Raw genomic sequence first — 72089 nt, forward strand, 5'->3', positions numbered from 1 at the left:
AAAAAGTGATATAGAAAAGTTGGAAAACATCTTTTATTATTTTCTTAATTTTTGATTTCTTACTTTGCATATAAAGCGCATCAAATTCAGATGTTGGACTTCGATTCGTGTGGATTGATTATCAAGTTTCTTATGAATTTATATAGATCTAAACCCAAACCCCAAAATCCATCATCCCAAATAATATTTTATATATTTTGAAAAAAAATTCAAGCCCCCGAATTTATGATTTTAAATATTACCTTACATAAATTTTGAAAATTATAAAATAAGTTATCTTTTTTGTGGTTATTTTGAAATTTAGAAATAAAAAATTTTAAAAATTATATATTTAAGATTTTTTTTTATTTTTTCATTTTGATATGAATATTAAAAATTTTAAAAACATGCTCAATTAATCTTGATTCTTTGAAAAACTAAAAATTAGAAAAAATAAAAATAAAAAATATTTTTCACAATTAAATGGTCATTAAGTTTGCCAAGTAATCATATGGTATTAACCTTTATTAAGGGTATACCTCTAATTCCAATTATTATAGTTAGGAATCTTTGTATTTAAGATTTAACATTCTAATATTTGAGGATGTGGAATGGTGTATGAGATGGAGGATGAGTTATCTTCTATTGCACTAGTGCAGGTAACATCCACTGGACCAAAAAATTAGGATTAAAATAAAATTATAATTTCAATCATGATTGTCCTTTTGTCTTCTTAGGTATTGGGGAAATGGCAATTTAATTTAAATGTATTTTTTTTTTTCAATTGAAATAATTTCCGTTCGTCCCTTATGGGTGGAGTTACGCTTTTGTTTATTTACAGCATGTTTGGAATTTGGAATTTGAAAAATATTGAAAAGAAAAAGAAAATAAGAAGAATTCTAATTTTTCATATCTGGTTATCAAAAAAGTGAAAAAAAAATAAAATAAAAATTATACCAAATGGATTAATGAAATTTTGATTTTGCGCATCCTTAGAAATTGATTTTTCCTAATTTTTCATTATATTAGAACAAATTTTAATTTTTAATGGCATTTGATGTAGAGAGAAAATATAATGAAAAATAAATTTTCATCCCATTTTCCTTTTCTCGCCTTTTTCCAAACAAAATTCTTAATCTAAATTAGCCCTTAGAATTTAGATAATATAATTTTCTAACAAAATTTCCGCTTTTCAAATTCTAAACTCGCTTCATTTATCACTTAATAATAAATAAAATTATAATAATATTTAATAAGTAAAGTATTTAAGACCTAATAAAATAATTTAATGCTTACTGAATAAATCGGCATAATGTGCCTTGTATAATTAATAAAACCATTTTTATAAATCTATGAAGTATTTAATAAGATATTATAATGAATTATGTCACATATATATTTATGGTTTTAATAATTTATTCATTGTTTCTTGTACATAAAATAACCTTGTATTTATTCTTTTGTATAGTTGGATGCTTAGTTTGCAAATAATAACCCAGATCTCTAACATCACCTTAGATTTGTTATTTCCCTTTTATATGGAAATGTTGACTTAAATTTTATTACTGACAAAAGACATTCATCTCCTTAAAATTTGACAAAAAACAAGAAGGTAAAAACCTTTTTTGAGATTTCAAAAATGTTTCGGTCCTTTCCTAAGGTTTACTAAAAAGACACACCTTCCGTGAAAAAAAAAAACTTGTCTCTTTGCAAAAAAATAAAAAGAGGTTGGTTTCTTTTTGAGAAATCTCTGGGGAGATCATCAGGATTTTTGAAATCTCAAGGGGAGGTTTTTTAAATTTTTGAAATCTCAGGAGAGGTCATTTTTTTTCTTTTCAGAACTTTATGGGAGGTTAGTATTGTTTGCCCTTTTATTTTTTATTTTTTAATTCTATGGAGAATTTGTTGGGTTATTTCCTTTGATGTGGAGGAAATCCCAAGTGGGCTTTATTAAAAGCTCAAAGTCGAACCTTTTAGTGTGATAACCTAAATGAAATTATAAAAAGAGAGGGGAGAATGGAGGAGCTGTCACTTCTCAAAAGAAAGAGACAAAAACATGATTTTTCTCATGTTACTCAGATTTCATCAAGACTCAGATCCCGCTTCATCTGTGATCCGATTGAGCTGAAATTTAGAGGAGAGGTTCACGACTCAAGGAGCTACAATCTGAACGGTGGAGGGATTTTGAGCTTGAGAGTTAGGATTTTTGCCTGTGAATTGTAACCGAAATTTTGGTATATTCTCTCAAATTCTCTTTGTATTTGTCATGATTGTTGATATCTTGATGAGATATATTTGTAACCTCTAATTGTCATTAGAGAAGACTTGGTGTACCCATTATTTGGTTGATTGTGAAGGATTCAACTAGATTAAGTTCCGTGGTTTTTCTTTCTCATATTGGGGAAGTTTTCCACGTGAAAAATTACTTGTATTCTTGTGGCTTTGTATGATTGATTATTTTTCCTATTATTTTCAATGCGTATAAAAGTAGAGATACACTATATTTGCTTGCATATAGAGAGAAGAATTATTCTGTTGTGGGTGTTTGTTGATATCTTTCCCAATAAAGTGGTATCAGAGCCCGATTGACAGATTGTCAGGTTGGCAGTTTGAGTTATGGAAGCAAATACAAGTAAAATGATTAATCTCAATGGTTCATCACATATGGAAAGAAAAAATAAAGGATCTTCTTTATGTGAAAGATTATTAGCTACTGGTGTTTAGTGCTGAAAAACCAGAAAAAAAAACTCTGATGTGGAATGGACTTTGTTACATCGACAGGTGTGTGGGTATATCAGGCAGTGGGTAGTTGATAATGATTTGAACCATATTAGTGGAGAGACAAATGCACGTTCTCTATGGATTAAGCTTGAACATCTATATGCTAGAAAACTGGAAATAAAAAGTTGTTTTTTATTAAACAAATGATGGCTTTGAGGTACCAGGATGGGAGTCCTTTATTTGATCATCTGAATACATCCCAAAGAATTATTAATCAGTTGGTTGGAATGGGTATTAAGTTTGATGATGAAATACAAGGGTTACGGTTGCTTGGTTCATTACCGTACTTGTAGGAGACGCTCAGAACTTCATTGTCTAACTCCACTCTAGAAGGTATAATCACCATGGATATGGTCAAGAGTTGTTTGCTAAATGAAGAGATGAGAAGAAAAACACAAAGATCCTTTTCACAGTCAGAGATCTAGGTTACAGAAAAGATGGGGAGGAGTAAGAGCAGAGGTCCGAAGAACAGATATAACAGCAGAAGAAAGTCCAACAAGTTTGCAAATGTTGAGTGTCATCATTGCAGGAAAAAAAAAAAAGAACACATCAAGAAATATTGCAGGCAATTGAAGAAAGAAAACAAGAATAAGAAAGGGAAGGGAACGAAGAATGGAGATGACAAAGATGGTGATGATAGAGTTGCTACCACCACTCCTACAAAATTTCTCATTGTTTATGATGATGAGATGATATATGTTGCATACCATAAGACCAGCTGGGTGATTGACAGTGGTGCCTCCATTCATGCTACATCTCGGAAGGATCTCTTTATATCATATAGATCTAGTGACTTTGGAACAGTAAAGATAGGCAACGATGGCTTGGTTAAAGTCATTGGAATTGGGGATGTGTATCTGAAGACAAATAATGGCACGAGTTTAGTTCATAGAGATTTGAAACATATTCCTAACATTCATTTGAATTAGATTTCTATAGGTAAACTTGATGATGAAGAGTACTATAGCACTTTCAATGATGGTTAGTGGAAGCTCACCAGGGGTGCTATGGTTGTGGCTCAAGGAATGAAGCACTCTACATTATACGTTCTACAAGCAAAGATCTCCAACGACATAGTTAATGCGATGGAGGATAATGGTACAATAGAGTTGTGGCACAAGAGACTAACTCACATGAGTGAGAAAGGATTAGCTCTACTGGGGGAAGAAAAGTCTACTATGTGGACTAAAAAGTACATTTATGAAAAATGTGTACTTATTGCTTGTCAGAGAAGCAGAGTAGAGTTTCCTTCAAGAATTCTCCTCATTCGAGAAAGTCAGAGATACTAGATTTGGTACATTCAGATGTGCGTGACCCTATGAAGATGAGAACACTTGGTGGCTCCAGATATTTTGTGACCTTCATAGATGATCATTCAAAGAAGTTGTGGGTATATACCTTGAAGTCAAAAGACCAAGTGTTGGCTGAGTTCAAGCAATTTCAAACCCTAGTTGAGAGATAGATTGGGAAGAAACTGAGGTGCATCCGGACTAATAACGGTGGAGAGTATTCTGGTCCATTTGATGAGTATTGCAGACAACGAGGTATTCGAAATTAAAAGACTCCTCTGAAAACTCCTCAATAGATTGGCATAGTAGAAAGGACAAATAGAACACTGGTTGAGAAAGTGAGATGTTTGCTTTCACAAGCCCAATTGCCAAAATCCTTTTGGGGGGAGGCATTGAGCACCATTGTTCATGTGTTAAATATTACACCCTATGTTCCCCTATGTTTGATGTGCTAGACCAAGTTTGCATAGGTAAGGATGTTTCCTATGATTACCTGCATGTTTTTGGGTGCAAAGAATTTATGCATATTCCAAAAGATGAAAGGTCCAAACTTGATGAGAAAACGCGACAGTGTATATTCCTTGGCTATGGTCAAGATGAGTTTGGATACAAACTTTATGATCCAGTTGAGAAGAAAATTGTGAGAAGCAGAGATGTCGTGTTTGTAGAAGATCAGACGATTCAGGATGTTTAGAAGGCCATAGCAAACCTAACACTAGTATCAGAGCAACTCTTTAGTCACTTTCATTGCTACAATGAACTCTACCTCTGTCGTAGAAAGAGCAATACACTTCTAAAGTCTTGATTGCCAAGCTATAGCCCCACCTACAAAAGTTATAAAATAGTCCAAAGTAGAGTTACGAGTATCCACATCCCTAGCCATAGTTGCATCTGTGTAGCCAACTAACAATGGTTGGCTGTTTCCCAAACCAACTCTCAAACTGGAAGTGCCTCGAAGATACCTCATGATCCACTTCACTGCATTCCAGTGCTCTCTTCTCGAATTTGACAAGAATCGGCTAACTACACTAACTGCATAGGCTATATCTGGCCTTGTGCAAATCATTGCATACATAAAACTTCCTACTACTGAGGCGTTAGGAACTCTTTCCATATCTTCCTCTTCCTTATATGTAGAAGGACATTCCTTTGTACTTAGTCTAAAGTGGGTAGCAAGAGGAGAGCTAACCACTTTAGCTAGGTCCATATTAAACCTTTGAAGCACTTTCTCAATATACTCCTCTTGTGACAAATATAACTTCTTGGCACTCCTGTCATGACTGATTCTTATGCCAAAAATTTTCTTTTTTGGCCTCAAATCCTTCATAGCAAATGACTTACTCAATTATTTATTCAACTAGTCAATCCTTGAAGCATTCTTGCCAACAATCAGCTTGTCATCCACATAAAGCAGTAAGAAAATAAAATCATCATCGGAGAATTTATGAACAAATACATAGTGATCTAAAGTTATCTTCTTCTAGCCTTGCTCCCCTATAACAGACTTAAACTTCTTAAACCACTATCTTAGTGCTTGTTTCAAACCATATAGGCTTTTCTTAGCTTGCACACATAATCCTCTTTCCCTTTTACTCTGAAACCCTCTGGCTGGTACATATAAATCTCTTCTTCCAAATCACCATGAAGGAAGGCAGTTTTCACATCCATCTGCCCAACTTCCAAGTCAAGACTAGCTGCTAAGCCAAGTACTGTACAGATCGATGACATCTTTACAATTGGAGAGAAGATCTCATCAAAGTCAATACCTTTTCTCTAGCTGAACCTTTTTACAACCAATCTAACTTTGTACCGTGGCCATGAAGATAACTCATTTGGCTTCTTCTTGTAAATCCATTTGTTCTCCAAAACTTTTTTTCCTTTAGGTAGCTTCACTAACTCAAAGGTGTGGTTATCATGCAATGACTACATCTCATCTTGCACGACCTCAACCCGCTCTGTCTTGTGATCATCTTCCATGGCTTCTAGCTGACCTCTTGGATGGAATCTCTAGTGGAATCTTTGGCACTGTCAACTGCTCATCAGTCTCAACATCTCCATAAACTTGTAAAGGAACATCCACATCACCTCGACCCTGGTGGTCATCCTAAACATCATTCTCAACCTGAGATGGAAAAATCTTCAAAGGAACTAGATCCACATCAATCAAACTGTCACCCTGTTGAGACATAGATTTCACTAGAGGACGGGGAGTTAGGTCATCTAGGGCCTTCTCAATCCCAAAAGCTAGCTCATGGGGTGAGGCTTTCCCTTACACTTAATAACTGACCACCAGCCCCTTCCACAACCAATGTGAGATAACTTAATAATCTCCCCCTCACACATTGTGGTCTCTCTCTGCAAGGCAACCATTATGGTCTGCCCTAGCACGACACACTAGGGAGAATGTTGATGAACTAGGCTCTAATACCAGTGTTATGTGGTTTAGGGCCTTCTCAACCCCAAAAGGTAGCTTATGGGGTGAAACTTTCCCTTACACTTAATAACTGACCACTAGCCCCTTCCACAATCGATGTGGGATAACCCAATAGAATTAAAGAATGGTACCTTATCAAAAAGAACATTTAAATGGAAAATTGAGGTCTTTAATGACTCTTTTCTAAGATTAATTAACCTTCTCAATTTACACTTGATTCTTTAATAATATAGTTGGTTTGTGTAAACATATTGGAGTTTGGAAGCAAATTTGATTTTTTTTTTTAACTTATTTTTCCTAAGATGATGCCTTCATTATTTAATTAGATTCTTATTAAAATTCATTTTCATTAAATAGCCCTATGCAATTTCTATTGTCAAATTACATGATTACGGAATAATGGTCATTTACAATTCCCATCACTTGAAATTTAAGTGTGGTTGTCCTTTGTTTAAATTATATTATATTTGTAATGATGAAAAAGGAAAAAGTATCTTTAAATTTCAATTTTGATTATTTCATAGTTTTAAAATTTGGGTCAAATTAGTCGGTCCAACTAGGTCCAATCGAAACCAACCACCAAGTTGGTTTAGCCAATACCTAAGAACTAAAAATGATGTTAGCTAGCTCCAAAGTTTTATTAATTTAATTTGATGATGACAAATTCCTTCAGATTAATGCTATTGAGCTTGAATTGTGGTTCAACAAGTTTTAGAGTGATTAATTTTGCGAGAGCTTAAAGATCTTTTTTAGTTATATATTGTATTTGTGATTCTTTCAATTGTATTGTTCATTGTCTAAACACCACAAATTCTATCAAGCTATGGCACAAAGAAACCTTTGTTTAAAACCTCAATTAAATTGAAAAAATATTTAGGCTTAAAAGAAATCCAAAACAATTCAAGAAGAGGTGCCCATGCAAATTACTAAGAGATAGGTTGATTAATCCTAAGGATAAGTTAACCAATCATAGGTGAACTCAAATTAAGGATGTAATGGCTCGAGATGGGTCCATCAACTAAAGAGATAGGTCAACCATTCAAACTACTTAACACATTCTAATAGGCATAAATGATCATTTGACTCCAAATTATGTATTAATACCATTTATGTAATGACCCCAAAAATAATATGTATGTGAGTGTATTAAAAAAATAAAAATAAAAATAAAATAATAAAATAATATTAAATTAATTAAATAAATAAACAAATAAAATGAATAGTATTATAATGATAATAAAAACTTATTGGAATAAGATATATATATGTTGACCTTATGGGTCATATCCCGTTTGATTATGACAAATTTAAGGTATCTCAAGTGGATTGCACAAAGAGTGGAGTTACTGTCAAAGCCATAAGGAGCTGAAAGATCAATTCATTAAGGATATTGCTTGGCTTCATATAAAGTAGAGAATGAAGACATTTCATTTGTATTGTAAATGCATTTAATATATGGGTCTGTAATAATTATGGTCTCTAATATTTGCATATCATGCATGATAGGAATTAATGCTCAAAAGGTCATAGATTGACCTTAGGTCCCCAAGCTTTTCATGATAAATCCCTTAAGATAAAATATTATACTTATACAAACAGGGATAATCTTATAAGGTCAAATTAGGATAGAGGTCAACCGACGTTGGATTTTTTGAGTCGAATTAAGTGCAAAATTGTAAATTGAAATGTCCTCAGTCGACCTACCACCCTTGAGTTATAATCCAACGGTCGACAGAACCGTTGTTCGCCCGGAGTCAAAATGTTGACCATAGCTCAGTCGCCCAACTTTGAACTGAGCGTCCACGGTCGACCGACCTTTGCTCTACCTTCCTTAGCCGACCGAACCTGTAGTTTAAAATTACTACGGTCAACCAACCTTCTTTGATGGCATATCATCCTTTTGTCACGGTCGATTGAACCCACGAAGGGTTCTAGTTCGTTTGTCTTTAGGTTGACCAACCCGATTTTTGGTCAACTGAGCTGAGCAGAAAAACTGTTATTTTTGTATTGAAAGGTTGACCTACCCGAGCTTAGGTTGATCGAACCTCTAGGGTTCATTAAGTTTAAACATGGTAATTGGGGTTAAAAACTTAATTAAACTTTATCAAAATTCCAAATTTGCTCCCAACAGTTATATTTTGTGGAAAAATTATATATACCCCTTCATTTGTCCAGATTAAGCAAAAATTAGCAACTTGATTAAGCAAAATTCTCTCTAATTTTTATACTCTTTTTGCTTACATTCTATCAATTTTTAGGCATATTATACATACTCTTTTATACTCTTTCTTGCTTGATTATTTTTCAAAGAAGAGAGTTTATTTCATACTCCTCTTCTTGCAAATCAATTGCAATTTGAAGGGAGTTTGTTCTTCATTATTTGACATATACTCTCACATAACTATACATATTTGAAAAACCTTCTTGAGTGTTAGCTTTTGTGATTTTCCCATAGTATTTCATTGTGATAAATATTGATTGGGAAAATTTCATCTTTGCTTCGAAGTCTTGCCATTCTCATTGTGAGATTCAAAAGCTTGCACATTAATTTTTTCATATAAGTTTTTGCAAGCTTAAACCCTAAATATCAATGGTGCTTAATAATTGATGAAATATTTTTGAGATATTTGATTAGGGTTTCTAAGTTCCTTTGATTATTTATTTATTGAATATACTATATTGAATCAAAGGTCTCACTCTCACATATACATATATATACACATATTCTTGAGAGTTGACATATAACTTGACAAATCTCACTTGAGCATAAATTCTTATCATTTGAGAGTGCATTGGTTGTATTGTGCTTATTGGTCCATATTTGCTTAGTGAAGAGGCACTTGTATTGTACATGTTTATTACTTGCTATTGTATTCCTGATATGTGATCGTCGGAAGAGGATTGCACTGATCTGTAACGTGCACCAGGTGGTTTAGACCCCGTTAAGAAAACTAGGTACACCTTGTTAAGGTGTGGTTATAAAGGTTGGGGTCAGCCCTGTAAATTTGACTTGGGGTATTCCCTTGCCCAGTAAGGAAAGGGTAGTGTAATCGGTGTCGCTCCACCCTTTAAGCAAGCATTTAATGAATCCTCTTGCTTGTGAGCTTGAAGCGGGGACGTAGATAGTATTGGCCGAACCCCGATATCATATCTTGTGTCGTTCTCTCCTTCCTTGCACTATTAAATTTTCCACACTTTACCTGCACATGTATGTTATTATTTATTGCTTTGATTGTTTTGCATACATGCCTTGAATGAATGTGAAATACTGAGACTGTTATATTTGTTTTACTTATTTGCTCAATTATACGTTTGTGGTATTTCTGATTGATTAGAAAGACCCTAGGGTGTGCAATACTGTCTGTTATTTGGAATTGACCTAGAAGAAATTTTTTAAATACCTAATTCACTCCCTCTTGGGAATATAGTATATATATATATATATATATATATATATATATATGTAATGGGAGTAAATATTTCTGAGGAAGATTGAAATCCCTTTTGCATCTCACCCCCCCCCCCTTAAATCGTGAGCTCTCATTCACTCTCTCCTTTTTCTCTCTCCTCTAGCTCTCTCTCTCTCTCTCTCTCTCTCTCTCTCTCTCTCTCTCTCTCTCTCTCTCTCTCCAATTTCTCTCCATCTCTCCGTCAAATTGAAAAACAAACACCATTTTTCAGGTCACAGCTCCGCTCCTAAACATTTTAACCACAGTGGATTCGTCGTTGGGATATCATTGGCACCACTCCAGGGTTAAGGTAAGGGGAATAGATTATGTCAGGTTTATTTTAAAATATTCTTGATTAAATTTGAGTACGTGAATTTAATTAGATTTATGTTAATTAAAATATGCCTCATTTAAATTGAGCATATGAAATTAATTATATCTATGTTCAGATTTTATTTTAAAAATATATCTGAGTTAAATTAAACTCCACGGATTTGGTTATATCAGATTTTTTGGAATATTTATGAATTAAATTAAATTGTAGGGATTTGGTTATATAATATTTTTAGGAATATTTTGGAATTAAATTAAACTGTAGGTATTTGATTATATCAGATTTTTTGGAATATTTTGGAAATAAATTAATGTCCAGGGATTTGAGTATATTGGGGTTTCTTGGAATATAATAGAATTAAATTAAATGGGTGAAATTAATCATACCCTAGTTTTCAGAAAAATATATATTTTCCCCGGGCAGTTTATTCTAGTATAATTTATTAGTCAAATCGTGTGGCATGAGAACAATTATTATCGTATGATTAAACATGATGGTTTTTATACAATTATGAAATGACAGTTTAGTCGGCTTTATGCCGAGTTCAGTCGACTTTATGCCGAAGTCAGTATGAAATGACAGTTCAGCCGACTTTATACCAAGTTCAAGCGACTTTATGTCAAGTTATGAAATGATAGTTTTACACAGAGATATGATATGACAGATTTTATACAGAATCATGAGCATGTCAGGTTTTATACATACTTATGAAAATGAGATCATGTTACAGTTTTATTCTATAAATTATATTATATGGTATTAGAACCCTGATGGACTAGTCATGATTTAACGCACGATACCGTAGCTAGTATTACATGCAGTGCACCCACACTATTAGGAAAGTGTATGCAGATGGTAGTCGATTGACCCTTGGAGTATCTGTATTGGAGGAGCAGGTTACTCACTGGGTTCAGACCAGGTTTAGTGGCCAATCGTACTATAGACATAACAATTTTGACTTAACCTGGTAGGCTAGCCATGGTTAAGTCTAACCTTTGGGCCGCACAACCCAATCATGGGGAATTATACATGATAATGTATAATAGTCCAATCAAGGGAAATTCTTCTATGTATATATGTAGATTTACGAAAATAGAACTATTTATTTAGCTAAAAGTATGTTTGAGTAGAAAATGTGTATTTTAAATATTATAGGTGTGGATATGATATATACAAATGGCTTTTCAGTTAAAATTAAATTAAAGGCTATGTTTTGCTTATGTAAAAACTCATCTGCCACACACTGATAATAATCTATTCCGTCTTACTGAGAAGTGTCTCACCCCATCATTTTCTAATACTTTTCAGATGCCATGAGGAGCAAGTAATCAAAGTAGTGCAGTGGTAGAATTGTTAATATTTTATTTGTGTTGTGATGAGTTCAGAGCTTTATTGTGATATCCATTATTTGATAAGTTTAGATCTTTAATGTGATATTGGGATAGTTTAGTACTTTGGTAATTAGTATTTGAGAACTTCCATTGTCTTTATTAGTGATTATTATAATATGAAATATTCAAGTTATTATAGGTGGTATCAGAGAAATTTAAGTGAAATTTTTTGGGTCATTACAATTGGTATCAGAGCCTAAGGAATAGGTTCTGTAATGACCTACTTATCTTATCATATACTAAAGAATAATTAGTAAAATAGTCAACCCGAACCCGTGGGTAATAGGGACACCTATCAAACACAGGAGAATCTAGGTAGTAGTAAATGTAAATTATATTCTCATAACCACAAGGTACATAATACCAGAGTCAAATATAATCCAAAACATTGTGTTTATATAAAAACTCCCAAAAAAAAAAAAAAAAAAAGTCTCTAGGATCCCACATCAAAATATCTTGATCCTAGTTCAAACTTACCCTCCTAGCGGGGTAGCACAACAGGCTCAACGACGGCCTTGATCTATCCGTCTTTCTGGGTTTCCTGAAAATTATTTAATGTTTGGGGGTGATAAACTTCTCAGTAAGGGGAAATAAACTAAATACATCTGTGTGGCAACATGAATATTTGATGCTATAATACATATACAATACATTCCACTTTCTGGAAAACATTCATGATGACATATCTGAATAATCATAAACTTTCATAATTTCTAATAATTCATACTGATCATGAAATATCTGATATATCTGAAATTTACCCAGGATGTATAGCTAGCTGATGTCATGTATTACCCCCCATGACGGATTGTGCAGTCCGAAGGCGGGACCCGACAAGGGCTGACCAACCACTGCCAAGTAAAAAATGTCTGTAAGTACAATGGGCCCACCACACCCTGGTCCAGACTACCAGGTGGACGTCTATAACTCTACACTAAAAACCACATCGACTATCCATCTCCCTGGTCCAGACTACCAGGTGGACGTCTATAACTCTACACTAAAAACCACATCGACTATCCATCTCCCACCCCCTCTACAAGTAGGGGCGGTTAGCACAAGTCTGAACATAATAATTTGATCTGTATTGCTATGGTATTGTGCTCCCGCAACTAAACTGAACTATCATCTCAGTTCTGATAATATATAATAAATGATAATATACAGTTTAATATAAATAAATTGATAGCATTTTCTGTAATAACATAATACATACGACCTTGCGCCGATTACTTTCATATCTATGGCCTTGCGCTAAAATTAGACATATACATACGACCTTACGCCGAAATCATACATCATACATGGCCTTGCGCCGACTATCAATCACTGCCTTATGCCGAACATTTCACAAATATCATTCTAAATAAATAAATCATTTATCATGTATTTTGAAATCATAGTGTACTGCATTGTTTCATAATCTTTGAAAACATACTTTACTCGTAAAACTGCCATAATATAATACTTTCCTTGTCAAATAATATTCACGTCACACAAAGCTGAATAAAACCATACATTCTATTCTAAAATTATATTTTCTGGCATTTCATATTAATATACATTTCAACATAAAAGCAGTATATTCCCAAATATGCATTTTTACCAATCTACTTATATATATATATATATATATATAATACATGCTTTCTGAAAATTAATTTTCTGATAGATAATAATAATTTGTATGGAAAATGACTGCTTTAATTTATTCCCTTACTTGATTTTTGAAAAGAAACCCCCTAAAATACACTCGTCTTGCATTTGCAGGGTTCCCCATTCAACACCCTGAAAATGACAACTCTCAGAACTAAACTTCAGTATTTTTCCATGAATAACATTTCCTATAACTATGGGAAGACCAAATTTTGTATAAAAAGTCTTACCTTAACCCAGGGATGAATTCCAACTCTGCCCCACCAACAATCCGCTCCGGCAGACTTGGAGAGAACTTCCTTAGGAGCATCGTGGTGGCTTCAGATCATTGATTTGGTGAGAAACAAGGCCAGAATTGAAGAGAGAAGAGAGAGAAATCGTAGAGGAGAGAGAGAGAGAGAGAGAGAGAGAGAGAGAGAGAGCTTTTGCCGATTTTCTGCATAAAAATATGAGTTTTAGGCTATTTATACTATGGGCTTCGTCAACGAGCCACATCACCTCATCGACAAGGCCAAGAAGGATGTTCGTCGACGAATGCCTTCTCCTCATTGATGAAATTCAAGACTTGGAAAAACAGCCTCTCGGTATCTTCTCATCGACAAGACGCACCCTCGTCGACCAGCCCAAAGTGCCACGTTGTTGACGAACACTATGCGTTCGTCGACGAAGTTTGTTGCCTCCTTCTGTTACTGTTTCCATTACCCTCTCTCTTTATTATTTAAATATTATTATTCCTCAAGTTATTATAGTCTCCCCTCCTCATAAAATTTCATTCTCGAAATTTACTATTTATATAACTCATCATCCCTTAAAGGCAAAACGGACTACTTATTTTATTACTTACCCTTACTTATGGTGGAGGAATACAGTGGTTACATTCTAAGTCCTAAGAGATTACATAAGTAAAATAAAAATTCCCTCAAAACTAAAATATTACTACTAACTAAATTATTACATGTACCTACAAAAGAAATACTATATATTTACTTACATTTCCTAGTTACATATAAATTTCTTGGAACAATTGTGGGTATTTCTATCCGATTTGGTCCTTATGCTCCCAAGAAGCCTCTTCTATTACATGATTCCTCCATAGAACCTTTACTAGAGGAATCTTCTCGTCGTGAAATTCTTGTTCTCTTCTATCCAAAATCTGCATTGGTATCTCCTCATATACTAGTGAATCACTGAGTTCTAATTCACCATAACTGATAATATGAGAAAGGTTTGGGACGTATTTCCTCAACATAGAGACGTGGAATACGTCGTGTATCCTGAATAGCACAGGTGGTAAAGCTAACCTGTAGGCAACCGGTCCCACTTTCTCTAAAATCTTAGACGGACCGATGAACCTAGGGTTAAGTTTACCATTCATTCCAAATCTCATAAACCTTTTTAACGGAACTATCTTCAAAAATACATGGTCACCGACATTGAATTCCAAATTCCTACGGCAATTATCGGTATAACTTTTCTGTCAACTCTGAGCTGCATTGATTCTATCTCTGATGAGCCGAACCTTATTTTACGCCTGCTGCATAAGCTCTGATTCCACAACTCGCCGCTCACCCATCTCGTCCCAATATAACAAAGAACGACATTTCCTACCATATAGTGCCTCAAACGGAGACATGCTAATACTGGCTTGATAACTGTTATTATACGTGAACTCCATCAACGGCATGAATTGAGTCCAACTACCCCCAAAATCTAATACGCACGCTCAAAGCATATCTTCTAGTATATGTATCTTCCTCTCAATCTGCTCGTCTGACTGAGGATGGAATGTTATGCTAAAAGACAACTGAGACCCTAGAGCCTCCTACAAACTCCTCTAAAAACGTGACGTGAAATTCGGGTTTCAATCTGACACTATGGATATAGGCACTCCATGAGAACGAACTATCTTCTGAACATAAATTTTTGCTAAATGGCTAAGGGAATAGCTGATCTTGATAGGGAGGAAATGAGCGGTCTTAGTCAACCGATCTACAATTACCCAAATCACATTCTGCCCATGTAATGTGGATGGCAGTCTTGAAATAAAATTCGTGGATATATGATCCCACTTCCACTTTGGGATAAATAGCTATTGCAACTGACCCGCCGGCCTCTGGTGCTCAACTTTTACTTGCTGGCATGTCAGACACTGTGCTACATACTCGGCAGTCTCCTTCTTCATACCACTCCACCAATAAAACTCTCATAGATCCCTGTACATTTCTGTACTGCCGGAATGAACTGTATACAAAGATCTATGAGCCTCCTCTAAAATGGTCTTCCTAATGTCAGTATCGACAAGAACACATAACGTGGAATGAAACTGCAAAGCTTCATCATCTGATAAACAGAATTCCTCCCCTTGACCATTCTGCACTTTGATTAATACCTCTGCTAATTCTGGATCTTCCTTCTAAGTAGCTTTAATCATTTGCTGCAGAGTAGGTTACACTACTAAACTAGCGATACATACCTGAGGATCACTCTCGACCAATTCGATGCCGAGTCTCTCCAGATCCATCATGATCAGATACTGGATCTCCATAGCCGCTAACACTGATTCCCTAGACTTCCTGCTCAAAGCATCAACTACCACATTTGCTTTCTCGGGGTGATAACTGATAGTATAATCAAATTATTTAATTAACACTAACTACCTTCTCTACCTCATATTAAATTCCCTCTGAGTGAAGAAATATTTTAAACTCTTGTGGTTAGAGAAAAACTCACATTGTTCTCCATACAGGTAATGTCTCTAAATCTTCAATGCGTGTACCACTGCAGCCGATTCAAGATCATGGGTAGGGTAGTTCTTCTCATATTCTTTCAACTGCCTGGAAGCATACGCTACCACCCTACCATGTTGCATCAATACACAACCAAGTACCTTCAAGGACGCATCACTGTAGATAGTATAACCCTCACGCCCTGACGGGATGATCAATAATGGTGCCATGAAAAGTCTCTGCTTCAATTCCTGTGCTCACAGCTGTTATCCCATTCAAATATAACATTCTTCCTAATCAGTCGCGTCAGAGGCCCTAATAATGCCAAGAACCCCTCAACAAAATGACAATAATATCCAGCTAACCCCAAGAAACTCCTAATCTCCTGGACGTTCTTTGGTCTAGCCCAATTCACTACCACATCAATCTTTCTGGGATCCACAAAAATTTGGTCCCCTGAGATAACATGTCCTAAAAAAACAACTTTCTCGAGCCAGAATTCACATTTACTGAACTTGGCATACAACTTCTTTTCCCTGAGCGTCTGTAACACCTACCTCAAATGTATCTCATGCTCATCGTAGCTCCTCGAATAGACCAGTACATCATCAATAAAAACAACAACAAATTGGTCTAAAAATGGATGGAAAATCCTATTCATCAAATCCATAAATATCGCAGGAGCATTTGTCAGACCAATGGCATAACAAGGAACTCGTAATGTCCATATCTAGTCTTAAAGGCTGTCTTTGAGACATCTTCTGTCCTTACTTTTTCCTGATGATAGCCTGATTTGAGGTCAACTTGGAATACACCCGTGTACCCTAGAGCTGGTCAAATAAATCATCTATACGAGTAGAGGATACTTTTTTTTGATGGTCACTTTATTAATCTCCCTGTAATCTATGCACATCCTCACAGACCCGTCCTTCTTCTTCATAAATAATACTAGAGCTCCCTATGGTGATACACTAGGTCGTATGAAACCCTTATCAAGTAAATCCTATAACTGATTCTTCAGTTCTACTAGCTCTGCTGGTGTTATTTGATACTGTGCTTTAGAAATTAGCACTGTACCTGGAAGTAGATCAATAGGAAAATCTACCTCACGATCAGGTGACAGACCAGGTAATTCATATGGAAACACGTCTGTAAATTCATTCACTACTAGCGTATTAATAAGCTTCATTTAATTCTCTGAAATTTCCTTCATAAAAGCCACAAATCCATGGAAACCACTCTAAAGCAATCTCCTCGCCTGTATAGAAGAAACCGTATGAGGTAAAGATTGCACTTGTGACCTTGTAACTCTGAATTCTGGTCTTCCTGGAGATCTGAATATCACTTCTCTCGCATGTCAATCTATAATGGCAGAGTCAGCTACTAGAAAATCCATGCTGAAAATGATATCGAACCCATGCATGTCCAACACCACCAAATCAGCAGATAAAATTCTTCCCTAAACATCAAATGGACAGCCACAGAGTACCCTACTACACCTCACCACTAACCCGGTCAGTGTAGCCACTAATAATTCAACATCTAGTGATTGTGTTTTAGCTCCACACAATTTAACACACCCTATAGATACAAACGAGTGTGTGGCCCTTGAGTCAAAAAGTGCAGAAACTTTAAATAAAAACATATTAACTGTACATGTCACCACATCGCCAGCTGTCTCAGCATCACCCGACATCAGAGTGAAAACCATGGCTGGAGCCGTATTCCTCTGCTGGCCTCCACGTGGTGCCTAATAGCCTCTTTCAGTAGGTCTAGGAGCAAGAGCAACACCAATCTAAGCCTGACAATGTCTCATCACATGTCTTGGCTGCCCACACCGGTAGCAAATACCTCGCCCGACATGACACTCCCCTAGGTGTCTCCTCCCACAAGTCGGGCAAGCTGGAAATGATTGCATGCCCTAGAAACCATGATTCACAGTCTATTGCCTCCGATCTCTGTAGTAGCCACCTCTCTTCCATGAACCATGACCGACTCCCTGCTGGGAACTAGAAGGTGTGGATCTCTTCCTCTATCTCTGTTCCTCAGCCTCCAACCGCTCTCCAATTTTCTCTATAGTGGCCCTATCCACCAACTCAACAAAATCCTGTAACTTCAGTATCGACACCTGCTTAAATATTTCTCTCCTCAGACCTCTCTCAAACTATCGTACCATTTTTGTCTCATCAGGAATAATGTACGAGGTGAAACGAGATAGTTCAATAAACCTCGCCACGTACTGCTACACCGTCTGTTGTCCCTGCTTCAGATTCAGGAACTCCTCAATCTTAGCTTCCCTAGACGAAGACGGAAAATACTTGTTGAAAAATATCTCCTTAAATTTCTCCCATGTCATCTCCATAGAACTGTCCTCTGCTGCTCTAGGAGTTTCACCGCCATCCACCATCTCTCGGCTTCTCTAGTCAATCTGTATGTAGCGAACAACACCCTTTGCTCCTCAGAACACTGCAGCACTGCAAATACTTTTTCAATCTCCTACACCCAGTTTTTAGCGACTGCAGGATCAGTTCCCCCTGAGAAAGTAGGAGGATTCATCTTAATGAATTTCTCGATCGAGCTATCATGGTCTGTCGATGGACCACCTTATTCCCTCAAACTCCTGGAAATTTTAGCCATGACTTGTTCTGCCACGCTACACAGTACAACATCTGAATCACCACTTGCAGCGCCTGAGGGTCCAACACCCTCATTTCCACTGGCATGGGCACTACTGCCTCCAAGGTCCATCTTGAAAAATAAATAACTTAACTTAGAACCTTGACACCATAACATACCATCCAACTAGTACAATATTTCCTTAATTAATTTTTCACTCCTAATCTAAATTCAAGGTTCAATTCTGCAACCTAGATACCCAACCCGACAATAGTTTACCATGACTTTCCTGAAATCATCACCCCAGGAAAATCACACAAACCACCACAGAAGTCCTACCTTTAGACTACAAAACCAGACCTCAAATTCCCTTATCCTATACTCTGGTATTATTACTGCTGCATTCTAGAGTCTACAGAACCTAGCATCCTAGGCTCTGATACCAAACTGTAACGACCTGCTTATCTTATCATATACTAAAGTATAATTAGTAAAATAGTCAACCCGAACCTGTAGGTAACGGAAACAACTGTCAAACACAACGGAACCTAGGTAGCAGTATATATAAATTACATTCTCATAACCACAAGGTACATAATACCAGAGTCAAATATAATCCAAAACATGGTGTTTATATACAATCTCCCAAAAATACAAAAAATGTAGGATCCCATATCAAAATATCCTGATCCTAGTTCAAACTTACCTCCTAGCGGGGTAGCACAACAGGCTCAATGGCGGCCTCGATCTGCCAGTCTTTCTAGGTTTCCTATAAATTATTTAATGTTCAGGGGTGAGACACTTCTCAGTAAAGGGAAATAAATTAAATACAGTTATGTGACAACATAAATATTTGATACTACAATACATATACAGTACATTTCATATTCTGGAAAACATTCATGATAACATATCTGAATAATCATAAACTTTCATAATTTCTAATAATTCATTCTAATCATGAAATATTTGATATATTTGATAATACTAAAATTTACCCAGGATGTATAGCTAGTTGATGTCATGTAGTACCCCCATGATAGGTTGTGCAGCCTGAAGGTGGGACCTGACAATGCTGACCGACCATTGTCGAGTAAAAAATGTCTGTAAGTACGATAGGCCCGCCACACCCTAGTCTGGATTATCAAGTGGACGTCTACAACTCTACACTGAAAGCCACATCGAATATCCATCTCCCACCCCCTCTACTAGCAGGGGTGGTTAGCACAAGTCTAAACATAATAATCTGATCTGTATAGCTACGATACCGTGCTCCTGTAACTGAACTGAACTATCATCCGGGTTTTGATAATATATAATACATGATAATATACAGTTTAACATAAATAAATTGATAGCATTTTCTATAATAACATAATACATACGACCTTGTGCCGATAACTTTCATATTTGTGGCCTTGCGCCAAAATCATACATATACATACGACCTTGTGCCAAAATCATACATCATATGCGCCCTTGCGCCAGCTATCAATCACAGCCTTGCGCCAAATATTTCATAAATATCATTCTAAATAAATAAATAAATCATTTATCATGTATTTTGAAACCATAGGGTACTGCATTGTATCATAATCTCTGAAAACATACTTTACTCGTAAAACCGCCATAACATAATATTGTCCTTGTCAAATAATATTCATGCCACACAAAGCTGAATAAAACCATACATTCTATTCTAAAATCATATTTTCTGACATTTCATATTAATATATATATTTCAACATAATAGCAGTATTTTCCTAAATATGCATTTTTACCAATCTACTTATACATGCTTTTTGAAAATTAATTTACTGATAGATAATAATAATTTGCATGAAAATGACAACTTTAGTTTATTCCCTAACTTGATTTCTAAAAAGAAACCCCCTAAAATGCACTTGTCTTGCACCCGCAGGATTCCCCATTCAACATTCTGAAAATGACAACTCCTAGAACTAAACTTCAGTATTTTTCCGTGAATAACATTTCCTAGAACTATGGGAAGATCAAATTTTGCATAAAAAACCTTACCTTAACCCAGGGATGAATTCCAACTCTACCCCACCAACGATCCGCTCCAGTAGACTTGGAGAGAACTTCCCTAAGAGCATTGTGGTGGTTTCAGATCATCGATCGAGTGAGAAACAAGGCCAGAATCGAAGAGAGAAGAGAGAGAAACCGTAGAGGAGAGAGAGAGAGAGAGAATTTTTGCTAATTTCCTGCGTAAAAATCTGAGTTTTAGGTTATTTATACTATGGGCTTATCGACGAGGCCAGGAAGGAGGTTCGTCGACGAATGCCTTCTCCTCATCGATGAAATTCAGGACTTGAAAAAACAGCCTTTCAGTATCTTCTCGTCGATGAGACACACCCTCGTTGACGAGCCCAAAGTGCCACGTCATCGACAAACACTACGCATTCATTGACGAAGTCTGCTGCCTCCTTCTGTTATTGTTTCCATTACCCTCTCTCTCTTTACTATTTAAACACCATTATTCCTCAGGTCATTACAGGTTCTGTAGACTCTAGGGATGATTATTACCAGAGTATGGGTATGAAGTAGAGTGAGGATAGAAATGGGTAGGTTGGGTGTTGTAAGAGCGATCAAATATAGGATGCATATCAGAGTAAATTACAACAAGCAAGTTGGAATTTTGGAGTTTTGACTTGTAGTTGAAAGCAGAAATTCATCAAGGGTTTTCCATGACGTTTTTTGAAACAGCCGATAGTTCCATATAAGTCGTGAAAAACCATTGACGTTTTTCTTCTGAAATGTTGCACTATGATCTTGTCTTGTGTAAATAGTCACTGCAAGGGATGAGCTACCATTTGCAATACTAGAATATTTGAAATAGAATTTTGTACATTTTTGGAATGTGCCCACCTTTGCACATTAGAGTGTACTCCTGGTTTGGAAGGAATTGAATTTAAGGCAAAGGTGGTGGGTGGAGTACTTAGAAGATTAGGATTTTGAACTCCACTATCATCCAAAGTGAATGATGTGTGGTAGATGCTCTAAGAAAGAAATCTCGATATACATTGGCAAATTTAAAAATTTGAAGGTAGAAAATATTGGAGACAATAGATTCTTTTAACCGTCAGATGACCCAAAAAGGAGATAAAGTTTGTATATATAACTTAAAGGCACAACCAACTTTATTGGTGTCAATTACCAAAGGACAAGAGTAGGACCCTTAGTTAAAATAAAATAAAATAATAATAATAATAATAATAATAATAATAAAATAATAATAATAATAATAATGATAATAATAATAATAATAATAATAATAATAATAATAATGATGATGATGATGATGATGATGATGATGATGATGATGATGATGATAATGATGATGATGATGATGATGATGATGATGATGATGATGATGATGATAATAATAATAATAATAATGATGATGATGATGATGATGATGATGATGATGATGATGATAATAATAATAATGATAATAATAATAATAATAATAATAATAATAATAATAATAATAATTGGAAGCACTTTGTTCTAGATACAATATCCATCTTGACAGTACTAAGATGTATAGATTCTGAGAAAGTCTAATTGCTTATCTATAACAATTAGAAACATAAGCATTATGGTGTTCGGATATTCCTGATATTTGATATTTCTAGTGTCTTTTGGGGGAATGTTTAGCAGCACAAGCATCTAATAATGGACTTGGCCCTTTAACCAAGGCATGATGAGAGAAGTGAACAAGTTGAAAGTTGCATTCAAACCTTTGTGGATATTCTAAAAGGGATATTGTTCTTTCGAGTGTTTAAATATGATTGAAAATTTATCTCCAATGAATGTATAAGATTGCATGTTGGCTTATTAGGACAAACATGACATGGTTTAACGATTAAGAAGAAACTAGGAAACATGTTTGTAGGAGTGATCAGTTACATTGTAAAAATGTCTCGAGAGTACCTTTTACCAAGTCTTTGAATTTTGAGTTAGTGTGTTGTTGTAGCCTTCTTCTAGGAACGGTGTTGAAGCGGTGCCTCCAAAAACTCTTTAGACATCGTGTTCCATTATGTGGCATCTAAAATAAGGCCATTTTGTATTTTGAAGTTGTTAGACATGTTCATGCTTGTGTTTATGCTTGTCCTTTATATGATTGTAGGATTCCAAAGAAGAAAAAAAAAGTTGATTGAAAACTGTATTGCCGTGCATTAATTTGGCATTAAAAAGGAATTGGATAATTAGAATTCCAGGGAATGCTTAGAAACCTATATAATTTTTGCTCAAACAAATTACAAATCTATAATGAGAGTTTTGAAGTGCCTTCTCATACATTTGATCTAACAGGAAAATGATCACACATCCCAATATGAGATATCCTAGTAGGTATGGTGCTTGATGAGTATAGAGTCATCATTGCAAGTTCTCTGTTTAAAGGTGAGGCTAACCATTTGTGGGAATTTATGCAACGGGGTAAGAGATGTTGAGGGTTGAGGCCATGAATTAGGACTGACTTTAAAATAGTTTTCAATGGGAAATATTTTCGAAAAGCACTCCAAGAAGCCAAATTACAGGAATTTATGTAGTTGAGTCAAAGGAATTTGTTTGGTAGCTAAACAATATAAAATCAATTTTATTGAATTACCATAGTTTTGCCAAGAACTAGTCAACAATGAGGAATTGAAGGTATGATTCTTTTACACAACACTTGGGTAAGAGTTTTATTTGATTTTAGTTCTACCCACTCCTACATTGTTGCATCCTTTGCTAATATGTTGTGTTTATAATTTGAACATTTACAGTATTGTCTTGTGAGTTGCTTCACCTGTGGGGAAGACTATAAATGTGGACAAAATATGCAGACATGCATTTTAAAAATTGGTGGGAATGACTTCTTAGTTGACTTATTGACATGGATATTGTGGATTATGATGTAACCCTATAAATGGAGTGGTTATCTATTTATCATACACTTAGTTGATTATTTCCAAAATAAAGTAGTACTCGGAGATCCAAATGGAGTGATGGTTTCCTTCCAACTAACAAGCTCTCATGTTTGATATCTTGAGTGCTTGTGAAAGGATGGAATTTGGGCACATGTCTGGGGTGTAACAGCAATGAAAGAAAATACACAAGTTAATGAAACCCAAACTTCTTTACCCATAGGTGATGAATTTCTATATATGGAATTGGTGTATTCCCAGGAGAGGTGGGGGGGGGGGGGAGTGAATTGGTATTTTAAAAATTTATTTGCTAGGTTAAACTATCCAACAGCAGTATATACACAACCTAGGGTCTGTCTATGCAATTCTAAATGCGCAGATAATATAATGTGCGGAAATTAAATCATGCACAACATTCACAAACAATTGAGAATAACATACATGAGCAGTAAATATAAGGTGCTGAAATGTAAAGTGCACACATGATATGTTATCGAGGTTTGGCCAATACTGCCTACGTCCCTGCCTCGAGCTCACAAGCAAGAGGGTTTCCACTACGGCTCACATAATGGGTGGAGCAGCACCGTTTACAACCAAATCAATCAATGGGGTTGACCTCAACCTACAACTGCACCTTACCAAGATGGTGCACCTAACTTTCCTAACCGGGTCAAAGCCAATCCAAGACTTTTACTAGGGCAAGTCTCCCTCTTCAGGCCCATGCCTGGAATACTATAAATCGGCTCAATTTGGCGTATAAATAAAATGCTTCTATGCAAGCAGAGATGTACGAATACGCACAAGTAATAACTAATGCACATCAACAATGTAAGAACTATAAGCTCTGTGCAAATACGTGTGTAATAACACTCAAGTTAATGTCACAAGCAATCAAGTGCAAGAGTGTATTATCAATCGATCTTTGAAACAATATATATAAATATATCTCAATCACAAATAGGGTTTCAAATATTTCGAATAGAATGATCACATATCTCAAAAATGTTTTTCGAAGATATTGAGCATAGGAGATATTCGTAAAAGCAAGCTTGTCAAAAATATTTTTCTTCACAACACAAGACAAGCTTTTGAGTCTTGCAATGAGAGTGCAAAGACTCACAAGCTTAAGAAGGTTTCCTCACAAACGAATTTATGAATTAAATCACTAGGGAAGACCTCTAGGCTTACTCTCACTAAAATAAAAAATCAATACACTTATATGAGAGTATAAGCACGTAGGAATTATATGGAATAACTCAAGATACTCTCACCAAGGTTGATTTTTCAAAGGAATGAAAAGGGTGGAGTATATAGGCTTGTATGCTCAAGGAATTTTAGAGAGAAAAATGAATTTAATCTAATCTCTAATCTCTGCTTAATTTTTGCAAATGAGGACCTATATATAAAGATGGGAAAAATTATAGTCGTTGGGGACACACTGGGTATTTTGGAAAAATATTAATTAAGTTTAATTAAAAATAACCTAGTTTAACCTCGGTAAAAATTGAGCAACCCGAGAGGTTCGGTTGATTGGGTTAAAGTTCGATCGACCAGGGTGTTTTTGAACTGAGGAGATGGCCGACCAGACTTGAGGCGATTTTTGAACCTCCAAGGTTCGGTCGACCGGGCTAAGTTTGGTTGACCGAGCTTGCATGTTTGGTCGACTGGGCCATTTTACAAATGGGAGTTCGGTCGACCAGGGCGTTGGAATTTCCCATGTGCTAGTTCGATTGACCAGGGCATTGTAGTTCATTTTAGAAATGGTCGATCAACTGGTCAACTTTTTGACCCTGGAAGGGTTTGTTCGACAGAAGTGTTTCTGTGTGTTGGGGTTCGGTCGACGTTGTATTGAGTTTGGGAACCCCTAAAAATGTGGCTTAAATTCATAACTTCTTGGGTTTGGCAGGGTATTATCGCAGGTTTGTGCAAAATTTTTTCTAGAATGTCTGTGCCACTAATCAAGTTGACAAGGAAAAAGTGGTTGCCTAGGGATCATGATACTTAAAGCCTCACAAGTGCAATTATTTGACCCATGACTTGGAATTAGCTGCTATTATGTTTGCATTAAAATTATACCGTTTATGCTTATATGGAAACAAATTAGAACTGTATTCAGACGATAAAAGCCTTAAATACCTATTTATTCAGAAGGAATTTTATTTTGAAGCTAGATGATGATAAGGGGGTGGTCACTAGGGATCTAACCATATTGTAATTTGGTTACTGAATTTCGTAGGTACCATTTTTAAAGAAGGATCCATAATATATCATCTGTTGAGAGAGAGAAAGGTTATGTCGGTGTTAGATCTTTGGGAACTAGAAATGAGAATTAAAGTTTGTTAAGTGTTGATGTTGAAGCAAGGGGTATTAGACCAGGATGTCCAATCCATCGGTTCGTGTTAGTTATCAATTTTTAATAGAGTTGTTTACGAGATTAACTCAAAACTTGTTAGTTTAACGATGGATTTTATTTGGGGTTATATTCAGCAAATTTCGAGGACGAAATTTCTATTAGGAGTGGAGAATGTAATGACCCCAAAAATAATGTGTGTAAGTGTATTAAAAAAAATAAAAAAAAAATAAAAAAAATAATAATAATAATATTGTATTAAATTAATTAAACAACTAAACAAATAAAATGAATAGTATTATAATGATAATAAAAACTTATTGGAATAAGATATATATATATATATATATATATAGATGATAAGTAATATATAATGGGAGTAAATCTTCGTGAGGAAGATTGAAATCCCATTTGCATCTCAAACCCTCCCAACTCGTGAGCTCTCCTTCTCTCTCTCGCTCTCTATTTTCTCTCTCCTCGCGGTCTCTCTCTCTCTCTCTCTCTCTCTCTCTCTTCAATTTCTCTTCATCTCTCCGCGAAATTGAAAAACAAACACTATTTTGGTGTCCCAATTCAGCTCCTAAATGTTTTAATCGGAGTGGATTCGTCGTTGGGATATCATAGGTACCACTTTAGGGCTAAGGTAAGAGGAATAAATTATGTTAGGTTTATTTTAAAATATTCCTGATTAAATTTAAGCACGTGAATTTGATTAGATTTATGTTAATAGAAATATGCCCGATTTAAATTGAGCATGTGAAATTAATTATATCTATGTTCAGATTTTATTTTAAAAATATGCCTGAGTTAAATTAAACTGCATGGATTTGGTTATATCAGATTTTTAGAAATATTTTGGAATTATATTAAACTGCAGGGATTTGCTTATATCAGATTTTTGGGAATATTTTGGAATTAAATTAAACTGCAGGGATTTAGTTATACGAGATTTTTGGGAATATTTTAGAATTAAATTAAATTGCAAGGATTTGGTTATATCAAATTTTTGGGAATATTTTGGAATTAAATTAAACTGCAAGGATTTTGATTATATCGGGTATTCTTGGAAAATAATGGACTTAAATTAAATAGGTGAAATTAATCATACCCTAGTTTTTAGCAAAATATATATTTTCCCCGGAAAGTTTATTATAGTATGATTTATCAGTCAAATCGTGTGGCATGAGAACAATTATTATCGTATGATTAAACATGATGGTTTTTATATAATTATGAAGTGATAGTTCAGCGAAATTTATGCCGAGTTTAGTCGACTTTAGGTCAAAGTTCATATGACAGTTCAGTAGGCTTTATGCCAAGTTCAGACGACTTTATGCCAAGTTATGAAATGGCAATTTTACACAGAGATATAATATGATAGATTTTATACAGAATCATGAGCATGTCAGGTTTTATACAGACTTATAAAAATGAGATCATGTTACAGTTTTATTATATAAATTGTATTATATGGTATCAGAACCTTGATGGACTACTTATGATTTAGAGCATGGTACCATAGCTAGTATTACATGTAGTGCAGCCACACTATCAGGAATGTGTAGGCGGATGGCAATCGATTGGCCCTTGGAGTATCAGTTTTGCAGGAGCAAGTTATCCACTGGGTTCGGACTAGGTTGGGTGGGCAGTCGTACTACAAACATAGCAATTTTGACTTAACCTGGTAGGCTAGTCGTGGTTAAGTCTAGCCTTCGGGCTGCACAACCCAATCATGGGGGATTATACATGATAATGTATGATAGTCCAATCATGGGAAATTCTTCCATGTATATGTCGCGACGTCCCGGGAGCGCGTGTGCCCCGGGCGGCGAAATTAAAAATTAATTTTAAATTTCAATGAAAATATGGAATGTCGAAGTCGCCACTAACCTTTAGTGTGGTTAGAACACGTGAGTACTACCCCGTTAGGGGTAAAATAGGTCTACATTACCAGAGCTGGGGTCGGGAGTTCGGTTACGCGAGGGGAAGGTACGAGCACCCCCTACGCGCCCGTGCTTACGAACGGTACCTAATTAATTTAGAATTATCCCTACGTTAATTTAAAAAGTCTTTAAATTACTCCTTTTATGAATTTATAAATATACATGGAAAATAAATAACTAGATAAATATAATATATACATATATATATATATATATATATATATATATATATATATTCCCTCAGAGCTTAGGGTACGTGATGCCCAAAGGCTCATACCCCCGCAATAAAATCATAGGGAAAAAAAATCAAGAAAATACTTAGGAAAATATACTCCCAAATTTTGGAAATTTTATAGGATTTTTTTTATAGAAAAATACTAATATGGGAGGTTTTAATATATGATAATAGGATAATCAGCAACTACTTAAAATATTATAAATGTCAAAATAGGGAATAAAATATCATATATATTACAATACTAAAGATACTATCAAAAAAGTAATACCTTATATACTGAGAATACTAAAACTAGCCTAACAGGTAATACTAAATATCCTAATAATACCACATAATTCATAATAATAACAATAAACATATAATATGAACTTAAATACTACAAATACCATATAAACTAATAATAATACTAAAATGCCATAATAATAAACTAATATTTATAGACTAAAATATAAATACCACCATAAGAGTAATATAAGCATAATGATAAAGATAAACCTAATAAACTACGCCTAAAGATAAATATAATAATATACGAACATAGTAATACCTATAAATACCACAATATATATAAGATGAATATAGGAACGATATAAACTAATAACGAACAAAATACCCAAACCATCACACAATAATGAAAATCCCACAATAAGTAAAAAGTAATGATAATAACTCTCCAAGTGATACACAGCTCTAATATCCTATAAACACCACTACACAAATAGGGAAATAATTAATAAAGAAAATAAACCAAGTTTATAATTAAAACATGAGAACTAATGAAAGGGTAAGAAATAATGAATATATTACATTCTAAAATGTGCATAATCACAAAAATTAGCATACGACCCTAAGAAGAATGAACTTAAATCCTGCAAAAAAGACACAAATATCATATTATCACATTAAAAGACAAATTTATTCATTGCTTAACATGCATTAATATAAACAATAAAAATTTGAACCTAAATGAATACTATGATGAAAATGAACCCTGCAAAAAAAAAATAAATCGACGTCAACTATATATATGAAACCTGAATTAAAATTACTGCAAAAGGTAGAAAAATCCTGTGCAAAATATATTAATGTTAGATATACACATATATAGAACACCAATTAAATGTACAATAAAAAAAATAAAACTTTATATGTCAAAACCCCAAACAAATCCGAAAAAAAAAAAAAAATGTATACAGGCATATGTGTGACTGTGTGAGTGCGTGTGTGCTCTGTGTGCGGAGCTGTGCAGGGAGCTTTACCATAGACATACCGTGGGCTGACGGAGCTGGGCCATGGTGCCAGCGAGAGGATAGAATGGTGGCTGGCCGGAGAATCCTGGTGCTCGGGAAAACAGTAGCAGTAGCGGAGGTCTTGGCAGTGGTTGTTCTGGGCTGCTATTGCTGCTGGTGTGACGGAGACGGATCAGATGGCTGTGAAGAGGAGGGGGTTTTGCAGGAGGATGGTCAGAAATCTGGAGATGCTGTAGGGCAGTGGCGGCAACGGCGACGGTGACGATCAAGATGGGTGACCGGAGCAGGGGTGGCCGGAAAGACGAACGAACGCCGAACGAACACCAGAGAAAAACAACAGCGAGCGCCGGAGAAGATGACTGGTGCTGTTGAGCGGGGAAGATCCTAGTGGCGACAACTGGCGCAGGGTGAGGTTGACCGTCGGATTGAGGTGGCCGCCGCAGGGATGACTCGGTTGCCTGCGTGGGAGCAGGATGTGTGGGTGAGATGGGGTGGCTGTGGATGGAGGTTGTCGTCTCCTTTGTGGTTGTTCTGTATGGGAAGACGCAGAACAAGGGGGTCGTGATATGGAGAGGGAGAACGAGGGAGATGAGAGTCTGTGGGTTCGAGTTGTGTGAGGGGAGAAGGAGATGAGGCTGGGTGGTGGCGGTTTTGGAGAGGAGGAGAATGGACGAGAGGCTGTTTTTTTTTAAACTTTTCTTTCTTGCATTGCCCCCCACTCTTGGCCGTGTGCATGCCCCCCTTATATAAAAAAACTTGGAAAAACCCTAAAAACACTTCCTTTTTGATTTTATTTTTTTATTTTTTTTTTATGCTTTTATTCTTATGGTAATAATGAAAATGGAAATAATAATAATAATAATTATCATAATTATATAAGTATCAATAAGGTAATAATAATAATAATACTACTAAATAGTAAATAATAATAAATAATTATAATAAAAATAATAAAGATATTATCAGTAAAATAATAATAATAATAATAATAATAAATAAATAATAGTGATAATAATAAATTACTTATAAAAATAAATAATAATAATAAAATAATAGTAATAATAATAAATTACTTATATCAATATAGGAAAATAATTAATAATAATAATAATAGTGAAAATAAATAAAAAATAATAATAATAATATAAATAACAACAATAAAAATCATAGTAATAATAATAATAATAATAATAATAATAATAATAATAATAATAATAATGAAATAATAGTGATAATAAAATAATAATAATAAAAATAAGGAAATAATAATAATAATAATAATACAATGAGAAAGGACTCCTTGCTCTATTTGGCTAGGGCAAAAATAGGGTGTCTACAGCTGCCCCTCTTTGTAGGCTTCGTTGCTTCAATGTAACGGTAGGAACTTTCCTACGTTTGTTGTAGCAACAAGCCTGCAAAGATAAAAGACACCTATTTTAGTCAAGCCATTCAACTCCCAATGGCTTTTTAGGTTAATCAAAAATTGTTTATTTCTGCCAACCAGGGATGATCACTCAAGTGTAAGATTCTGAGTATTCAGGTGTAGAATCCTGAGTCTTTGAAAAATAGTTACTATATTGGAGAATGATTAATCGGGTGTAGGATCTCGATTATAGTTTATGGAGGGTGACTCGCACTGGGTGTAGGAACCCGTGCTATAGTATAAGGATGATGTGCATCAGGTGTAGGATCTCAAGGGCTGCCTAGATGTAGGATTCTGAGAGTTTGATGGTTGCTTGAGTATAGGATCTCGAGGACTTCTCAGATGTAGGATTCTGAGAGTCTGTTGATTGTTCGAGTGTAGGATCTCGAGGACTTCTCAGATGTAGGATTCCGAGAGTCTCCTGATTGCTTGAGTGTAAGATCTCGAGCACTTTCTCAGATGTAAGATTCTAAGAATTTTCTGATTGCTCGAGTGTAAGATCTCGAGGACTTCTCAGATGTAGGATTCTAAGAGTTTGTCAATTGCTTGAGTGTAGGATCTCGAGGACTTCTCAGATGTAGGATTTTGAGAGTCTGTTGATTGTTCGAGTGTAGGATCTCGAGGACTTCTCAGATGTAGGATTCTGAGAGTCTCCTGATTGCTCGAGTGTAGGATCTCGAAGACTTCTTAGATGTAGGATTCCGAGAGTCTCCTGATTGCTTGAGTGTAGGATCTCGAGGACTTGTCAGATGTAGGATTCTGAGAGTTTTATGATTGCTCGAGTGTAGGATCTCGAGAACTTCTCAGATGTAGGATTCTGAGAGTTTGATGATCGCTCGAGTGTAGGATCTCGAGGACTTCTCAGATGTAGGATTCCGAGAGTTTGCTAATTGCTCGAGTGTAGGATCTCGAGGACTTCTCAGATGTAGGATTCTGAGAGTCTGTGGATTGCTCGAGTGTAGGATCTCGAGGACCTTTTAGATGTAGGATTCTAAGAGTCTGATGACTATTCGATGGGAATTTTGGACTGATGGTTAATGATGACTTGGGTGTAGAATCCCGGTTCGCAAGATGAATTTTCAAATTGATGATGAATACTTGGGTATAGGATACCGAGCTAGACGAATTGTCAATTTGATGATGAATGCTCAGGCATAGGATCCCGAGAGCAAGACGAAGTCTCGAATTGATGATGAATGCTCAGGTATAGGATACCGAGAGCCAGATGAAATTTTGAATTGATGATGAATGCTTGGGTATAGGATCCCGAAAGCCAGATCAGTTGTTGAATTGACGATGAATGCTCGGGTATAGGATATCGAGAGCCAGATGAATTGTCAATTTGATGATGAATGCTCAAGTATAGGATCGCGAGAGCAAGACGAAGTTTTGAATTGTTGATGAATGCTCAGGTATAGGTTACCGAGAGCCAGATGAAATTTTGAATTGATGATGAATGCTTGGGTATAGGATCCCGAGAGCCAGATGAATTTTTGAATTGATGATGAATACTCGGGTATAGGATCCCGAGAGCCAGATTAGTTGTTGAATTGACGATGAATGCTCGGGTATAGGATCCCGAATGTTAGATGAATTGTCAATTTGATGATGAATACTCGGGTATAGGATCCCAAGAGTCATGCGACCTAATTTGGCCCCAAAGGCAGATGCCCCAGCTTCAAAATGAATGCTAAAATTTGGACTAGGGTCGATTGCCCTTGTTTTGAAGCGAAAGACTTGACTAAGACCTGGGCCAGTTGCCCCAGTCTCAGGGTAGATGGATCGATTGGTATCTGGGCCAGTTGCCCCAACCCCTTCTTCTTTTTATTTTTTATTTTTTATTTTTTATTTATTTATTTTAGACAAAACATGGATTGCTTAACAAGGATGTCAAGACAAATGTGAACGAATGATGCTATGTGGGGATGCATGCATGCAAGGTGTTTGATATGACACCAGAACATGGGGATATGCAGGTATGTTGCATGATATAATATGTATACACTTTTTCTGTGTAATGCATGAAATGCATGACGATGCATGAACTTTCTTTTCCCAATGTGCCTATAATCAACCGATCAATCTCTAATCTTGACTATGTTGCCTCTGACCTGGTTCCCTTAAAACTTGCCCTAGTTGAATGGATTCATAACTGATCTTGGCCTAATTTTCTTAATGGAGGTGGTCAACTTGGCTCAAATGAAACTCCATCACAGAATCTACCCAGTTGAATGGATTTATAACTGCTCTTGGCCCTGTTTTCCTATTCATCCAACCTGATAAGAAGGTGCTTGAATAAGTCCCACTGAAACTAAAATCGAAACTTGCCCCAGATGAGCTTATCTGCCACTGATCTTGGCCTGGTTGTCAGATTCTTCTTGAATAAGCAGATCTTTAAAGCTTGACACGACATTTGCCCCAGTTAAATTGACTGATTCTATGTGCATCGTATTTCCTCAATGGGGACCTCCTCTATAAGAAGCACACTAGTGGTTCTGAAACTCTTTGACTATACATCCCTTTTTTTCTTCTCTTTTTTTTTTTTTTTTTTTGAAATGAGGAATGATTATGCAATTATGACATCAACTTGTGAAACCAAAAGGTCACCCACCCAAAAATAGATGTTTTACCATGTTCCAATGCTATTACAAGAAAAATTCATACCAATATTCAAAAGCCATATGATATTGATGTTAATTTACCAAACTGAATGGCTGATCTTTTCTTCGACTATCCCAACTTTATCGATGGCCACCTCTCTTCTTTTGTTTTATCCTGCTGTGAAACCATTAGAAATTTCACCTATTTAAATGTTGTCTTTAGTTTAGTCAAGTTCAACTCATGTTTTGATCTCAAGATGGTCTTTAAGACTCGGGACGAAACGTAGGCTGAGGGATACAGGTTTTCAAAATAAAATGGAAACTAAGGCTAAAAAATATCACCCCAAATAATGTTTTACGCCCCCAGTTTGAGTTGAGACGTTTTGCAAGATGTTGACCGAACTTGTTATTTAAACAAACTGCCTACGTACCTTTTCAGGATCAGGTCATCACGTAGTTCAGACTTGTCATTGAGTCTGACAAATCATTAGAGACAACAACGTATACCAATCTGGTCAGGACTTCATTTGGACCGTAATGTAGGCTAGGGGGTTATAGGTTAAAGAAAGAAAGAGTTAAATAGGGCTCAAAATCATCATTTTCATCAAGGGTAATTTGGTCAAGGATCACATGCGTAGTATGTCCCTTTTTCTTTCTCTTTTCTTCTTTCTCTTTCCATTTTCTTTTACTGCTCCCTTTTGTTTTTCTCTTTCATGAAGGGATTTTATCATTTTTGTTTGGACTTCATTTGGAACTAATCCTTTAAAATTGCCCCAATGTGGGATGTGATCCTTTGACGGGTTAATCAAAAAATGAATTTTTCAGGCTCAAAAGGGCTTGTAAGAGATTTCTTCTTTGAATTTCTTTTTGGTAGCAGAAAAATGGCCTACCATCATTTCGATAGCCCATTGTTGTCTCATATGACTTGCCAAACGTTAGGAGACCTAACCCAGGTTAACTTTTTGGTGACTAGCTTTTAAGAAAAGACTAGTTTAACATTCAAGCTCAACTTGGTTAACAATTGGTAAATCAATATTTGGTTCTTTTTAGGGATAACTGGTCGGCCAAAGATGGCCATCTATCATTTGATCAAAACATGAATGGTGAATTGACTTGAAATTCTTGGCACAGCACATATATTTTCCTTCAAGATTCTTTATCACAACATCTGTCTTCATAGGGTGAGGAAAATTGTTTTATCTTCTTCTAATTCCACCTCTCGTGTTTGGTTTTCAAAATTAACATCACTTTCTAACTTATGAATATTGGTATTATTATTTTCCTTATCTTTACACGAAACATCAGCAAACAAATTTTTGGTCAACTGAACTCAAGACACAAGTGATATGAGAAAATGCATAATTCAATTTATTAATGAAAGGGAATTTGTCCGAGACAATAGTGTTGACAGACTGCCATAAGATGACATCATCACATGAAACAAACTAGATAATCAAATACTTGCCCCTTGTGTACTTTTGCTTCCTTTGGGCTCCTTACGAGAACTCTAAGATCCATAACTTGACATATTCTTTTGCCTGACCTCGGCTCTCAATCCTTCATACAACATTTTAACCATTTCTTTCCCCGTGATTGGGTAAGGGATCACTTTGGACTCCTGGCTGCTTATCATCGAAGACTAACCACCGGCATCCCTCAACGACTGTACCTTGTGTTTAAATGTCCAACAGCGGTCAATGGTGTGACCTAGAGAATTGGAGTGATACGCGCACTTAGCATCCGGGTCATACCATTGTGGTAGGGGGTGTCGTACGGCTACTCCAGGGATTGTTGAAATGAGCCTTCTTTCGAGCAATTGGGGGAGCAATTCCGAATAAGACATGGGAATTGGTTCCACCCTATTAGGACCATATCTCTGTGTCTGAACATTTTTCTGTGTGAGCGTAGGCCTATAGGGAACAAACTGAGACCCTGTGCTTGTATGCGCTATCTGGTTAACAAGATTTCTTCTAAGCCCTTGGTTATGATCTCTTTGGTATTGTCGCCCTTGAATCATATGAGTTTCATCATCCTTCTTCCTATTTGTCCATTTCTGGTCCGAATCGGTTTCTTCGCCACTACTTCTGGCTTTTCCGACTTTGATGGCTATTTCGATTCTCTCTCCAGTAGAAACAATATCCATGAAGTCATGGGGGGTTGCCCCTAAGAGATGCCCAAAGTAGGGATCTTTCAATGTATTCACGAATAGGGAGCTAGCCTCCCTATCTTCCACCGGAGGGCTCACTTGGATGGACATGTCCCTCCATCTATATGCATATTCTCTGAATGTTTCATTAGGTTTCGTTTGCATGCTTTGCAGGGTCATATGATCAGGTGCCATTTCTATCATATGGCGGTACTGAGCTATAAATGAATTTGCCAAATCTTTCCAAGTACGGATTCGAGCTCGATCCTGCTGAATGTACCATTTGATAGCCGCTCCAGTCAAGCTATCTTGAAAGCAATGCATCATCAACCTCTCATTATCGATATGTGCAGCCATTTTTTGGCAATAAAGGCGTAGGTGAGTTCGAGGGCAATGAGTTCCATCAAATTTTTCAAACTCTGGTATTTTGAATTTCGGGGGCAGGGTGACCTTTGGCATGAGGCACAGGTCATTGGGATCTACAGAGTCTAACGTATTGGATCCCTTAATAGTTTTCAAGTGTTCCTCTAGTACGTCGTAACGTCGTTCAGTTTCAGATCTATTCATCCCTATATCAGAAGTTACTAACGGGGAAGTTCCTGCTACTGGAAACCCTTGTGCTGACACATTAGGGATGAATGGAGTTATATTTGGCATTGGACCCCCCATGACTCCATGTGGTGGAATTGATGTTTATCCATGATTTGGGGTGAACCCTGGAGGATGAGTAGGGTCCATATCTGTTTCAAAATCATTTTGTACCGCTTTTCCTTTGTTCATCAACAATTCCATAATTTTGCTCATTTTTTCAATCAATTCTTCTTGTCCTTGTTCTATGCCCAGGACCCTGTTTTCTAGTTGTTCGCTCATTTCTCTTATCTTTCTTCGGGTATTGTACTGATATGTAGTGGTCTCAATTATTACTTTTTGCTACTCAAACGACTTCTTTCCTTGAGAGAGCTGTGGACCAAAACTTCCTTTTTAGAACTGAAAGCATGATTATGTAAGGCATGAATGTGTGAGTATTTAATGCATGACCATTGGATGCTATAAATGTTTGTGCATGGATGTAACTAGTGCAATTACTCATACAAATAGAGATATGAACATGCATGTGACCTATCGTGCATGATTATGTGTGAAATTATGCATGAATGCATGGATGCAATGAATGTTTGTGCATGGATGTAACTAGTGCAATTACACATACAAATAGAGATATAACCATGCATGTGACCTATCGTGCATGATTATATGTGAAATTATGCATGAATGCATGGATGCAATGAATGTAACTAGTGCAATTACTTATACAAATAGAGATATGAACATGCATGTGACCTATCGTGCATGATTATGTGTGAAATTACGCATGGATGCAATGAATGTTTGTGCATGAATGTAACTAGTGCAATTACACATACAAATAGAGATATGACCATGCATGTGACCTATCGTGCATGATTATGTGTGAAATTATGCATGAATGCATGGATGCAATGTAACCTAACTAACTACTTTGTCAGCATTCTAGGAAAAATCCCATTAATGAGAGATTTCAAGATTAACATGACCATTGATGGGCCATGATTTCATTTCAAATCTTCACTCAACCATTCATTTCCTTGTTGATGGTCTATGTACCTTAGATACTATGAAGGGTTAAATTATGATATGAATTTGGGGTCGACCCAGGGTAGTCAACCCATTGGATTTGTTCAATGCGGACTTGTGGACTGCTTTAGTGTGCACTTGGGCCTTAAGCATTCTAACATATGGGCTTCAAGTTATTTTATGATGGGATCAGGACCTAGTTTTAAAAAGACTTGGGCTTGGATTGCTTAGAAAATGTTGGCCCGGGTTTTTTTTTAGGTAATAGGGCCGAAACCCATTTTTGAAATCTGGGTTTGACCCCTTTTGGAAAATCAGGTCTGGGTTGAGTTTTTACTTAGGAAAAGGTCGGGCCTATGCTTGTTATTTCTTAAAAAATTGGGCCTGGGTTATTTGAAACTGGTTGGGCCGACCCATAATTTAAAAATGCTTGGGCCAAGTGCTTTGTTTTTTTTTTTTTTGAAAGGATGGGCCATGGTCTCATTCTTGGGGTTTTCCAGAATACTGGCTAAGTAGTATGTATGTCTACAATAAATGCCAAATGCATGATATAATACAAAGTATCTCACAACATATATACAACATACTATACATGGAGAAGACTATAGCCAAGTACGTGTGGGTAGGTACGTATATATAGGGTTCTTCATGGTTCTATCCTAGTTAGAGAAGACTATAGCCAAGTACGTGTGGGTAGGCTCTAATCCCTATTGATAAAAAGGTTCCCAATCTAACCTTCATCCTCACCCAAAAGGGGTTTGGACAAAGTTTAAATTGAGCGGAGTGGTTCGCGGGTCCCCACAAGCCCTACCACATGGGGACAAACGCTATTACACCCCTATCTAACCCTAACAGGTAAAGCTCGGGTATAGAGTGTGAAAGTGTGTGAATTTAATTTAACCTAATCCCGCTATCCCCACATTTATTCACATGCTATAAACAATATGGAAACAAGATATCTACAATTAATATATATATATTCAAAAGATAAGGAAACACAATATATGCAATTAATATGTTTATTCAACAAATTTGGAAACAAAAATATTTTTAATTAATATACTTAAAAAAAATATGGAAACAAAATATTGACGATTAGTATACAAAATATCTATAATTGATATGCCTATTCAAAATATCTATAATTTAATATGCTTATTTAGAATATTTGGAAACGAAATATCTACAATTAATATTCACAAAAAAAAAAAACAATTAGGAAACAAAATATTTTTAATTAATTAAGGTTATTTGTAAATTATGGAAGTAAAATATTTACAATTAATCAAGGTTATTTACGAATTACAATATTCACAAAATAAGGAGTAATTAAAAGATTTATTAAATTTGAACTTGGGATAATTTCTAATTAATTAATGGCTCAACTCTCTAAGTTCCCCAGCGGAGTCGCCAAGCTGTCGCGACGTCCTGGGAGCGCGTGTGCCCCGGGGGGCAAAATTAAAAATTAATTTTAAATTTCAATGAAAATATGGAATGTCGGAGTCGCCACTAACCTTTAGTGTGGTTAGAACACGTGAGTACTACCCCGTTAGGGGTAAAATAGGTCTACATTACCAGAGCTGGGGTCGGGAGTTCGGTTACGCGAGGGGAAGGTACGAGCACCCCCTACGCGCCCGTTATTACGAACGGTACCTAATTAATTTAGAATTATCCCTAAGTTAATTTAAAAAGTCTTTAAATTACTCCTTTTATGAATTTATAAATATACATGGAAAATAAATAACTAGATAAATATAATATATACATATATATATATATATATATATATATATATATATATATATATTCCCTCAGAGCTTAGGGTACGTGATGCCCAAAGGCTCATACCCCCGCAATAAAATCATAGGGAAAAAAAATAAAGAAAATACTTAGGAAAGTATACTCCCAAATTTTGGAAATTTTATAGGATTTTTTTATAGAAAAATACTAATTTGGGAGGTTTTAATATATGATAATATCATCAGCAACTATTTAAAATATTACAAATGTCAGTATACTCCCAAATTTTGGAAATTTTATAGGATTTTTTTTATAGAAAAATACTAATATGGGAGGTTTTAATATATGATAATATCATCAGCAACTATTTAAAATATTACAAATGTCAAAATAGGCAATAAAATATCATATATATTACAATACTAAAGATACTATCAAAAAAGTAATACCTTATATATTGAGAATACTAAAACTAGCCTAATAAGTAATACTAAATATCCTAATAATACCACATAATTCATAATAATAACAATAAACATATAATATGAACTTAAATACTACAAATACCATATAAACTAATAATAATACTAAAATGCCATAATAATAAACTAATATTTATAGACTAAAATATAAATACCACCATAAGAGTAATATAAGCATAATGATAAAGATAAACCTAATAAACTACGCCTAAAGATAAATATAATAATATACGAACATAGTAATACCTATAAATACCACAATATATATAAGATGAATATAGGAACGATATAAACTAATAACGAACAAAATACCCAAACCATCACACAATAATGAAAATCCCACAATAAGTAAAAAGTAATGATAATAACTCTCCAAGTGATACACAGCTCTAATATCCTATAAACACCACTACACAAATAGGGAAATAATTAATAAAGAAAATAAACCAAGTTTATAATTAAAACATGAGAACTAATGAAAGGGTAAGAAATAATGAATCTATTACATTCTAAAATGTGCATAATCACAAAAATTAGCATACGACCCTAAGAAGAATGAACTTAAATCCTGCAAAAAAGACACAAATATCATATTATCACATTAAAAGACAACAATATTCATTGCTTAACATGCATTAATATAAACAATAAAAATTTGAACCTAAATGAATACTATGATGAAAACGAACCTTGCAAAGAAAATAAATCGACGTCAACTATATATATGAAACCTGAATTAAAATTACTGCAAAAGGTAGAAAAATCCTGCGAAAAATATATTAATTTTAGATATACACATATATAAAACACCAATTAAATGTACAATAAAAAAAAAATAAAACTTTATATGTCAAAACCCCAAACAAATCCAAAAAAAAAAAAAAATGTATACAGGCATGTGTGTGACTATGTGAGTGCGTGTGTGCTCTGTGTGCAGAGCTGTGCAGGGGCTTTACCATAGACATACCATGGGCTGACGGAGCTGGGCCGTGGTGCCAGCGAGAGGATGGAATGGTGGCTGGTCGTAGAATCCTGGTGCTCGGGAAAACAGTAGCAGTAGCGGAGGTCTTGGCAGTGGTTGTTCTGGGTTGCTATTGCTGCTGGTGTGACGGAGACGGATCAAATGGCCGTGAAGAGGAGGGGGTTCTGCAGGAGGATGCTCAGAAATCTGGAGATGCTGCAGGGCGGTGACGGCAACGGCGACGGTGACGATCAAGATGGGTGACCGGAGCAGGGGTGGCCGGAAAGACGAACGAACGCCGAACGAACACCAGAGAAAAACAGCAGCGAGCGCCGGAGAAGATGACTGGTGCTGTTGAGCGGGGAAGATCCTGGAGGCGACAACTGGAGCAGGGTGAGGTTGACCGTCGGATTGAGGTGCCCGCCGCAGGGATGACTCGGTTGCCTGCGTGGGAGCAGGATGTGTGGGTGAGATGGGGTGGCTGTGGATGGAGGTTGTCGTCTCCTTTGTGGTTGTTCTATATGGTAAGACGCAGAACAAGGGAGTCGTGAGATGGAGAGGGGGAACGAGGGAGATGAGAGTCTGTGGGTTCGAGTTGTGTGAGGGGAGAAGGAGATGAGGCTGGGTGGTGGCGGTTCTGGAGAGGAGGAGAATGGACGAGAGGCTATTTTTTTTTTAACTTTTCTTTCTTGCGCTGCCCCCCACTCTTGGCCGTGTGCATGCCCCCCTTATATAAAAAAACTTGGAAAAACCCTAAAAAAACTTCCTTTTTGATTTTTTTTTTTTATGCTTTTATTCTTATGGTAATAATGAAAATGGAAATAATAATAATAATAATTATCATAATTATATAAGTATCAATAAGGTAATAATAATAATAATAATACTACTAAATAGTAAATAATAATAAATAATTATAATAAAAATAATAAAGATATTATCAGTAAAATAATAATAATAATAATAATAATAATAAAAAATAATAGTGATAATAATAAATTACTTATAAATTTTACGAACCTCTTTCAAATATCTCGTGTGCCTATTGAGAAAAATACTTTTGGGATATTTTGCTTGTGAAGATCTTTGTTAGTGTACCTTTTGATTGATAATATCATCTTAACACAAAGATCAAATAGTTTTTACAAACCAATTTCAAGTATCTCGTGTGATTTACTTTGAGAAATATTTTGTTGAGATATTTGTGCATATGCAAAAAGAACTTTGTTCAAATATCCTTTGATTGATTTTATCTTATTGAACACAAAGATCAAATCGTTTTATAAATTAAATCTAAATATCTCTTGTGGTTTATTTGTACAAAAATATTTGTTGAGATATTTAAAGTGTGCGAAGGATGTTCATTTGTGCATTGCGATTGAAATCATAATTTTGACACAAAGATCATATCATTTACGCTCTCATGCACTAATTGCAATATTTGCATAGATATTTGAGAGTAGACACTTAGACTACACTGAACTTATCAAATCCTATCTTTTTGTAGTGTATTGATTATACTGTGCGTATTGGGTACATATCTGCTTTACATGAAAGCATAATCACTGTACCATTTGATTGAGAAATTACAGTTGTATTTCCAAGCGTGGCCTGAGGGGGTGGTAATCCAACCCAGAAGGATTGTGTAGGTTGAGGTCAGCCTTATGTTAATTGACCTAGTTGTAAAGGTTAAGGTCAGCCTTGTCCTAATTGACCTCATTGTTTAGGTGTCACTCCACCCGTTAAATGAGCCTATAGTGGTAATCCTTGTACTTGTTAGCCAAGGTGGGGACGTAGGCACTTTGGCCGAACCTCGATAACATATTGCGTGTATCATTTTCTTTTTCATGCTTTACTTTATTACACGTGTATGTTTATTTATTGATTACATAGATTGACCATAGGCTTGTGCAATACTATTGTTAGTAGATTGACCTAGGGGATAAAATTTTTAAATACCAATTCACCCCCCTCTTGGGATTGTACCAAAGCTAACAATTGGTAAGAGTCTCGTAACTTAGATTTAGACGTTATTTAATTAAAAGATCATGATGGCTCAGGTTAGTGCATCTCCTTCATATGAGGGAAGATTGGTCATGTTAGCTTTGGTGCAATCCCAAGAGGGGGGGTGAATTGGGTATTTAAAAATTATCACCTAGGTTAAACCAGATAAGCAGTATTACTTAACCTAGGGTCTGTCTATGCAAATGTAAATCTAATCATTTACAATATAACATACACGTGCAGTAAGTAAATTGCGGAAATGTAAAGGACATGCACGATATGTTATCGGGGTTCGGCCAACTGTGCCTACGTCCCCGCCTCTAGCTCGCAAGCAGGAGGATTCCACTAACAGCTCACTTAAGGGTGGAGCGGCACCGTTTACAACCAGATCAAATTAACACAGGGCTGACCTCAACCTTAACCAGGTCAATTAGCGGGGCTGACCTCAAACACACGTCTTAACAGGATGACGCACCTAGCTTTCCTAACCGGGTCTAAGCCAATCCGGGACTATTCCAGGGCTAGTCTCCCTCTTCAGGCTCGTGCCTGGAAATACAACCAAAGTGTATAAAATTTATACACGGAAATATGCTTCTAAAAAAGCAGATGTGTACACCAATACAGCTCAATCAATAAAGCAAGCACGAATGATATGTAGATATGCTCAGTGCTCTAATGTGTGCTAAATACTCAATCAAGTATGATAATCAATCAAGATCTAGAGTGTGTATCTAAGCAAGATTTGAAACACAATATTCGAATATCACAAAATCATATTGGGGTTTCAAATATGCTAAGCAAGATAGAGCAAACAAACTCAATATGATATTTCAATTTCTAAAGCACGATGGAGTTGTTTGAAAGATTAGCTTTTTACAAAAGGATTTTTGCACACAAAATCTAGGTTTAGGTATCTTGCAACAATGATGCAAGAACCACAACCCTCAAAGTCTTCCCACACAAGATTTATCAAATGAAATCTGTGGAAGAACTTTAGGCTATACTCTCAAATAAAATCAATCAACCTTTATACCAAAAGAGAGTATTAGCTAGAAAGATTACGCACAATAGCCTTATAGAAATACTCACAATGCTTAGAGAAATAAAGATTGAAGAGTATGTGAGTATTTGCAAGAAGTTTGTGGCTAATATAGGGTTTTAAGAGTTGAGAGAGTTTTGCCCTAATCAAGTTTGCTAATCCTTGCTAATAATGATAAATGAATGGGTATATATAGGCAAGGAGGTATTTTTGACCGTTGGGGACCTATTGGGCATTATTAAGAAAGTTTTAAATCATTTTAAAATAATTAACCCTGTTTAAAATATGTTTATCCACGGTAAAAATCAGGGCAACCCGAGAGGTCCGGTCGACCAGAAATGGTTCGGTCGACCAGGACTCAAATGGTTCGGTTGACCAGGAGACTTTTGAATTAAAAGGCTCGGTCGACCGGAGAGGGCGATTTCCCAATTTTTCGAGTTTCAGTCGACCAGGGCATTTTGAACAGCCTGGTTCGGTTGACCAGACAGCTGGAAATTCTCCCGAGTACCTTCTGGTCGACCAGGTGGTTGTAGTTCAAAAGCTCTCGGTCGACCGGATGGTCAACTGTTGACCCAGGAGGGTTTCGGTCGACCAGGGCCTTTTGAACTACAAGTTTCGGTCAACCGGGTAGTTAAAATGTTGACAAAAAGGAGTTTTGGTTGACCGTAGTGAAGGCTCGGTCAACCGGGGCTGAAATCAACGAGTTTCGGTCGACCGTGGTGAAAGCTCGGTCGACCGGCCCCTACTTTTCTACACAGACACAGTTCAGTGTTTTGGCCATAACTTTTCCTATACAACTCCAAATTGGATGTTATTGATACCAATGGAAAGGTAAGAGAAAATCCCACAACTTTCATGTTGAACACATTTTAAGAAAATGACTTTTGGATTGAGAACAATGTCCATCAATGAGACGGAAGAAACATGAAGGGAGTTTTTCTCTTACGGACACGTTTCAGTGTTTTGACCATAACTTTTTCTATGTAACTCCAATTTGGATGTTCTTGGTATCAAACTCAAGCTATGGTAAAATTCCACAATTTTTATTTTGAACATGATTTGATATGACATCCAATTGAGTAAGAAATTTGTTCATTTCTAACATTTGGTCGACTAGCCGGTTGACCGACCCCTTTGAAAATTTTAGTTTTTGCCTTCTTTTAACTGTAAAACCATTTAAAAACCTTTGTATAAGTTAGGCATTTTATGACAAAAGTTTTTCATGTTATTTGGAGGTCCTATGGTCAATCTAAGGTCAATTTGAGCATATCTACCTATCATGCATGATGCAAATTATTGCAAGCCATATGAGTGTACAGTCCATAATAAAATTACATCCCAGAATGAAGAAACTGAAAAATAAATACAAATGCAGCACAAGATTCTTCATTCATCAGCACGAACACCGCACGCCATCATAATAAGTCTTTTAGTCCTGAAGCGCGCACAAGGTGATCCTGCATGCAGTTCTTAGTACAACCATTAGTACCAAGAGTATTTGTCATTATCAAAACAGGGCGTGACCAATCAGGTCAACAGGTTACACACCCACTAGTATTCTATGGTGATAACTATGTTGTTTGTAAATTTAGAATGACTGTGTATGTGAAAGCTTTAAATTGGAAATTTTGGAAAGTCATTGATTAGGGTGATTGTGCGTACAAAATCTACTGGGTGTATTGATGTTTCTAAATCTAAATGTGAACTGAATGATCATGATAGGAATTTAGTGCAGTAAATTTTGATGCCATGAATATATTACTGCATGCTATAGATTCTAATGTTTTGGGTGAGGTTATGGCGTGTAGTAATGCTAAGCAGATCTGGGATGAACTTAGGGAGGAGACATGGAGCGTTCATGTAAAAGGAAGTCATCTCTCTGTGCGACTCATGCTCCACTGATCTTGAGGGAGGTAACCAGTGCTTTGTTGCCTTAATTGATAATGAGGTTATCTCCATTCTTTTTGCTTTAGTAGAAAAATGTGAAAATGATTCATATGCTAAATTGAATGATATGTCTAATTGTGAATCATATGATAGCATTGATAGTGAGAGCGTGCCTACTTATGAGGAATTGTAAGTTGAATAAGTTAGAAATCATAAGTCTCTTGCTAAAACACTTGAACACTACAATGTTTTGAAAAACAAGAATGAGGCATCATTAAAAGAACTTGAATCACAAATTCTTGTTAATAAAGAAAAGGATTTGAAAATCACGAATTTGGAAAGCAAGAATGCTATACTGCAAAAAGAGCTTAAAAATGTAAGATCCCAATTTACAATTGAAAATGAAAATGATCTTCATATTCTTGATCTTGAAAATAAAGCAAATAATATGACTAAAGAATTTATGAAACTTCAAAATGTTCGTAAAGGTCTAGAGAACTTAAAAATTCAAGATTTAGAAAAGAAAATAGAAGACCAATCTAAGATCATCTACATGTTCACTAAAGGTAAAGAAAATTTTGACAAACTCTTAGGTTCACAAAAGATGACCTTAGATAAGGAGGGTATAGGTTCTAATGGAATTGAAAATAAGAAAAGGAAGAACATATACATGGGGTACTTTGTAAAGGAATCGAAACATTATGTTAGTACCTCCTCCAGTCCATGCACCACATGTGTGTTACATAGGGGCACGTAAAATTTGATTGCCCGTTTAAAAGAAAAGGTGTGAAACCCAAACGAGTATGGAAAGTCAAAGAGTCATCGACTCCTAACCCATCAAGAATAAAAGATAGGAAATGGTATGGGTTGTTAAGAAAACAAACCCCTTGAAATTCAAGGAAAATCTGCTCAAACAGGAATTACAAGATCACATAATTCTTCCTTAGCAGTTAAGATTAGCTATAGGCGGTAGTGTCTTCTAAAGGCTTAGGAAGTGGTTCGGGCTCAAAATGTAAAATCTTTCTATATAGTGACCCGAAGAATAATAGTATTTAAATAATAATGAGGGAGAGAAATGGAATTAGTAACAGAAGGAGGCAGTAGACTTCATCGACAACATTGCATTTTAGAGAATATAATTTCAAGGAAATTGCTAGGCTTTGTCGACAATGGTCTTCAAGATCTCGTCGACAAGGTCTCATTTCGTAGACGAGAAAATACCAAGCGACGAATTTGGGCTACTCTGAATTTTGTCGACGAAGGGTAAGGTTCATCAACAAATTTTTTGAAGGACTCGTCGACGAGGTGACGTGTCTCGTCGACAAATCTAGCCCTATAAATAGTGAAAACTCAGATTTTTATCATATTTTCAGTGCTCTCTCTCTCTCTCTCTCTCTCTTTCTCCTTTCTCTCTCCTACGGTCCCTCTCCTTTCTCTCTTCGATTTCGGCCCCACCAATCACCGGATTGATGATCTAAAGGCACCACGATGCTCCTGGTGAAGTTCTTTGCAAGTCTGCCGGAGCAGATCGTTGGTGAAACGAAGTTGGATTTTATCCCAAATTTAGGGTAAGGCCTTTTAGTCCATTTTTGGTCTTATGACAGTTATAGGAAATGATGTAGATGAAGAAATACTGATATTTTGTTTTGGCAAATGTTGTTTTTAGGGTGTTATGCAGGAGGCCTTGCGGGTGTTAGGCTAATGTACCATAGGGGCTTTTTCAGTAAACAGGTAAGAGAAATATATTATGCTAGGTAATTTTAAAATATTATATAGTTTATTAAATTATGAATATTATGTATTAAAGTATGGTGTGGCTTGAGAATATGAATATAGTACAGAGATATGCTTTACGAATTTTAGTATCATGATTTTACGAAGTTCAGTACCCTGATTATATGAATTCTATTACCATGATTATACGAATCTCAGTACCATGATTATACGAATCTCAGTACTATGATTATGTAGTTTTTAGAGTTATGATTATACATTTCTCAGTACTATGACATATGAATTACAGTTACAGTTTATTCAGTATCATGGTTATTATAGTTATTTCGGAATCATAGTAAATCAGATAGTTGTATATAGAGATATATTATATAGTATCAGACCCTGTTGGACCCTACAATAGAGCACAGTACTGTTGCTACAGATATTATGTTATGTTATGAGTGCAACCACTTATTTAGATAATACATGGTAGTAGGTCAATCACCTAGGCCCTTGACATGGACAGGCTCCCCATCAGATATGGGTTGAGGTGGGCAGATCAGACTGATGGAGTATAGTGATTTACCCTAGTCAGCTAGCCAGTGTAGATCCCATCTACGGGCCGCACAACCCTATCACGAGGGATTAAATCATGACACATAGTTGTCCACAGGGAAAGTTTTCAGCTACTATTACATATATACAGATTTACAGAAACAGGGAACATACTTATGTACACTAGAAGTATTTTGAATAGTAACCTACGATATTGTTATGTTAAGGAACATGGAAAGGGGTGTTGGATTTTATCACTTGTACTGTAATTACGTATTCAGTTATACATGATTATATGAAAACAAATTTTCATAATATTGTAGCTCATTTTCCACACACTAGTAATAGCATATTTTGTCTTACTAAGCGTTGGCTCATCCCAGTGTTGAATCATTTTTCAGGTGATCCAGGTAGGCTAGTAGACCAGGCTCGCAAATAAAGGGGCTTCAGTAGTGCCCTGTCAGTGAAGTGAGTATTATGGAGGATTTTTGTATATCTCAACATAGTTGAGGGTATTTTGGGAAACATATATATATGTGTATATTTTGGGAAACATGTTAGTACTCTGGTATTGTATATATATTTACATATGGTTATGTCTATGTGATTTCTATTTCTCGCTGCTTAGGTTGATGATTAGGTTTAATCCCGTATGGTATCAGAGCATGTTAAATGTCATAGTATTAAAAAAAGAAAAAAAAAACCCAGTAAATTAAACAGGTCGTTACATAGTATATGTCCACTATTTTAAAATTTTACATTCTAAGTTTTTTGAAAAATCAAGTCAATCTGCAAATGCAAGTATTTAACCAATTTAAACTTAATGCATATATTCATTGGTTAAAATATAAAAATTATTGGCTGCTTGAATAAAATTCCACTTCCAAATGGACATAACATGTTTGCCTTGTATTTAAATTTCAAATTGCTTAACTTACGCTTAAATATGAATATCTAAAGTTAAGCATACTCTCTCCATTGCACAAGTGTTGAGTTGTAGGAAATGAAGTTAAAAATCTTGACCTAAACTCATCTTGAGAGCCTAAAATGCCTAATAAAATGTTTAGTCATCACTCTAGGCTTGAAGCACTATTGATTACAAATTCCAAATATTTCTGGTGCTTATTAAAAGACATCCTTCCATAATCAAAATTAGAGGCAACCACTAAGGGATTCAAATTTTATTGATTAAATCAAAATATTCGCTTTGAACCAAAAATATAAAAATCCTCTAATTTTGGTTTATCTCATCCATAGCGAATCTTTACCAACCATGATCACATTTGGTAGAGTTTTCATCCTATTCCATGGTTCGTATCCTTACTAAAAATAGTGATCATACTTAAAGGATACTTTCCAATCACCAAAGAGCTGTACTCAAAATTCATATACTTTACAGCTCTTTGCTAAAATGGTTATGACAATATCTTTAGACTTCCTATCCTGAAAAATGTCCTGCCTATCTTAAATGATCTTCTGAACATAATAGAAATTCACTTATTAAGAGTATTCAATTTTCCTCCGAGCTCTTAAACTTTATATAAAATTATTTAGAGCTTCATCCTCATGAATTAAGTTGAATGACTAAAATGATTAATATAGGTTTCAATCAAGATGATAGAACAAAATTCAAAGAAACCTATGCACGAACCTTAACATTCAAAGCCATTTGAACTTAGGCCTCTCACGTATTGTAAATCATAAGAAAAGAGGAAAAATATAGGCTTAGTTCACTTAAAGAAATATCTATTGTGACCTTTTGGTCTTCTAAGCTGAAAGCATTTAAAGGAAATATATATATCATTGAAAATCTTAAAACACTTGTGTTGACTCTACGAGTCTAATCCGGTTTTGATAATGACAAATCACTTGGTATTTGATAGGTGCATTGAGTTTGTGAATAGGAACTATATTAAGCATGCAAGGGAGGATAACGAGTTATGGAAACCTTAAAGTAAAGCATACATATCTTGGCAAGATCCATGGAACTCAAAAAGTATGAGAATCAAGATACAGGTGGCAAATTTCAAGCACATCTTGGGAATGGGTACTTAGACCTCATGTATTTAAATTTTTGTATGATTTAATTTGAGGCTCAACATATACCTTAGAATGACTTTAGGACTTATGCATTTCATGAACATCATTAGGTGACATTCATGGACTTAGAATTAATGTCAAGACAATGAAATTTTTTTTTATAAAAGAGCCAAGAAAGAAAGCAAAACAAATTTTTGAATTGGAAAGTAAATATGCAAAAATTGGGAACTTCAGATGATTGAATTTTAAGTTCGGTTGACTGAAGAATTTCCTCATACGTCTGAAGAATAAGCTCAATCGTCTGAAGATTTTTGGGTGAAAAACAGAAACTAGCAGAAGCACCTCAGATGATTCAACCTTGACCTTGGTCGTCTAAACTTGACACTTCGGTCGTATGACTCTTGACCTCGGTCATCTGACCCTGTGTCCAGACTATTTTTTTCAAAGGATAAAAATGACTTCAGTCGTCTGGGCCCTTGACCTCAATTGTCTGATCTTGCAGGAAAGATTAAAAATGTAATTTTTTGTTGAACAAACACGCGAGTTGTCTTATGATCCAACGATTCAGATCAATTCTAAGGGTAAGACACTATATATACTAAATATCTAAACCCTAGTTCGCATGCCAAGAAAAACAAGAAGAAAAGAGAACACCTTTTGAAAGCGAATTAAGGACGTTGAGCACTTTGCTATTCGATTGCCTACACTTCAACTTACACTTACCAAGCTTTGGCAAATCTACTCCGGAAATCAAAGGGGTTTTTAATTCACACAACTATATTTCCTCTTGGAATTGAGGTTTGGTTGATTCTTGTAGCTTTTTCAAGAGACTCTCTTATCAACATCTATCATTGAATATCTTTAGAGAAACTTTATATTGAGTTTTGTTTTCATATTCATATAAAAATTGTTTTTGACTAGTTGAATACTTGAGAAAGTTTTTATTTGGCCATTGTTTAAAGAGTAATCATTCAAGTGTTTTCAAAGTTAAAGAAGTGATATTTTGATTACTTCTAAACTAGTTGATTAGATACCCTAAGAGGTGCATAACTATATCTATACATATTGAAGAATATTTATTGAAAATCATATATTAAGTTTTTGATCCTTGGTATTTTCATCATATAGATACATACATACATACATACATACATATATATATATATATGCATTAGGGCAAATACTACCAAGATCATATTGAGATTGAAATCTTGAGAGAAATATTGTTTTTGACAAAGTGTGTGTCAAATCTTCGCAATCTTCAAAGCTTTTTTTGTATTCAAAGATTTAACCTAACTTTCTCCAAAGTATTGATTCATATAAACATTTTGGGAGATTTGATAAAAAGAGAATTGTGTGTTGAAGCATATTATAGATAAATGATTGTATCATTTCATACATTCTAAATTTCAAGTTATATCATATGTTAATGTATTACGAATTTGAATATCACTCACGAGCTTTTGTTTGGAAGCATTTTTTAGTGTTTTTACAGATTCTATTGTATTCACGGTTCGGTGTGTGAACCGATGTTTGAGGAGAGAGTTGTATCTCTTGTAAGCAGCGGAGTAGGAGGGAGTTGTACCTTTTGTAAGCAACGGATTGTAAGGAAGCTCTGTCCCAATTTAAGGAGTAGAGATTTCAGTGAAATCCTTGAGTGGTTGCTCAAGGCAAGGACGTAGGCCGAGTTGGCTGAACCTTATAAAAACTATATTTGTCTTCTCTCTTCCTTTTACTCTTTACTTTCAGCAGTACATTTAAATTGTTTGTGTTGAATGTGTAGGTTGAATAAAATTGCACACACGTAATTGGGTAATAAGAACTCATTGGTAAATTGAATTTGTAGGGATTAAATATACAAGTAGGGATTAAGTGGTAAATAGATTCAAAGAATTTTAAAAATATCTAATTCACCCCCCTTCTTGGGATTACACCTAATTCAACAATTGGTATCAGAGCGGGTATACATAGGCTTAATAGTTTATTTGTAAAAAGATCACATGGCACATATCGGTGCAACTCCATTCGGTGAGGGACACTCATCCACTAGACCACCAATTTTCTGTGGTGTAAACTACACATACTGGAAACGTAGGATGAGCATATATCTATTGAACGTAGATTAGAAGGTTTGGTAAATAGTGACTAAGGGAAATCACATTCCCATGAAAGTAATTGAAAAGATTAATGTACCTAAAACTGAAAATGAGTATACAGAGGAAGACTGGAAATTAGTACAAATCAATGTTATTGTCATGAACTTGCTTTTCTATGCATTAGATGTTAATGAATTTAATAGGGTAATGACATGTAACTCAGCTAAAGAAATTTGGGAAAAGTTAGAGGTTACATATGAAGGCACTAAGGAAGTCAAGGATAGTAGGATGGACATGCTCACTAGTTAATATGAAGCATTTAAGATGACTATAGATGATTCTATTCAATCCATGTACACTAGATTCACACACATCATTAACTCTTTAAATGCTCTTGGAAAGACTTACCCTACTTATGAGTTGATCAAGGAAATACTCAGGGGATTACCTCCAGTGTAGGAAGTCAAAGCTACGGCAATAGTAGAAGGGAGAAATCTCAAGGAGATGTTAGTGGACGAACTCATTGGATCACTCATCACCTATGAGCTGGCAATAAACGAGAGGAAAAATGAGCAAAGAAAAGCAAAAAAGGTCACTACACTTAAGGCATCATCAAACAACTCAAGTGAAGGAAGTGAGTCCGAAACGGATGACGAAATGGCCTTGCTAACAAAGAAGTTCGTGAAGTCCTTGAAAAAGAATAAGAAATTCAATAGAAAATTTTGGAACTCAAGATCAGAAAGAGGAGATTCAAGCATGAAGAAAAATAAGGAGGACCCTCCAACATGCTACAACTGCGAAGAAGTTGGACACATCAAGCCTGAGTGCCCCAAGCTCATGAAAGCCTCAAAGAAAAAGAAGAAGGTGCTGAAAGTCAGCTGGGATACTCACAACACTAGCGGTTCAAAATTTGAATCTAGTGATGATGAAATTGCCAATCTGTGTCTAAGGGCACATGATGACCTTGAGGTATAATCATTATTTTTATCATCTTCATATTATTCTAGTGAATCTGAAAATGAAAATGACTTGATTTCATATGATGAATTGAAACAAGAATACCTATACTCTTGTACAATGCTTGAGAAGAAAACAAAGAAAATTTTTGAGTTAAAAAGTAAAGTCAAGGAACTTTCAAGACTAATTGAACGCCAAAATGAATCTCATGCATCCTTCATAAAAGATAAAGATTTGAAAATTGAGGAGTTAGAAAAGGACTTGAAAGATAAATCTAAAATTATTTGTAAATTTACTAAGGGACACAATAATTTGGAAAAGCTCCTAGGATCTCAAAGAAATTCCCTAGAAAAGGAAGGGCTTGGCTTTAATGGGAAGGAAAATCTAAAGAATAGACACCTTTACATGGGTTATTTTATAAGAGAGTCAAAGTCATATGTTCCAATTAAGAATTATTATAGAAATACTACATGCTTTAAATGTAGAAGGTTTGGTCACATACAATTCGGCTGTCCTTTAAAAAATAAAGATGTAAAAATTAAGAAAGTATGGAAGGTCAAAGGTCAATCTAGCACTAACCCCCCTGGACCCAAGAAAATTTGGGTACCAAAGCTAGTTATTTGATTATGTCTTGCAGATATGCTTAAGATCAGCATCCTCAAAAGACAAATGGTATATGGATAATAGATGCTCACGTCACATGGCCGGGGATAAGGCGAAGTTCACATTCATCACACCCAAGGATGAAGGGTTTGTTGCTTTTGGAGATAATGCTAAGGGAAGGATCACAAGTGTATGTAAAGTCAGTAATGATTCCTCACTCATTATAGATGATGTTTTATTAGTTGAAGGTTTAAAGAACAACTTATTGAGCATAAGCCAACTATGTGATAAAGGTTACAAAGTATCTTTTGAACATGACAAGTGCATAGTTGAACACAAAACTGATAATAAGATATTGTTCATTGCTAAGCGTCATGAAAATGTTTATATCACTAGCTTGGATAACTTAACTTCACAAAGTGTGACATGCTTAACTGCTATGAACGAAATTAGCTGGATTTGGCATAGGAGACTAGGACACGCTAATATGGATTTAATCTCAAAACTTGTTAAGAAAGAATTAGTTAAGGGATGGCCTAAGACTAAATTTGTGAAAGATAAAATCTGTGATGCATGCCAACTAGGAAAACAAGTAAGAACAAACTTTAAGAAGAAGAAAGAAATCTCCACTACTAGGCCACTCCAAATGTTACACTTAGACTTATTTGGTCCAAACCCAATTCAGAGCTTAGGAGGAAAATCATACGCCTTTGTCATAGTTGATGAGTTTTCAAGATTCACATGGGTATTATTCTTAGGGCACAAAGATGAAGCATGTGAGCATTTCATAAACCTGTGCAAGAAAATCCAAAATGAAAAGGGATATACAATCACTAAAATTAAAAGTGATAGGGTTAGAGAATTTAAAAATAAATGGCTACATAAATGAAGAAGTGTATGTAGAACAACCTCCAGGCTTTGAAAACCATAAGAATCCAGATCACGTGTATAGATTGACAAAAGCCTTGTACGGTTTAAAGCAAGCTACTAGAGCTAGGTATGAAAGGCTAAGAAGTTTTCTATTAGAAAATGGATTTACAAGAGGAAAGATAGATACAACCCTGTTCATTAAGTCTAAGAAAGATGACATTCTCCTAGTGCAAGTATATGTAGATGACATTATATTTGGCGCTACGAATCAAGAATTGTGTGATGAATTTGCCAATACCATGCAAAATGAATTTGAGATGAGCATGATGGGTGAACTAAATTTCTTCCTAGAACTTCAGATCAAACAAGCAAAACATAGAATATTCATAAATCAATCAAAATATATTAGAGACATACTCAAAAAGTTTAATATGGAAGATGGAAAAATACTAGGTACACCTATGAGCGCTCCATTGAAATTAGACAAAGATGAATAAGGTATACCAGTAGATGTCAAACTATATCATGGAATGATAGGTAGCTTATTATATTTGACTTCCAGTAGACCTAATATAATGTTTAGCGTATGTTTGTGCGCAAGATTTCAATCTGCACCAAAAGAGTCACATTTGTTAGCTGTTAAACGAATACTTAGATACCTAATAGGAACAGTAGAAATTGGATTATGGTATCCTAAGTACACATCTTTTGAGATTATCAGCTATTCAGATGCTGATTTTGCGGGTAGCAAAGTAGATAGGAAGAGCACTAGTGGTACTTATCATTTCTTAAGACATTCCTGAGTCTCTTGGTTTTCCAAGAAACAAAATTCAGTAGCTCTTTCCACAGTTGAGGCTGAATACATAGCAGCAGGTAATTGTTGTGCTTAATCGCTATACATGAAACACAACTGAAGGATTTTGGATTAAGTTATGAAACAATCCCTATTAGATGCTATAATACAAGTGCAATAAACATCTCAAAGAATCCCATATTACATTCACAAACTAAGCACATAGAAATACGACATCATTTTCTTCGTGACCATGTACAAAAAGGGGATGTGACACTTAAGTTTGTATGTACGGATGAATAATGGGCAGATATATTCACGAAACCACTTGCGAACGATAGGTTTATCCAAATTAGGCATGAATTAGGCCTGATGCATAGTCAAGAGGTTGCTTAGAATTATATAAGATAATATAATTCAGGGGGAGCAATGTCACTTAAGATGTAATCACTAGGTGTCAAATCAATCATCTTTTAGTATCGCATAAATTCACATTTGGTATCAAATCAATCAACATTGTTCACAATCGACATAACATTAGTCCACATTTGATATCACATCAATCAATATTTGGTATCCTCACATAATCGTTGAAACTTATGCATTAGCAAGGAGGATGGTTGACGTAAAAAGGGAAGTAAAGTCTATTAAAAATCTAATGGTTGAACAAGCTTACAACTTTAAGATTTCTAAGGGGATAAGAACATAAGGTTATGCCCATTCATGTCTTATTATTATACACCTTTTTGTTGATGTCCAAAGGGGGAGAAAAATTGGGAGCAAAAAATAATAAAAACAAATCAGAAGCAAAGAAGAATAAGCAAAATCTATTATTGATACTATGCAAAGGGTGAGATATACAAAGGGGGAGAAACTGTTGTTGATGTCATGGTTGAAAAATCATAAGCCTATTCATTATGAGCATATTTCATATTTCATTTGGATTAAGGCTAAACACTCTATGTATGAACATGAGCATATTGTCATTCATGGAAAATTTGATGCATTAATTGAGAGGGAGCCTTGTTAAGCATAACCCATTATATATATATATATATATATATATATATATATATTTGCTTGTGTATTTGTCATCATAAAAAAGTGGGAGATTGTTGACTCTACGAGTCCAATTTGGTTTTGATAATGACAAATCACTTAGTATTTGATATGTGCATTGAGTTTGTGAACAGGAACTATATTAAGCATGCAAGGAAGGATAACGAGTAATAGAAGCCTTAAAGTAAAACATACATATCTTGGAAAGATCCATGGAACTCAAAGAGTACGAGAATCAAGATGCAAGCGGCAAAGTTCAAACACATATTGAGAATGGGTACTTAGACCTCATGCATTTACATTTTCGTATGATTTAATTTGAGGCTTAACATATACCTTAGGATGACTTTAGGACTCATGCATTTCATGAACATCATTAGGAGACATTCATGGACTTAGAATTAATGTCAAAACCTTGAAAAAAGTTTTTATAAAAGAGCCAAGAAAGAAAGCGAAACAGATTTTTGACTTGGACAGTGAATATGCAAAAATTGGGAACTTTAGATGATTGAACTTTAAGTTTGGTTGACTGAAGAATTTCCTGAGACGTCTGAAGAATAAGCTCAATCGTCTGAAGATTTTTGGGTGAAAAATAGAAACTAGCAGAAGCACCTCAGATGACTGAACCTTGACCTCGGTCGTCTGAACTCGACACTTCGGTTGTCTGACCCTTGACCTCGGTCATCTGACCCTGTGTCTAGGCTTTTTTTTTTCGAAGGATAAAAATGACTTTAGTCGTTTGGGCCCTTGACCTCAGTCGTCTAAACTCGCGGGAAAGATTAAAAATGTAATTTTTTGTTGAGCAAACACGCGAGCTATCTTATGATCCAATGGTTGAGATCAATTCTAAGGGTAAGACACTATATATACTGAATATCTAAACCCTAGTTCGCATGCCTAGAAAAAAGAAGAAGAAAAGAGAACACATTTTGAAAGTGAATTGAGAACATTGAGCACTTTGCTTTACAATTTCATGGACTTCAACTTACACTTATCAAGCTTGGGCAAATATACTCCGGAAATCAAACGGGTTTTTCATTCACGCAACTTTATTTCCTCTTGGTATTGTGGTTTGGTTGATTCTTTTAGCTTTTTCATGAGATTCTCATATCAACTTCTATCATTGAATATCTTTAAAGAAACTTGATATTGAGTTTTGTTTTCATATTCATATAAAGATTGTTTTTGATTAGTTGAATACTTGAGAAAGTTTTTATTTGGCCATTGTTTAAAGAGTAATCATTGAAGTGTTTTCAAAGTTAAAAACGTGATATTTTGATTACTTCTAAACTAGTTTATTAGATACCCTAAGAAGTGCATAACTATATCTATGTATATTGAAGGATATTTATTGAAAATCATATATTAAGTTTTTGATCCTTAGTATTCTCATCATACAGAAACATATATATATATATATATATATATATGCATTAGGGCAAATACTACCAAGATCACATTGAGATTGAAATCTTGAGAGAAATATTGTTTTTGACAAAGTGTGTGTCAAATCTTTGCAATTTTCAAAACTATTTTTGTATTTGAAGATTTAACCTAAGTTTCTCCAAAGTATTGATTCATATAAACATTTTGGGAGATTTGATAAAAAGAGAATTGTGTGTTGAAGCATATTATACATAAACAATTATATCATTTCATACATTCTGACCTTCAAGTTATTATATATGTTAATGTATTAAGAATTTGAATTCTACTCACGAGCTCTTGTTTGGAAGCATTTTTGAGTATTTTTATGGATTCTATTGTATTCACTGTTCGGTGTGTGAACCGGTGTTTGAGAAAAGAGTTGTATCTCTTGTAAGCAGCGGATTATAAGTGAAGCTCAATCCTAATTTAAGGAGCAGGGATTTTAGTGAAATCCTTGAGTGGTTGCTCAAGGCGAGGACGTAGGCCAAGTTTGCTGAATCTCGTAAAAATTGTGTTTGTCTTCTCTCTTCCTTTTACTCTTTACTTTCAGCACTACATTTAAATTGTTCATATTGAATGTGTAGGTTGAATAACATTGCACACAAGTAATTGGGTAATAAAAAGTCATTGGTAAATTGAATTTGTAGGGATTAAATATACAAGTAGGGATTAAGTGGTAAATAGATTCAAAGAATTTGAAAATACCCAATTCACCCGTCCTCTTGGGATTACACCTAATTCAACAACTTGACTAAAGAACCTGAATAATCAAAAAATGGCATAAAATGAGTTGAGCGCATAACTCAGGGGGAGCATATATTCTTTCATGATTATGTAAATTAAAATGCTCTCATATTTTTATTTCATGCCTAAATGTCCATATGAGTACTGTACTGAATTCCTAACTATCCATGGTTATTTAGTGTTCATGATATCTTGATGGATGGTTTACCTTTTATATGGACAATTGATTATACTACTTGATTGCATGCTTAGTTTAGAATGTCTCCTGCATGGCAGATGCAGTTGATGTGAACTGCATGCTAGTAGTGGGTTATAGGTTCTCGTGTGCCTTGAACTAAAATATAAATTGCTTGTTTGAACCTATCAGGTACATGTTTTATGGGAAAATGTCCTATATACAAACAGCATGTTGCCGAAATTTGGCCAGGATTTTCCTATATAAAACCTTGTGTTAAAGATGATTATGATAAAGTTAATGTTAAAATATTTTTAAAAGGATGAGTGAAAACTAATTGAAAATTAAGTTTCATCCTTGCATAATCATCAAGTAGTTAGGAGAGCTGAGCACCTTTCCTATAGAAAGAACTTATAGGACTCACATGCATCACTATCATTTATTGAAATATTGAGGCTCTTCTAATATCCCTAAACATTATATCCTACACGTAAAGTTCTATGGTTTGATATGAAATGTTCTTAGGTCATGAATTGCATAGAATGCCTTAATATCTATTTTTGATGCACTTGTTGTCTATAGGGATGACTATACTGATTAGAGATAAATATTGTTAATAAATATCCAGTATAGTTATTAAAGAATGGTTTGTGTGGTTACTTATACTTTGGCATATTCAATGAAATCAATCCCTTACAAAGTATAAGTAATTTATAATATCTAAGCAATAATTCAAATTGATAAGGGGGGCGTCTAAAATTAAAATGCCCATCATATTTTGCTCACAAACTTTTTAGCTTAGATATGGTGTTGAATCAAATATGGCATGTGCTTGAACAAAATGGTTATATTGAAAACTCTTAAGTTGATATTTATTACTTTGCCACATGTTGTTTATGTCTGCCATGTGATCCTTGCTTTAAATTGTGTGACATAGTTAGGATCATTGTGGTTGTGATTTTCTAGTTATATTGTAGTATGTGCTTAATTAACAAACTAGAAAATTTGTGCTTGCTTGTTTTAAAATAAAGCCTCTTTTTCAGCAAGCAACCCCCAACACCATTTTGCAAACATTATAAGGGGGATGCATATTTATATATATACATGTATACTTATTGTAATACTTTATGGCAAGAACTTTTTTCAAAACACAAACTTTCTCTCTTGCCTCATTATTATTATTATTATTATATACATATAAGTTATAAAATTGCATAACTGGCTCGGTAATTTCACATAAAATGCATGCGAACTAGTTAGACTGTGTTTGTGCTCAAACCTATTCTTTATATACCACATGTTTTTTAAATTCCAATTTTCTGCGGGTCTTATGAAATGCTTTATTTGCCATGGTTTGAAGATATCTCTGGTTTAACTACATTTTTCATGTCATTTAAATATTTTAATAACCAATTATATAGTTTGTGTGCTTAACTACTAAACCAGTCATTGCTTTATACGCTATAAATTTGTCTGTGCTATGAAATGCATGACTATTCTATCTCTTGAATGATTGAAAGTTATACTTCTATTTATGTTTTGAGAATACTGGACTGTTTGAGTAAGTAGCTGTGGATATATTGTATATATATTACTCAATCAGGACATTTCTATACAGGTATTTTTGGGAAAATGTTCTGTTTTCAAACGGCATGCTACCGAATTTTCTAAAAACCTTTTCCCAAACATATCTCGTATACAAATGATTATTTGCCTATGTACTTAAATGTTTATTTAGGTCCTTTTTGTTGTTGCCAAAAGGGGGAGAAGTAGGCAAGTATTTGTCATCATCAAAAAAGGGGAGATTGTTGACCTTATTGGTCATATCCCATTTTGATTATGACAAATACTTTGATATTTAATGGTTAATGAGTTTGTGTGCAGGACCAATCGAAAGTATTATATGGTGTACGCACATGGGCTTAAAGAAGACAAAGACCATAAATATCATTTTGTGTTGTAATTCATTATTTATCCTGTTGGGTCTGTAATAGTAAGATAGGAAAATGATCTATAATAATTAATGATTTACCTGCATGGTAGGATGGATAAGTTCAAGACCATAGATGGACCATAGGGAGGTCGACCGACGCCGGGAATTTTCGGTGTCCTCAAAATGAAAAAGACTTAGAATAACCCTAGGACACACACACATGCACATATATGTATGGTCATATGAATAGGGTGATAGCACAAATTGAAAAGAACTGAAATGTATGAAAATTACATGTTCAGTCGACCATACTCCCAAGTACAAAATCCTCCCGATCGACCGAACCGGTGACGGGTCAACAGATTGACCACAGCCCTTTCGACCAAACTTACCTAGTTCATTTATACCCGATCGACCAAACTTCGTAGGAGTTAATTTATTGACCATGTGGTCGACCGTGCCTAAAATGCACCACAACGCCCTGGTCAACCGAGTTCCCACGTGTGGAACTCAATAGTCTGGTCGACCGAACTATCTAGTTCAAATGGTTCCCGATTGATCGAACCGCGCTAAATGAAAAAATCGCCCTTGAACTTCCATGTCTAGTTGACCGAACTTGTAGTTCAATTAATGCCCGGTCGACCAAACTTAAAGCAACTCAGTCAACCAAACTTTCTTTCGGTCTACCGGTCCTCTCAGGTCGTCCCAAATATTTTACCGCTGTTAAACTTTTTAAACGGGGTTAATTATGCTAAAATGCTTTTAAACAATCTTAGTAATACCCTACATGTCTTGAACGGTTATATTTTTGGGGAACTCTATACATACCCCTTCATTCGCAAAAATTAGCAGGATATTAGAAAAACAATTAGCAAATATCTTCTGATTCTCAAAAGTTCTACTTCTCACATTCAAGCTTCATTTCTTCATTCTTACTCATCCTCATTCCAAACCTTGCCACGTAAGAGTGCTATTGTGAGTTTCTAGTTAAGCTTACACTCTCGTTAGTTATTGTTGATTGATATATATATTTTATTTGAGAGTAAGTTTGAGTTTTTTCTAGGAGACTTCATTAATAAGTTTTCCGTAGAAAAACTTCGTAAAGCTTGTGAGTTTTGCATCATCATTGCAATACTCAAGAGTTTGTATTGCTTTTTTTTTTTGTGAAATAATTTTTTATGAACCTCTTTCAAATATCCTGTGTGTCTATTTTTGAGAAAAATACTTTTGGGATACTTTGCTTGTGAAGATCTTTGTTAGTGTACCTTTTGATTGATAATATCATCTTAACACAAAGATCAAATAATTTTTACAAATTGATTTCAAATATCTTGTGTCATTTACTTTGAGAAATATTTTGTTGAGATATTTGTGCATATGCAAAAATATCTTTGTTGAAATATCCTTTGATTGATTTTATCTTATTGAACAAAAAATCAAATCGTTTTATAAATTAAATCTGAATATCTCTTGTGGTTTATTTGTACAAAAATATTTGTTGAGATATTTAAAATGTGCTAAGGATCTTTATGTTTGCATTGCAATTGAAATCATCATTTTGATTACACTCTCACACACTTATTGCAATATTTGCATAGATATTTGAGACACTTAGACTACACTGAGCTTATCAAATCCTATGTTTTGATAATGTATTGATTATACTGTGTGTATTGGGTACGTATATGCTTTACATGAAAGCATAATCACTGTACCATTTGATTGAGAAATTACTGTTGTATTTCCAAGCGTGGCCTAAGGGGGCGATAATCCAGCCCGAAAAGATTGTGTAGGTTGAGGTCAGCCCTGTGTTAATTGATCTGATTGTAAAGGTTGAGGTCACCCCTGTGCTAATTGACCTGATTGTTTATGTGCCACTCCACCCGTTAAGTGAGCCTATAATGGTAATCCTTGTGCTTTTAGCCAAGGCGGGGACATAGGCACTTTGGCTGAACCTCGATAACATATCGCGTCTATCATTTTCTTTTTCGCACTTTACTTTACCGCACGTGTATGCTTATTTATTGATTGCATAGATTGACCTTAGGCTTGTGCAATACTATTGTTAGTAGAATGGCCTAGGGGATAAAATTTTTAAATACCAATTCACCCCCCCCCCTTTTGGGATTGCACCAAAGCTAACACCTATAATCTCCTGCATGCTTAGTAATATCTAGAAGGATGAACATGTATTGAGTGCGCTTAAATGAAATTTATCCTTGAGCATTAATGTACTTATGTATGCTTGAGACTATATCAGGGAGCATAAGCCCCATCCTTAAGAAAAGGATTATAACTTACCAGCTCTATGGACTCATACTATTATTGTTTTTACTTTTTGAGTGTGATTTGTTCCAATACTTATACTGTTTTAAAAAATTAATGAATTCTCACAATTAATATCAGTATAAGTAGCTAACAGTATCTAAGCACGTAGTCAAATTAATAAGGGGAGCATTTGAAAATAACTTTCTATCTTATTATGTTCACCAAATTTTTGACTTAGATCTATGTTAGTTCATTGTGGCATGTGCTTTACTGCAATTGTTTTTATTGAATATCATAAATAAAAATATTTTTGATTTGCCACAATGTCTTTGGTTTTGTCATATGATCCTTTTTTTTTTTTAATTTAGTTAATATCTTTGGATCTATATGGCTGCATTTTTCTGGTACTTTGTGATTTGTTCTTAAATGATAAATCAGAAAAATTATGCTTGCTTGCTCTTTGAATTAAAGTTTCTTATTCAGCAAGCATCGCCCCAGTGTTTATTGAAAACCATAAGAGGATATATTATATATATTAAAAGCAAGAATTGAACTTATATAGAATATGCCTTATTTTTTGCTTGTGTGCTTAAATGCCTATCATGACTTATGCTTTCTCTATATTAAAATTTTATGTCATGAAATCTTTTAAGGGTGTTATATTACATAACTGGTTCATTGATTAATTATGAAATGCATATGAACTAGTTTGACCACTCTTATGCTTAAACCATCACTTGCAATCATATGCCACATGTTTTTAAATTCCAATCTTTTGCGGGTCTTATGTTGTGTTCAAAATGAATTGGTTTGTGTATACTTCTGGTTTGACCATGTTTATCATGGCATTTTTTTTTTTTTTAATAACTAGTTATATTGTGTTCTAAGAAAAAATAAATGCCAAAAACATAAAGGAAGAGTATTTTCTAAAAAAATTGAAAATATTTTCAAAAATAAGGGGGAGTTCTCTTTGCTAAGTTTGTTTTTTAATGGTCAAACTTTTCTTCTTAACTTTACCCTTTTTGCTGATGTAAAAAGGGGGAGAATGTTTTTGAGCAAAATGATAATGGCCGAAATATAGGGGTAAAATTTCTCTGAGCGTGTGCTTTAACGCAAAATTTTAAATGCAAGATCATTTGTAATGTCTTCTTTTGTGAATATGCTTAAGCTTTATTGTTTGTATTTTATATTATGCATATTCTCAGGGGGAGTCTTTTCAGATTGTGCCCATTTTGCTCTGATGCGTTTGTCATCATCAAAAATGGGAAGATTGTTGGCTTTTTGAGGCCAATCCCTAGTTTTGATAATAACAAACCGCAAGTTACTTATGTGTGTATCTAGTGATTGAACGTGTTATAATTCAACACACACATAAAGGGACTGAGAATGGAAGTCAAAGAGGCATAAAGCTCATATGATCAGGGGTTTTCCATGAAGATTAAAGAGCAAAGAAGATCAAGAATAAGACATTTTGATTTTATTTTTATAATGCATTTAAGTTTTTATTATTTGTTCTGTAATAATGCATACATCTTGCAAGATATGTTTAAATGCTCAGATGACCATAGATTGACCGTAGGGCACCCTTCGGTCAATCGACGCCCGATTTTTGGGGTATCTCTCAAAGGCCTTAGATTGACCATAGGACTCCTAATTCTGCATGAAAAAGTTCCCTTTTGTCTTAAAGTTGATCATCATATGAACAAGGACAATCTTATAAGAAGATAAGGACTGAAATGCCCAAATTGGCATGTTTGGTAGACCGAACCCTAATACTCAGGGCCCTTCGATTAACAGAACCTCCCCTAAGTCAATAGCTTGACCCTCCGGTCAACTGAACCTAAAATGAGCTACAACGTTCTAGTCAATAGAACTGACACGTGGGAGATCCCAACCTCCCGATCGATCGAACTATTAGAAGAAATTTTTCCTTGTCGATCGAACACCCAAGTTTAGTCAACCGAACCCAAAACGGTCAATAGAACCTCGGAGGTCCAAAAATCGCCTTATGAATGGTCAACCGAACTTGTAGTTCAAATTCTTCCTTGACGACCAAATTGAGCACCCCAGTCGATCAAACATTAAAAATGGTCGACCAAACCTTTCAGGTTGCTTGAATTTTTACCGAGGTTAAACTGGGTTATTTTTAATTAAACTTAATTAATCTTTTTCCAAAATATCCAGCGTGTCCCCAACGGTCATAATTTTTGTAAAATCTATACATACCTCCTCATTTTCTTTGATTAGTAACTTTAATTAGTTAACTTTTTTCTCTAATTTTATCCTAATCAAAGTTTCCCCAAACACATTTTTATTGCAAAACTCTTTTATTAGGGTCAAAATTTTTCATAATTCCAAATGCTCTCTTTCATTTACTTTTGAAAATCATTTTTACAATAGAGTATTATTTAAGGATTTTGTTTACATTCAAACCCTAGGTTCTCCTATGTTTTATTGAAAATATTTTTCGGAGAAATATTTGGTTTTGGGTTTAAATATTTAAGGTGCACATCATACATATTATATTCAGAGATTACAAAAATTATTTTGAAAGCACCTTTACTCTCTGAACATTATTTTTTATCTTTGGAATGTGTATTTTTATGAGCTTAATGTGTACATCCATGCTTGTATTTAGAAGCTTTTTCATATGTACAAAAATATTTTTCATGTATCGGTTGGGTTCAGCCTGAAATTGAACTGAGAAGTCTCAGCCCCGTAAGTGAGACAAGTTTGGCTCAGCCTTGTAATTGAACTAGGGGTTTCCTTGTCCCATAAGGAGAGGATGTAAATGGATTCTAATCCGCCCATTCCGTCCGTTTAAGTCAGCAGGAATAGTGTAATCCTTAGAAGTTATGCCCAAGGTGGGGACGTAGGCAGTATTGTCCGAACTTCGTTCACAAATCTGTGTGTTATTCTCTCTATATATTATTTAAATTCTTGCATTTAAATTTCAGCATGTGTATGAATGTTTGTTTAATGTCATAATTATTTGCATACACATAAGTGATTTAAATAAGATACACACCACACATGTATGTTTACTTTCACTGTTGAAATTATTTTGCATACATGCGTGTACATTGAATGGGATGTGATATGTGGTGAATTGACGTAAATATTTAATTTAGCCAAAATTCTTTAAAACCCAATTCACTCCCCCCCCCCCTCCTTTTGGGATTACACCAATTTCAACAATGATGACTAGATTTGAAAAGTTTAATGGTAAAAGGAACTATAGCCTATGGAAAACACAAGTAATTGACCTGTTGGTTCAACAGAAGGTCTATAAAGCTTTAATAGAAAAAAAGACAAAGAAGATGGATAAAGATGATTGGATGAAACTAGAACAGATCACCTTTAGAACTATCTGATCATGTTTGGTAGATTTTGTCATATTTGATACGATGGAGAAAATTATTGCCAAGGGTTTATGGACGAAATCAAAGAGCCTATATATGTTAAATAGCAATACTAATAAAAAGCTCTTGAATAAGTCATTGTTGTTCCTTCATACACCTGAAGGTGAAGATCTGAATTAGCATATGAATTAGTTCAATCAGATTTTTAATGATTTGCTCAAAGTGGATATGAGGATTGAAGATGAAGATAAAGCATTGATTTTGTTATCTTCTCTTCCTTCTTCATTTGAACACTTAGTTACGACACTACTATATGGAAAATCCACTCCAATCTATGAAAAGGTTTCTAGGGTTCTTAGGTCAAATAAGGCCAAAAGAATATTCAAAAAAGAGGACTATGAACCAGAGGGCTTGGTTGCTAAGGCCAAGGATAGGAGAGGGAAATCCAAGGAGAAGCATAAGAAAAGGGGGAGGTCGAAGTCTAGATCAAGGGCCAAGAATGTTGAATGCTTCAAGTGCAAATAGAAAGGGAAGTATAAGCGAGATTTTCCTCTTTAAAAAGGAAGACAAGAAAGACTGACCTTCAAGCTTTATAAGTGTTATGGCAAATAGTTCAGGTAAAGAAGAGTTATTGCTTATTATTTTAGTTAAAAAAAAAATTTAGGATACTTGTACTATGGACTGATTGCTCCTTTCATTATTTTCCGTATAGGGGAGTGGTTTGATACTCACAGGGAGGTGGATCAGTGATGTGTTCCTAAAATATACTATTTTAGGCCCCATTTACCTATGCTTTTTTCTCCTTTTCATTGTAATTATCCCTTTTTATCCTAGTTTGGAGTTACACTTGGTTTGTTCATTGTTGACATTTTGAGTCTGTTCCGTATTTTGATGCTGACAAAGCATATGTATCTTACCTTCACACTGAACTTATGAACAGAGTTAATTCTTTGCACGCATGGATGGTAAAGATACAGTTGATACCATAAGAAACTCAACGCTCACACCGTATGATGGTGTTTGGAGAAGCAAAAGGAATGAAGAACTATTGTCAATTGTATTTGCATTTAATTTTGTTGGTCTGTAATAATTTCATTTCAAATGGGTCTGTAATAATCACTGTATGTCATGCATATAGGTTTTTTAGGCTAAATTAAAATAGCCTTGGCCTTAAAAAAGACCTTAGGTCCCTACACATATGCACTAATAAGTCCCCATAATATCTTACCATACAAGGATCAAATTGAAATGGATTGAATATAATAGGCATAAAATGAGAGAGGTCGGGCAACTGAACCCCAGGAGTTCAAAACACCTTAGGCGCCTGAACTGCTAGAAAGTTAGCAGTTTGACCAGGTTTCTGGCGACCAAACCTAAAATGACCCTATCGCCTTCGGGCGACCAAACCCTTAGAAGGTTACTTTTCACCAACTCGGGCTGCCAAACTTTTCAATTCAAAACAAGCCTTGGATGACTGAATCCCTATGTTTGGTTAACCGAATGTATTGTTGGGCACCCGAACTGCGCACCAAAACTTTCTGAATTTTGTTTAGCCAATCAAGTTTAATTTCGGGCACCCGAAACATTTAGAAAACATTTTTAAGCTAAGTCTATTCGGGCGACTAAACTGAAGTTCAGCCACCCAAGTCTTCTTGGGTTAATTATTTATCGAGGTTAAAAGGACTAAATCGGGTTAAAAGTCCTAATGTGTTTTAAAACTTTTCTAATAATACCCTACATGTCCTAAACGGTTATAATTAGGCCTTGGTCTATATATATGAGCTCATTTATGAGGATTAGATAGAGATTAGCAAAAATCATTAGCAAAAATCCTCTCTATTTCCAAAAGTTCATATTGCCCATTTTACTTCAAAACACTCTCAAATCTTCATTCCCTTGATATATCTTAGCTTTGTGAGAGTTCAATATTGGGTTATTGATTAGTATAGATAGCGCATACTCCCATTTTCTTGGCTTGATTGTTTGATATTATTTTGGGGAGTTTGGCAAAGTTTATCCCATAGATTTGAATATAGTGAATCCTGTGTTGGGATGAACTCATAGGCTTGAGGATCTTTGCATTGTCATTGCAAGATTTCTATAGCTTGTTTTTGTTGTGCAAAATATTTTTTACAAGCTACAATATTTTCAAACTATTCTTGTGCTCATTTCATTGAAGAAAATCTTTTGAGTCAGTTTGATTATTTGATTAGCATCTTTGAAACCCTGATTTATTATTGAGATTTTATCTTTACTGTTTCAAAGAAATAGCTTAATTAGAACTGTAATAACCTAAGAAAATCTTCAAGACCTTGTCGACAAACACAAGGGTTTCGTCAACGAGGGTTCTTCAGGATCTCGTTGACGAAGATCCATTTCGTCGACGAGAAGATACAGAGAGAGGGTTTAAGGCAGACTAAAACTCGTCAACAAGGGTGCAGGTTCGTTGACAAAATTTCTACAAGACTCGTTGATAAAGTGACGTGTCTCATCGACAAATCCGGCTCTATAAATAGCTAAAACTTGGATTTTTGGTAGATTCTTGGTGCAAGAAACCCTTATCTCTCTCTCTAACAACCCTCTCCCATTCTCTCTTCGATCTCGGCTCCATTTTTTTACCAGATTAAAGATCTGAGGCCACCACAAAACTCCTGACAAAGTTCTCTGGAAGTCTACCGGAGCTGATTGTTGGAGAAGTTGGTTTGGAATTTTATTCAAGATTTGCTTTCCCTACTGTTATAAGAAATGTTGTATACAGAAAAATACTGATGTTTGGTTCTGGGGGATGTTGATTTCAAGGAGTTGATTTGGAAACTTTGCGGGTATAGGGCCAGAATTTAGTAGAGGCTTTTCAGATTTAAGGTAAAGGAAATATGCTATGCTAGCGATTTTTAATATGTATATAGAATATTATGAATGTGTAGTTACAAGCATGCAGATCATTTTTTTTTTTTTCTAGAAAATTATGAATATTATCTTTATCGCAGAATTATAGAAATTGAGTATGAGATTGTGTTTACTTAAATGTGTGGCATGAGTTTATTACAGTATAATATGTGGATTTTACAGTATTATAGATATTCAAATAGTTCAGATTATTAGCAATGAATAAGACTTACAGTATTTCTCAGAATAACATGATTTCTAAACTATAATACTCAGATAGATTTTATAGATATTATAGACAAATTTTACAAATATTACAGACAGATTTTATAGATATTACAGACAAATTTTACAGATAGTACAGACAGAAATCATAGATGATACAAACAGATATTATTTATATATTTCAGTTAGATATCTTAGATATTATAGCCAATATTTATAGTGTTATGGTTGTTTTGAAATAATGTTAAAAACAACAAGATGATTATATATTTATCTATGTATACAATATTACACACTTTCAGACCCTTGTGGATATTACAGATAGAGATATACAGTAGAGCACGGTACCATTGCTATTTTAGACACGTGCAACCACATGACTTAGATAGTATGTGGATTCCGTCTAAACGTGTGAGGAGAGATTGTAGTCTCCCTAGCATGCTGGGTTGAGGTAGCCGGTTAGACAATGATAGAGTTAGAGATGACCCGGAGTGATTGCAGTGAGCTAGATTTACGCAGATTGGCGGATGTTAGAGATTCAGATTGACTTGCCTGGTAGGCCAACCAGGGTAAGTCCAGCCTACAAGCCACACAACCCTATCATGAGGGGACATATCATGATATACAGATTCCAGGGTATAGTAGGAGTTCCTACGTACATATATATCACATAGCTGCAGTTTATATTATTATATTAGCAGTACGTTCAAATAGCAAACTCAGATACACAATTATATTTTAAAGATTACATGATATATATATTTTGTACAATTTATCAGTTTTCTCATATTACAATATCAGTATTATTTTAGTATTTTAAATGATTAACTCAGTCGCCACACACTAGTAATTGCATATTTCCACTTACTGAGCGTTGTCTCATCCCAGTGACTGATTATTTTTTAGGGGAACTTGTTAGGCGAGCAGATTAGGTGAGCGATTAAAGATTGTCTTGGGTTGCCCTTGCTGGAAGGGTATGTGTGTTTTTTATGCCAGTGATTTGGGGTAGATTTCAGGTTTTGGATGTAGTCACTAGGTATTTTGTATTGTATTTATATTTCAGAGCATTATAGTTTTTTGGTATTGTGTATAAGATAGTGTATCGTTTTTCAATTACTGCTACTTAGATATGTATGGTGCCTAGAGTTTCTTTAGTGCTCCTTTGAGCTTGAGAAATTATTAGTAGTATTACAGACAGAGAATATATGTGTATATGAATATAAAAAAAAATATTAAAGAAATAGCAGGTCGTTACAAGAACACTCTTGAGCATATTAGTGATAGTACCTTGTTAAGTGTTGCTTGCACAAAATCACATCACTGAGCTTACATTACCTATATTGTTGATGTGCATTTCATTGATTGTCATCGGTACAAATTTGCATGTATTAGAAACACTTTTCATTGTACGAAAAAGCTTTATCTATTTGTATTTCTAGGAGTGGCTTGAGGGGGCGGTGATCTAGCCCCCAATGATCGGTAGGGCCTTCTCCGCCTCGCAAGGAGATTGTGTAAATGTTGAGGTCAACCCTGTGCTAATTGACCTAGTTGTTTAGGTGCCGCTCCACCCATTAAGTGAACTTATAGTGGTAATCCTTGTACTTGTTAGTTAAGGCGGGGATGTAGGCTGTTTGTTGAACCTCGATAACATTTTTGGGTGTCATTTCTATTTACTGCTTTGTTGTGCATGCTTAGCTAAATTATTTGTTTAGTTTAATTTTTGTTGTATATTTATATTCATTTATTTATCAACACTATATTGACCCTAGACTTGTGTAATACTGCTGTTAGTGGATTGACTTAGGAGACAAAATTTTTAAATACCAGTTCAACCCCCCTCTTAGGATCGCACCAAAGCTAACTATGTTCATGTTTTAGGAAATTGGAGTTTAAATTGAGGAGTTAAGCAACGCAAGAAGCCAAGGAAGCAATTGGGAAGCACAAGGCTCGGCCAAGTCTCCAAGGCCTTGTCCTATCCAAAGCAACATGATCTTGCTTAACCATGTGGTGCAACTAGGCCATCACAAGGGGGGACCAAGTCATGAAATGAAGACTCTAAAGTGCTGACTGAAGTAGAAATACTAAGAGCTTCGACCAAGGGCGCGACCAAGAGGTCTTGGGTGTGCAACTAGGTCGAGGAATCCTTCAACTGAACCCTAGACTTTCCAGAATATCTCGACCAGTGCGCAACTAGGTGAAGATCAGGGTGCAACTAGGTTGACTATGTTCGAGTTCAGAAACTGTTGCATGAGATTTTTGGCGAAACTTTCCTGATTTGAATTCAATTGCTTGTAAACCCTTTTGGGTATAAAATTAAACTTTGTATAGGTTATTAGGGTTCCCTTTTGGCTCCTCCTTGGTTAATGACAGACCTAAAGTGGTGATTGCGGCCATTTAGATTAGTTTTATTACTTTCTTCAATTTTCAAGTTGTAATCAACAACGGTGGTTGTCCGTAGCTCTTCTTTGGTTCGTGACAAACTTAAGAGTACTGTTGGGTTTCTGCTAGAGTAGTGGTAGTGTATTTTGGTTCTTCTTTGGTTTCTTTTGGTTCGTGACAGTCTTGAAGTGCCAATGGAAGCCATTAGAATAGATTTACTGCTTTGTTTACATTCCATTGCACTTCCAATAAAATTCATGTTTTTAATTATATCTTTCAATACCCTAGTTTTACTTTCATGCACCATGAGTGGCTAATTTAGTTTGATTTGTTGGTTTTGATGAAACCCTAGGCTAAGAACGACATAGCTAGGATTTAGGAAATTGTGCATAATATGGTTGGTGCTAAATCGTAATCTATGTTCGTTGGATAGGGTATATTTCGTCTCCCGATCATTGTCCGAACGATTGGTGCAACCTTGCTACCCTATGCCACTCTAATGGATTACACTAAAAAGGAATTCATGTTCACTAGATAGGGTATACTCCATTCTCCCAATCATGCTCCGGATGATTGGTGCGAACCTTGCTACCCTATGCACTAAGTCCCTGAGATCAACACCTGACTCGCTCCTTGTTCTAGTGAACTTGGGATTAGTTAGGTTATAAATATTATTTTTGGTAGTTAAAGACCCAGGCCTTGGCGAGCCTACCAGTCAGTAGTTCTTGAAGATGACC

The sequence above is a fragment of the Malania oleifera genome, chromosome 13 (assembly GCF_029873635.1).
Source record: "Malania oleifera isolate guangnan ecotype guangnan chromosome 13, ASM2987363v1, whole genome shotgun sequence".
NCBI lineage: Eukaryota > Viridiplantae > Streptophyta > Magnoliopsida > Santalales > Ximeniaceae > Malania > Malania oleifera.